Below are 72,089 nucleotides of genomic sequence, written 5' to 3'. Positions count from 1 at the left end.
TGATGTTTCTTTTTTTGTTGTTGTTGAGTTCTAGTTATATTATGTTGTAGTCATACAGTATGCAGGAGATTATTTCAATTATCTTATATTTGTTAAGACTTGCCACATGACCTAAAATATGGTCTGTTTTGGAGAAAGTTCAATGGGCTGCTGAGAAGCATGTGTATTGTGCTGTTGTAGGATGGAATACTCTGTAGACATATGTCTGGTCCATTTTGTCTATGGTGTCATTGAATTCTAGAGTTTCTTTGTTGACTTTCTGTCTGGATGACCTATCTTTTGGTGATAGAAGAGTATTGCAGTCCCCTACTACCACTTTGTTGATGTCTATCTGTGTTTTTTAATTCTAGTTGTATATGTTTAATGAAGTTGGGAACACTGAAATTGGGCACATATAAGTTAACAATTGTTATCTCTTCTTGACGTATTCTTCCTGTTATTTGTATGAAGTGTCCTTTATCTCTTCTGACTTACTGAGGTTTGAAGTCTACTTTATCTGTTATAAGTATAGCTACTCCTGCCTGTTTTCTGGTGTCATTAGCTTTGTAAATGTTCTTCCACCCTTTCACCTTAAGCCAGTGTTTGTTTCTGTCAATAAGGTGGGTATTTTGTAAACAATAGATTGTTGGGTCTTCCTTTTTAATTGTTTGCCAAACAGTGTCTTTTGACAGATGTGTTGAGGCCATTAACATTCAATGTTAATATTGAGAAGTATGTGGTAATTGCTGCTATTTAGTTGTTTTTATGTAAGGATTTATGTGTGTGCAATGAATCATGTGTTACTCTCTGTTTACTTTTTTCCCCCTTGAGGTTTAATAATTCCTTCCCTTCCATGGCTATGTTTATTTTCATCTTCTGTTTATAGGATCCCTTTCAGATTCTTCTGTGGGGGTGATTTAGTGGTTATGCATTGTTTAAGTTTCTTGTTTATCATGAAAGATTTTTATTCCTCCTTTAGTTGCAAATTGCTTTGCTGTGTATATTATCCTAAATCTGAAATTGTTTTCTTTCTGTGCCCAAAATACCATACTCCATGCCCTTCTTGCTGTTAAGGTTTCTGTTGAAAATCTGTTGTTGTTTTGATGTGTTTACCTTTATACACTATTTGATTTTCTTTCTTACAGCCTTTAATATTCTTTCCTTGCTCTTTGCACTAATTATTTTAGCTATAATATGCCATAGATAGGTTCTATTTTGGTCATGACTGTTTGGTCTTCTGGAAGCTTCCTGTACCTGGATGGGCATTATTTTTTCAAGATTGGGGAAGTTTTCTACTATTATTTTGTTGAATATACATGACTTATACCTTCGGCTTTCACCTCTTCTTCAATGGACACAATCTCAGATTTGGTCTTTTGATGGAGTTGCAGAATTCTTGCATATTCCTTGCACAGCTCTTGAGGCTTTTGTCTAGATATTTTTCTATTTTTTCTTTAATACCTATTTTGTCTTTGAGCCCTGAAATTCCTCCTTCCATTTGTGTCAGTCTGTGGGAGTGAATTTCAAGTGTATTTTTTATTTTATTGAAAGAACTTTTATTTTCCAGGATTTCTGTCTGATTATTTTTTCTGAGACTTTCTATATATTTCTTAAACTCATCTTTCATATCTTGTGGTGTCTTCTTTATTTCATTTATCTCTTTTGTATAATCTCCTTGCTTTCTTTTCAAAGTTTGTTGATGTCCTCTTTAATTGTTTTTATGTCTTCTTGAGTTTTTTGTCCATATTATCTTGGAATTCATTGAGCTGTTTTTTGTGTCCTTTTTAAGCTCCTCATTAAGCTCATCGAACATTCTTATCATTGTTATGATGTCAGCAACTGGAGATTCATTTGCTTCACTTTTTCTCAAATCTTCTAATATGTTATTATTAGTGTTTTTTTTTTTTTGTGTGTGTCTGGCTTATTTTTTTTTTTTTATTCATATGTGCATACAAGGCTTGGTTCATTTCTCCCCCCTGCCCCCACCCCCTCCCTTACCACCCACTCCACCCCCTCCCGCTCCCCCCCTCAATACCCAGCAGAAACTATTTTGCCCTTATCTCTAATTTTGTTGTAGAGAGAGTATAAGCAATAATAGGAAGGAACAAGGGGTTTTGCTGGTTGAGATAAGGATAGCTATACAGGGCATTGACTCACATTGATTTCCTGTGCGTGGCTGTTACCTTCTAGGTTAATTCTTTTTTATCTAACCTTTTCTCTAGTTCCTGGTCTCCTTTTCCTATTGGCCTCAGTTGCTTTAAGGTATCTGCTTTAGTTTCTCTGCATTAAGGGCAACAAATGCTAGCTAGTTTTTTAGGTGTCTTACCTATCCTCACCCCTCCCTTGTGTGCTCTCGCTTTTATCATGTGCTCATAGTCCAATCCCCTTGTTGTGTTTGCCCTTGATATAATGTCCACATATGAGGGAGAACATACGATTTTTGGTCTTTTGGGTCAGGCTAACCTCACTCAGAATGATGTTCTCCAATTCCATCCATTTACCAGCGAATGATAACATTTCGTTCTTCTTCATGGCTGCATAAAATTCCATTGTGTATAGATACCACATTTTCTTAATCCATTCGTCAGTGGTGGGGCATCTTGGCTGTTTCCATAACTTGGCTATTGTGAATAGTGCCGCAATAAACATGGATGTGCAGGTGCCTCTGGAGTAACAGTCTTTTGGGTATATCCCCAAGAGTGGTATTGCTGGATCAAATGGTAGATCGATGTCCAGCTTTTTAAGTAGCCTCCAAATTTTTTTCCAGAGTGGTTGTACTAGTCTACATTCCCACCAACAGTGTAAGAGGGTTCCTTTTTCCCCGCATCCTCGCCAACACCTGTTGTTGGTGGTGTTGCTGATGATGGCTATTCTAACAGGGGTGAGGTGGAATCTTAGTGTGGTTTTAATTTGCATTTCCTTTATTGCTAGAGATGGTGAGCATTTTTTCATGTGTTTTCTGGCCATTTGAATTTCTTCTTTTGAGAAAGTTCTGTTTAGTTCACCTGCCCATTTCTTTATTGGTTCATTAGTTTTGGGAGAATTTAGTTTTTTAAGTTCCCTGTATATTCTGGTTATCAGTCCTTTGTCTGATGTATAGTTGGCAAATATTTTCTCCCACTCTGTGGGTGTTCTCTTCAGTTTAGAGACCATTTCTTTTGATGAACAGAAGCTTTTTAGTTTTATGAGGTCCCATTTATCTATGCTATCTCTTAGTTGCTGTGCATTATTAGTGTTTTGAGGAGTCATATTCCCCTGCCTTTTTTCTCCCTATATTTCTATTTAGTGCTCTGCTCATGTGTTGTTGATTAGTTAGTTGGCACTTTTAATCACCTGCTATCTTTCCCTTGATTTACTTTCTGTTTTCTGACTAGGATAGTTCTTAGCTAGGTTGTTGTAATATATCTATTCCCTGACCTAGGTTATAGTTTAGCAATAACAAATTCACACATTCAATGCCAAACCAGTTTTTTACATCATATGTAAGAAAAAAAACCCTTGGCAATATTATCTGTAAACAGTGCATATTGGAGAGATAGCAATTGTTTGCATAGAGATAGATGCTTTGATAATTAATAAGATTGTTCTAAGAGAGGGACAAGCAGGGGATAGGGAGAAGGAGAGGAGAGTTATGAGATGCAGAAACTTCAGGAAAATAAGGCTGTAATTCTGTAAATGTGTAATTCAGTCACTGTTGGGGAGGATATTATTGTCAGGGACTGCAGAAGGACAGGAAGGATAGATGTAATGTGTAACATTAGTTTAATTGACTACTCAGTGAATGGTGAATGTGGAGGAGGTAGGGACAGTGAGGGGACAGGGAAGGTGAGGAGAAGAGGGTAAAGAGAAGAAAGGAAAAGACAAAAGGAGAATAACAAAAATCAGGGACAGAAAGGAAAGTGAAACAAGAGTGGGTTAAGAAAATTGGTAATTGGACAGAATGGAAGGGGAGATAAATGACAACTAATTAAAAAAATAAAAATAGTGAACTATACATATATATAATATTTCTTCCTTGTTATAGATGGAAAGGAATGGGTTTCTTCTTTGTTCAATGGGTGTTCTGGGCTCTTTCCTCTGATTTCTAATCCAGGTGCTGACACTTTGGCCAGGCCCTCTTTCTGTGTCTCTGCCCCTTCTTATGATTGGTATGCAAGGCTGTGTGGCCATGGATGTTGCCCCTCTCTATTGGACAGCTTTGGGGGTATTGTCTCAAGGTGTTTGAGCCCAGACTTTCTTTGGTGGGATGAACCATCTAGTACAGATGTGTTCTCTGAAGTAAAGTGGTCCATGAGGAGCTGGGTCTCATGAGGAGCTGGTATGTGAGCTGTCCTCAGCCCCTCCTGCCCACAGTGCAAGCTTGGGACCTAGAATTGAGCTTTTTCATGGACAGCTTTTCTCAGTTTCAGCTCACTACCAGTTTTTCCAAAGTTGTGGAATTTTTTTTCACTCCTGAGATTTCTCTTATTACAACCAGTAGCCCCTGCAGAAAGATGAGGTAAAATGTACAGGATATGTGTGCCTGGTGAACTATCCTAAAGGATATGGCTTATCACTAATCCATTAACTTTGAATGTAGGATTTGGTACCCTAACTACTTTGTTAGTTTTCTGACAAAAATCTTTTAGACAAATACAGAGGATCCATGACTGAAAGTATGTCATTTGGACTGGTAACTTTTTAAACAACTACCTTTGGAAAATGGGGGAGTTTCAGCATTGAAACTCAAAAATACAGAATAAGTATATATTTATTATGAAAGCATATTCTATCAGCATATTCAAGGAAATCTAAAATGCTAATAAACTTCTAGACTTTGTATTATGTGTCCAAGTTTTATTTTTCATGTTTTATACTGGTGCTTAAAGCCCAGATGTTTGCAAAAACCCAAGTAACTGAAAGTAGAATGTTTGGCAGCAGCTGTTTTTTCTTCTAGGAGGCAAGACATTCAAGAGATAGAATAGATGGAGATTCAGAAGGATTTGGAGCTTCTAATTCCACCTACCTCATATAATTGCTGTCAGTAGTCAAAGAGAATGAGAATTATTTATGGAGGGGGGAGTGAAGGGCCAGTACCAGGGATCTAACTTATGGGCCTCGTGAACACTAGGTAAGTGTTCTACCATTGAGCTACATCTAAAAGAGAGAATGAGAAAAGGCATTGTAAGAAGTAAAGTGGAGTAGATGCTAGCCATACTGTTTTGTTTTTGCTAAGAATGCTTACCATTGATTAAGGATCACTTGAGTTAACATTCTGAACTTGTTTTTTCTCATCCTCATTATAATAACACTAGATGTGGGGAATTGGGTACATGACAAAATATGTCTTCCATAGAAACATCACACTATGCTGGGAGCATGGCTCAGGAGCACAGTTCCTGCCTAAAAGTGCATAGCCCTGAGTTCAGTCACCAGTACCTCAAAAACAAACAAACAAACAAATAAATACAAAACTAAAAAAAATCACTCATGGAAACATTGTTCTGCAACTTAAGAAACAGAATGTTAGTGACATTGAGTTCAGTGCTTCAAAGACGTCTGTTAAGAAGAGCTCTGGCCCTTAGTGTTGTGAGCTTTGGAAAATCTCTTGTGAGCTTCAGTTTTCATATTTCTTGGATGTCATGAACATGAAGTGATTTGATGTAGAAAGACAGTGTCCCTCTTGTATAATAGATTATTAGTATTCTTCTTCAAGTAATAAATTTATGTAGGCTCAATTTTAATGGATAATTCATAAGTCAATTTCATTTTTATTTGATTTATGATATCAAATCTGATTTTAAAGTATGGTCTGTTAAAGGCTCACCTTTTTTCTTCTAAAAGTACTCCAGGAATTCCAATGTTGTTATTTATAAATATGTTGGAAATAAAATTGATTAAAAGTCCAAGAATGTATAAACCACTCAATAGTTAAAATTACTGCTTTTGTATTTTGTAGATTAGATTAAGGTGACTTGTTTTTGCCCATCTGTCTTACCAGTGGGTGTTTTTTTTTTTTTTTAACAGTGCTGAGCTATACACACAGCCTTTTCCAGGGTTTTCCATTAATCCTTGTTACTTTCTAAAACATTTTCAACCATTACAATGCTAGATCAAAGACAATTATGTAAATTTTTTTCTATATTTGTAATGCTTTAAAAGGCCTTTATTATAAATTTTCCATTTAAAAAACCTTTTGAAACTGGAAATGAATATAATTAGAGTGTCAATATTACTTCTTTGTAAAATGCACAAGACATTAAAAGACTTTAGTAGCAGTTCTACTATTTTTTCTGAAGCTCAAAGAGATCATCTGAGTTATAAAACAAAACATGAAAGCTGGCATTTTTGTTAGGACTTCTGTAATTCTTTAATGTATAAGCCTCCATAGTTCATCCACCCATAAGCCATCTTTATTCTTAAGTATCTTTTTCTTAAGTATACCTTAATATCTAGGGAAGCTAAATCATCAACACAGTAGCACAGAATACTGTTTGCTTAGGTGTTTTCAGGGGCTGACAGATGCCATTCACCTGCAAACTTTACCCGAGACATGACCTATTCATTTTGCTAAATAGGTAATGGTATCTTGGAAGTGTGTTTGGGTTCTGAGCTCGCTCAGCAGGCAGGGCTGTGCTAGAGTTACACAGTGTTAGGCAGGCCCCTTTGTACAGCCTGCACTACAATGTGAATCACTGTACTTACCATTCTGATATGGCTCATGCCCTGTAGGATATTGGAATTCTACTAGAAAGAGGTTGTCATGTCTACAGAAGAAGAGCAGGTTTTTTTCTGATATGGTTTTATTTGGATGGCCTGTAAGTTTAGGAAAGAAGTGTACCTCTGGGATGAACTTCAAGTTGACGAGGGTTAATGAAACTTGGCTAGCTGTCACAGACCCTGGTTACTTAGGTGTGGGCTAGAGACCAGCAGAATTGGCATCTGTTGGAAACTTGTTAGAAATGCAGGATCTCAGGGCCCATCCTGGACCTTCTGTGTCAGGATCTGTATTTTATCTAGATACCAAGGCTCAGTCTCTCAGAGTTCCAGAGACTCAGAATGAGGAAGTTGTCACCCTCTCAAGGCCTAGACCTGGAAGCCAGCACAGCATCTTTGTTCTTCTCTTACATTTACCAGATCCTCACTAGGCCTGGCTGGATGCAAGGGTCAAGGACATAGACTCTACTCCTCAATGGCAATGTATAAGAACTTGTGGCCCTCATTATTCTACAAAAAGTATATGTGTGCGTGTGTGTCTGTGTGTGTGTCTGTGTGTATGTGCAAGCATATAACATCAATCATTCTTTCCATTTTATGTGTAATGTTTTCACAATGACAGCATCTGGTCAGGGCAGTAAAACATACACATATCCTAAATTTTTGAAGATGATAATCCCAGAAGTAGTTTGTGCTCCTATTTCATAAGCCCAAAGATCTGACAACTTTCCCACGCAAAACTGCAGAAAAAGACAATGATAATAATGTACTAGGTTTATGTGGCATCTTCCTCCAAGAGGTTCAACATGGTTGAGCCACTCATCATCCATTATAGGAATGACCTGCGAGGTAAGCAAGCCATAGTACTCCCAATTCTTTTTTATTTTTTAGTAGTCTGAAACTCTGTGTTTATTTACATAGAAACATTTACTATCAGAAACCATTTTCTCATTCTATTTAATATTTATAGTTTTTCCACTGGAAACAAAAATATTACAAGCCTATTGACTCACACATCCCCATCTTCCCTGATGCCACTGTACTAACAGGGACTTTGTTGTCCTTTTAGCAGAAGAGCCAGAGTTACAGAAGCAAGAATCAAGCACAAAAAGTCAGAGTTCAAAGAATCAGATAGAAAAGAACAACAAAGAAAGAAAATCTAAAAGTCGAGTCTGCTTTGATTTTTTTCATCCATCAGGTCATAGCAGAAGCTGCCATTGAGCCTCAAAGAGATAGTATTAAAAAATGTGGAACGAATTAGTCTGAATGAGAATTAAATGATTAGTAACAAAGTAAACAAGAAAGACCTTTCATGGATGGGTAATATTGCTGCATTACTGAAGAAGAAACTAAAAATCAGCTGTTGAATCAAACTGGCCATGCCTAAGGATCCAACAGCAGCAAATATTATTTAAAAAGGAGAGATGAGCCAACTCCCAAGCATTAACAGAAAAAAATTACATCTTGAAAGAAGCAGATTTATCAAAACTTTCTGCAACCACTTATTTACATGCATCTTAAACACTATAAGATGTTGGAAAAAAATTTAATTAATGCAAAAGAAAGAAGCAAACAGTCAATGACTTAACTTCAATTGTTCATGACACAAAGTACCTTAAAAATCAAACCTGGAAATTATCTTCCTTTATAACTCTAGAGCTCTAGTTAAACCTTCTTTTTTATGTTGTTTTCAGTTTTATTGTTCAATATATTGTTTTATGAACCGAAAAGTGACTTTAGTAAGTCTATAATCATCAGAAGATTTTTTGAAACTGCTGTTGAGGCTGATGTTGGAGCAACCTGTCAGCTTTTCACAAGAAACTAGCTTCTACTCAGCTTCCCTCTCTCCTTGAGGTAGGCAAAAAGGTGGCTTTGCCTCCTCCATGTGACCTTTATCCTGTATTTACTTGTCTTTGAAGGTGTTTTTAACCAGAATAGGCCCAGGATCCCAGGATCTGGGAAATCAAGAGTTCTTGTGTGAAAGATGTGGCATGGAAGGCTGTTTTTGCTCTTATCTGAGGGAATGGCATTGTCTTTCTCAGATGACCCTTGGTCTGGGTATGAAGTGGCATGCACATATGATGTAAGCTTTGATGGTCGGGTGCTGAAGTTTCCCCACAGCATTGAGGACTGAGCATGGAAACTAAATGTCTCCTTTTGGAAATGTCCTTTTCTAATTGATTGGAACTAGAAGGCTGTGAACTTTCAAAGGTTAGATGTAGCAACTTGCAGGTAGATTTTTGATGTCAATGTTTTGGCCAGTCTAGGTGATGATGTTTCTGAAGGGCTGAGAGTCTGTTTTCTGTTGTGTCAAACTGAGGTGTTACCCAGAAAGTGATGGTGTTGTGGTCAGTTGCCTTGCTGGGCACCTGAAAAGTATGGATGATAAGCAGTAAGGCTTCATATTGGTGTTTTGTGCCATCTCGTGGTTGTTTGTGGAATTGCAGCTGGGCCTTCTGGGAAATTTGTTGGTGTCTTCTTTTGGGAGGCATCAATAGGTAAATGGAGAGCAGTTAGTAACCACATGATGGTGAATGCCTTCATGTTGAGGGAGAGGCTACAATTCCAACCTTTGCCCATTGGTGATCCAGGTGTCTGGACCATCACTCCTCTCCTTGTGCTAAGTGTTGGAGGCCAGAACACAGAGACAGGCAGGCACAGATTGGTTTCCCTCAGTTCTTACACAGATGGGGGAAATGCAGTGATCTCATCAATTTACACATGAACAGAGTTTAGAAAGCACTTCTTGCAAAATTCTATTTATGATTAGAACTTGAGCATTACTCTATAATTCTTAGATTTGATTCTGGAAAACAGTGGAAATTGACTTTTGTATATATATTTCATATATAAACCACTTACTAAAGTGGGCCAAGTTCCTCAGTTCCCCAGAGCTGGAATGCTCTTTCCCTAATTTCCCTTCTTATTTTGGTTCTTCCTTCCTTTCTTTCATCTGCACTGCTGCATGAACAATACTGTTTGCTCAGGTAGTTTCAGAGATTCCCTGTTGCCTCCAGGACAGGTTCTCCCACACTGCCCCTGCCACAACTGGATGCCAGGCTGCCTGTCATCACCCCAGGATTCTCTCACCAAGTGCCATTGCTGCAACCTGAGTTGGGTGGTTTCTGCTCCCACTTCAGGCCCAGCCCTGATAAAGACTTCCCTAACTCCCCAACCTCAACCCACAGTGTCAGAAAGATATGTTGTTGAGTTAGAGGGATATATAAGGAATCACAATGCAAACTCGTAATTTTTGAGAGGAAGTGTCCCTCATAGTTGTAACTGTGTTATTACATATTTTATTAGTTGTAAGTAATTAATAGTGTATTAACTTTAAGAGAATGAGCTGATACCATCAAGAAGGATTTCTTGGTGTGCCTCCTTTTGTGTCAGTACTCAGTCTAGCAGCCATCTTCATGAAACAAATGTGGAGTTCTGCCACTCATTTTGTTGATGACTGTGGCTTGACTTCTGGATTTATGCCAACTACATGCCACCATAAAGATTATAGATGGACATGCAACTTCCAGGTGGTAGATGACTTGTTCATAGAGAACTTAGGAGAGGATAAAATGCATCCTTTGTGGAAAAACAGGGTGCTGAAAACTGCAGGTCTTATAACTAATGCTGCCATTAATTAATTAAGAAATACCACTCTGAACTGGGCACCAGTGGCTCACGTCTGAAATCCTAGCTACTCAGAGGGCAGATATCAGGAGGATCATGGTTCAGAGTTACTGAAAAGTTCAAGAGACCCTATCGCAAAACTATCCAACACCAAAAAGAGCTGGTGAAGTGGCTCAAGTGGTTTAGTGCCTACCTAACAAAAATGAAGACTTGAGTTCAAAACCCAAGTACCACCAAAAAAGAAAGAAAGAAAGAAAAAAAGAAGAAAGAAAAGAAAAGAAAGAAAGAAGAAAGAAAGAAAGAAAGAAAGAAAGAAAGGAAGGAAGGAAGAAAGAAAGAAAGAAATATCACTCTGGCTTTGGGAGCTAAAAGGTTTTTTTCTACCTCTTGTAATGAAACCAAAAAGACTACTAATGCATGTGCTTTCATGGTAGCTGTACTGTGTGGAGTGGAGTCTGTGATATGTTTGCCATGGGAGGACAGATGCTGCTTTATTAATGGAAGGAATGTTTGAATCAAATTGGGTCTGTCTGTTTATCATTTATCTTGGAGTGCATGCCAGGGAAGCACTCAATAACTGAGCTAAAACATAAGCCCAATGAAATACTGGTCTTCACTTTACTTCCAAGAATTGATAAGACATTGTGGATTCCAGTCTATTGTCACAGGCTTCCTCATTGATAGTGTTGGGCAGAGAAGGTAAGCACACTTACACTTTATAACCCTGAGATACATCTGACAAAACGTTCAAGAAAAGTTGGAGTGAAATGGTAAAATCAGGAAGCACAGCACAAGGAGTCCTCTGTAGCCCAGAGGCATTAGTTTAAATTACAGCTTCCTGAGGAAGAGAGTCTGGCTCAGCACAGGCCTTGTGATAACATGCTGCCTGCATTGAGCTACTGAGGCTACTACCTTGGTGTTCCTTCTGAGGGCTTCACACTATGACCTGCAGTAGGTTTGGAGTCCTGGGAACTTTGTGAGCTGTGGTTTAGCAGTTTCTAGCAGTACAGTGGAGTACCCAGGGAACCCCGATTTTAGCAGTTTGTCTCAGCTGGCCTGTGGCTTCCCGTGTAGGTTCTCTGTGGTGGCAAGTACGACCAATTTCTGTACCTCTCATGCAGGGTGGCATAGAATGTTACATAGAGATAATGTCTGTCTGGCCTGAATTAGCAATAGGAAAAAATTGAATTTTACATTGCACTGGAATAAGCACTTTAGAAGCTGTGGCATGTGTCATTTTCTCTACTGGAACTATTGTGTATTTTGTGATGTTCTCAAATTATCAAAGTGTGTATGTCTGTGTGCATTTGAGTGTGTGCATACATCCACGTGTGCTTGTGTTTGTGCATGTGTATGGCTGTAAGGGCTGGCATGGAAGGGATTATTATTATTCACTGTTTATAGTTTCTAATGAAAGACTGGAATTTATTTTATAGTCACAAGCTATGGTGTCTTTCAAGGAATAAGTGATTTTTTTTATGACTCCATGGGTTAAAGAAATGCACTCAGTTTTTGTATGGCTCAATAAATATTAAAAATTCATATCAGAATATTTAGAATTTGCTGAGATATTCAGGATAGCTTTGCAATAAAACATCTCATCTTTTTCACCACATTGGCTGTAGCTTGAGTCTCCTGCATCATTTTGAAGAGGATATGCACTCTTTCCCTCTTTCCAGGTACTCCAGTTTCTCATTTGTTTGCAGCCACCACTGCCTTGCAAAAATGCAGGTTCTGCAGCAGGTCTGGCTGTGACAGAAGTGAGTGTTTGAAGCGTGAGTACTTAAATCATCCCAGGGCAGGACTTGTGGGGGAGGTTATAGCTTCTCTTTACCTTCTCTGTCACTTTCAGTTGGTGCTGTGTACCACTGCCAGTAAAGTGATTTCAGTTTCTTCCCCCTTGTGGTTGTATCAGCATCATTACTATGCAGGCCTCTTTGGGGATCTGATTGGTTGGTAAATTAGTGCTGGCAGAGAAATGAAAGACAATGTCTGAGCAAGTTTTATTTAAACAAATATCCTCAGTAATTTATTTTATTGGATTTTGCCCTTGAATTAGGATCTCACAAGTAATTCCATTACAGTCCAGAAACTGATTTTCTACACCAGACTGCAGGCTTCAGAGCCTGTTTTTGCTGCCTTTGAAAGCATGTAAGTAATAAATGAGGCAGTTTCCAGATTCATCAGTAATTAAGCAAGAATATGACAAAACACTGTGCAGCTTTATCTCAAAGTATTTCAGTCTCAGTATTTCAGAGAATGCTCCAGCAGATGAAATGCCCTTGTAGGTCCTGATTCAGCTCCCTGGTGTCCAAAGGTCTGCCACTGAGACACTGGTGGGAGTGACAAAATTGAAAGACTTGGGGAAAATGTAGATGATGCTAAAGAAGATAACGAATTGGTCATAATCTCATCACTCAAAGTAATCCAAAATTTAAGAGAACTGCTACTTTTCAGTATTTGTCTACATGTATGTTTATGTATGTGTAGGTACATATTGTAAGTGTGTGCCTGTGTGTATGCATGTGCACACATGCAGAGATTTGAAACAAGGCTCTTGTACATGTGAAGCACATACTTAACCACTGAGCTACTCCTGCTGCCCCACAAATTCTTTTTAAGTAGTTGAAATCATGGTGCATGTACAAATCTTCCTACTTATTTAAAACATTTTCATAATAATTTTTAAAGGCTCTTTAGCATTTAACTATATGGATATATAAATATTTACCTATTTGCCTATTATTTGAAATTTCTTTTTTCATTTTTCTCCATTTAAAAAGAAGTATGATAGTAATTTAAGTGCATGAAATGTGGTCCACAATCTGGATTATGTACTTTTCATTAGGTTTTCTGAAATCTAAGTATTGAGAGGGAAGGCACCCAGTTTTCACGTCTGTGTGGTTTGATGTCCACCTGGCCTGTACGTGTGTACCCCAGCTTTGCACAGTGCATTTTGCTGTGCCTCCACAGGGAACCCTCACTGGTCAACACATGACAGCACTGTCACTGCTTCCAAGCTGTGAGTCTCTGGGCTTTTGACTTGATGTCCCCATCCTTGTTGTGATCATCCTTTAGTTACTGGGACTGAGATTTCACTTTCTGCATTTTTAATATTGAATTAAGAAGCTTTCTAATAACTTATTTTTATTATTTTTATACATTGTAGCATTTACAAAACTTCTTACACTGTATCATAGTTGAATTTGCCACCCCCATCACCCAGACAATACCTATTTTGCCTTTCTATTCTCTGTTTTTGTAAAAAAAAAAAAAAGACATTTTTGTTTGTTTAAGGTGTAGGATCTTTCATTCTGATATTTCAATGTGTATATGTATTATAACCCAAACTGGTTCATCCCCTCTTTTTTCTCATTTCTATCTTAGTCCCCTCTTATGGTTATTTCAACAGGTACAAAAATTCTATATTCATACTTCTATAGGAATTACATCAACCATGTTTACCATCTTAACATTCTTCTTTTACCCTCTATCTCTGGTATGTGACTTCCCCTTAATGTAATTTGTTTTTCATAATACTGCTTGTTTGGTGTGACTATGAGCCTTTTGAGCAGTCACATTTCCCTGCCTTCTTTTTCTTCCCATGTTTCTGTTTTGAGTTTCTCACAGATGTTGTTACTTAGTTAGTTCAGGGTTTTAATCACCTGTTATCTTTTCTTTGACTTAATTTCTATGCTTGGGCTAACTTACGTTGTTATAGTGTTTTGTGTTCACTGACCTTGGTGTATAACTTAGCAGTAATAAATTCACAGATTCAATGCTGAACCAGCTATTTACATAGTATAGAAAACTCTGGGTAATATTATCTATGTACAGTGAGTAGTGGGGAGACAATAATAGATATTAATGTTTAGGTACTGAAAATGATGGTGACAGAAGAGGAGTCAGGGAAGAGGTGATGGGGAGAAGAGGTAAGAGGTGTGGAGGGCTGTGGAGTAATAGACACCTAATGTGTATAAAGATACAGTCAGTCATTGTGGGGTTTGGTGCTATTTTCAGGAATTGTGGGGGGAAAGGAAGGATGGGGGTAATGAATAAAGTTGGTGTGATAACTACTTGGTAAGCAGCTATTGTGGAGGAGGTAGCAACAGTGGGGGAACAAGAAAAGGAAGGAGAGGGAAGGAAGAAAGAGAAGAGAAAAACAAAAAATGTTTAAAATCAGGAGAAAAAAGGAGGGAAAAGCAAATTGAAATTACAACAAAGTGGAAAAGGAGATAGGCAACAATAACAAAGTAAACTAAAACATGAATATATATGTATATATAATATGAATACACATGAATTTAAATTTCTTCTTTTTGTGGAGAGGAGTAGTTTTCCTCTGAGTTCAGTGAGTGCTCTGGCACTTTCCTTCAATTTCTTATCCAATTCTCACTCAATTTCTTATTTTCTCCAGGCTGTGGCTGGGCTGCCCCACTCCAATATAGGCCAGATCAGCTCACCATTTTGCCCCACCCCCACCAGGGTACAGTTTTGTTCAGGAGGGTGCAACCTGCCCCCAAGCTGCGCTGGACTATGTGGTTTCCTCCAGAGTAAATGATACAACACGCTCACCTGGAATGGTTGTACTTCCTCTGGATGGTTACAAGAGTCAGCAGCACCGGTCAGACGCCAACAGGCACAGTCACTGTCAGAGGTTCCACACCGACGAATCTTGGTGGGTTCGGGACAGTTCAGGCACATTCAGAATTCATTCTGCAAATCTTTGAATTGAATTTTTGATCTTTGGAAAGAAGACAACAGGGAAAAAATAATGGGAGAGACTTCTTTCCGGAGGGTCATGAAAGCAGATGCCTGCAGTCCATACCACCAGGTCTTCCTGGGCTGTTATATGTATTATAAAGCCAATTTAGAGCATCAGTAATATCATAAAACATAACATCTGTGAAGGTAGAGGTTAAAAGGATGTGTATTTAAAGCCATTGAAAAATGGGGGGGTGAGAGGTAAAGGGGTAAGGGAGAGTAATGGAAGGGGTTGAATGGACCAAAGTAAAGTATATCCATAGCAGGGGTACATTGAGAAACCCCTTTGAATATCAACTCAATTATTAAAAATGAAAAATGGGACTGCAAATTAGATACAGTGTGTGTTGGGGGGACTAAAGACGGGAGGGGGAGGGAGAATGAAACAGACTAAGATGAGCGAATATGGTTGATGAACTTCATATATCTATATAAAATATAACAAAGAAACCTCTTATAATTGCTTTAAGTGGGGTAAGGATGGGGTTGAGTGGACAGATGATGGGGACAATGTAATTAATGTGCAATATCAGCTTAATCAGAATTGTCATTATGAATCCCTTCCTGTATAATGAATATATCATAATAAATTTTTTTAAAAAGAAGGGGGAATCGGGTAGGAGGGATAATAATGGAGAGGATGAACCAAATCAGAGTGTAATAATACGTGTATATATACATGTCACAACAAAATCCTCTGTATAACTATATATTAACAAAAATGTGAACCAAATCAGAGTGTAACACATGTCTATATGTAAATGTCACAATGAAATCCCCTGTATAACTATATATTAACAAAAGCATTTTGTTTTAAAATGAAGGACAGGAAGGTAAAGTAGGTCCTGTCCAAGGGAGGATTCCAGTTGGAGTAAGGTACAGTATAAGGAAAGGGTAAAGGAGGGTGAATATGGTGGATGTATTTTGTATTCATGTATGAAAACAGAACAATGAAACCTGTAGACATTGTTAAGAAGGGGGTTAAAGGGGATGAGGGAAAGAGATGGATGGGTTGAATCTAACTAAAATATATTGTAAGTACATCTATAAATGTCAGAACATAGTAACATGTACAATTATAATGTACTAACAAATACATAAAATGTAAAAAAAAAAGCTAACTTACAGAGCTTAGAGATCCAGAGTCTGTCATCTACCTGCCACCTTGGACCCTCCACTTTCTGCAATTAAAGCCAATTGTAGTCAGCCCTGATCCAAAAATATTAAATAAAAAATTATAGAAATACTCCATATGTTTTAAATTGTATTCTGTTCTGAGCCACATGAAGAAATCTCTTCTTGTCTTGTTGTACCCTAATTGAGGACACATATCACTCCTTTTTTCAACACATGCACAGTGTACATGCTAGGTGCCCATTGGTCACTTAGTAGCCATGTTGGTTATCAGATGACTGTCAAGGTATCACAATGCTTATTTTACCTAATAATGCTTATTTTGCTTATTAATGGCCCCAAAGTGCAAGAATAATGCATAAAATATGCAAGGGCAGCTTTACTCTGGTACTATTAGGCAGGACTGCAGGGCATGTGAGAACAAATAGTATGCGTTGAGATTAGCACTATTCTTGCTTTCAGAAAGTCATTGGGCATTTGGAAACATACCCCCTTAGATAAGGGAGTGCTGCTGTGTGTGCAAAGGACTTGGCAGTCAGTGCATGGTGGATATGGTGACTGTAGCTATGTCCTGTGTTTAGATTCTTCCACATTAATGGAAAAGAATAACTGGTGGGATATAACAGGTATTTTTATCAGCTTATTGTACATTTTAAGGGTAACACACCAAATGCTTCTCTTAACTGGGTTCTGTGTAAGAAAGTTTGAAGGCCAATATTTAATATTAAAGAAAAATTTGTAAACATGTGTTGGGTGCCTCTTTGTTTCTAGGCCTTGTGAAATGACATTTTTTCATGACTTTTTGCTAGTCTGATTGGTCAATGACTGTAAAGATTATCTTTTCTCCAGTTTAAGATAAATTTTTCATTTGACTCTTTGGTCTTCAAGACTTTCTACTATCTTTAATGAGATATGAAAATTCTAAGTACCTCTCTGCAACATTACTTATTCAGCTACTTAAAAGCTCTCAGCCCTCACTAAAACCAGTTATAAAAAACACTTCCTCTTGCAATGTCCTGACAAGCCTTATTTGGCAACCAATCTTGCTATACATAACTATATCTGGTAATCTGATCAATGCTTTGACTTTGTTTAAGAGTCTGCCATTTTAGAACCATTTTTTGTCTTCCTTTTGTTTTGGGCGAAGCATGCTGCCCAAGTTTTCTGTGAAGAGTGTGTTCTTGATAACCAGGGTGTTTTCATCAATCTATACTTGTTTGGTATGCTCATGCGAAGTGGGTTTTACCTTTGTATTCTTGAGGTGCATTATAGATTTATAGGAATTTTTGGTAAATCTCCAATTATTGACAAAGGATGAAAAAGATCTAGTAGTTTTTCACTTAGTTTACATTGAGCTAGAATAAGTGCGAATATTTAGACTAATTGTTTTAGAGAATTTTTTTAAAGCACTGCAGCCATGTATAATACTTTCTGATGTTTTGTCTATCTGCAATAAAGATGTGTATTTGATGCTTTTACTGTGCTTTTCCTGCATGCCAGTTTTGGAGTTGTAAAACAAAATCTGTATGTACATATTGGAAAAGTAATATAGATGTGAAATCCTAAAACTCATTTTGAAGTTTTTAAAAGGCCTATAATTAGCAGTGGCAGGACTACATAAATGTTAAATGGATCATTAAAACATGTTATTTCAATAGAATCATTGATTGGCCCACCATGAATCTCATGAAGATCTGCTCCTTGGAATAAGTTGGCAGACAGGATCCATTCCTTTCTTATCCCCAGATTTAATGAGATGCTTCTGACTTTTGTCACTTCCATCTGTCATTCATAAAATTGTTGATCAGTCCACCTGGGTGGCAGGGGTGTTTATAACACCATTCACAAGGTCAGAGGACTTCTACCATTCCCGAGTAGCCTACAAGCAATTTCCCTTACAGGGATGATACTGCACTTTAACATCCAATGAGGTACTTTTTGTGTTTATTTTGACTAGTTCAGCACCATCACTTGGTGGTGATGGCTCAGGACTTTGGCCAGAGCACAGCAAGAATGACAAAGTCATCCTCATAGTAAATAAATTTTGGAAACTCACCTTGAGATCTTCCATTAGCAGTGAGCTAATTGCAAATACAATATTTAACTTCTACAAAGTTATAGGAACAGATGGGAGAAATGAATTTTTTCCTTCACAGGGGGAAAAGGTGAATCATCAGAACTCTGTATTTGATATGTAATTTCATTTATCTACCTTTGTCTATTGAAATTATTTCATGGATTAGCAGTTTATCACAAATGCTGGTAAAGAGTGGGAAGATGTTTAGGGTGGAGAGAAATGCAGGAAATACGCTTTTTTTTTTCTCTTTAGAAATGTGAATAGCCAAGTTATGGAAACAAGCAAGATGCTCCACTACTGATGAATGGATCAAGAAAATGTGGTACTTGTACACAATGGAATTTTACTTAGCCATGAAGAAAAATGAAGTCTTATCATTTGCAGGTAAATGGATGAAACTGGAGAACATCATTCTGAGTGAAGTCAGCCAGGCTCAGAAGACCAAAAATTGTGTGTTCTCCCTCATACGCAGACTTCAGATCTATGGCAAATGCAGCAATGTGGTTGGTCTTGGATCACAAGATAAGGGAAGAGCACATATGGGAGATACAGGAATAGGTAGAAAACCCAAAACATGAAATCGTTTTATGTCCCTACTCCAGAGGAATTAATACAGAAACCTTAAAATGACAGGTTATCATGAGCAGGAGATCAGGAACCAATGTAAAGATCAGAGTTGAATCAACATGGGTTGTAACACATGGGTACATGAAAGCAATAGTAGGAATCTCTCTGTGTAACTATCCTTAACTCAACTAGAAAAAACGCTTTGTCTTCCCTATTATGCTTATGTTTTTTCTTCAACAAAATCAGTGATAAGGGCAGAACGGGACCTATCTGGAACTGAGGGGGGAAGTGGAGAAAAGGTGGGGGAGGGGGGCAGGGTGGAGAAATGACCCAAGCAATGTATGCACATGTGAATAAATGAACAATAAAAAAAAGAAATGTGTGATATGACTGGGCAGAGTGGCTCATGCCTGTAGTCCCTGTTTCTTGGGGAGCAGAGATCAAAAGATTGCAGGTTGAGGTCAGTCCAGGCAAAATGTTAGGGAGGCCCCATCTTAAGAAATAAGCTAGGCATGGTGGTGCACCTGTCATCACAGCTACTTGGCAGGCATAAATATAAGAATCAAGGTCCATTCTGACTCAGACAAAAATCTAAGATTCTATTAGAAAAATAACTAAGGCAAAAGGGGTGGGGTATTACTCAAGGGGTAGGTTCTCTGTCCGTTAAGCACAAGGACCTGAGTTCAAACCCTAGTGCTGCCAAAAAATTGAGGTACATAAAATGCCTTCACTTAAAGATAATCCTAAACTCCTATAAGAGTATGGATGTCAAAGTGCAAAATGAAGGACTTATGGAGAAAATTATGGACTTGTATTTTCAGGGTTGCAAAAGCGTAACTATGTGACTTGTGTACAGGTTTTTGGATATTGAAATCATTTGAGATTTGAAATCCATGCATTTTAAAAAGAATAAAATCAGTCATCTCTGTGTTTAGATAATGATATACCCTAACATTACAAATAGTTTTGCTATATGGACTTAAAGATTTAGGACATTCCTAAATGAAGCCCTTGCAGTTATTCTCCCCCAATGAATCCTTAGAACTCCATCTAGTATTGCATATACAGAATGGTTCTGCAGCACAGGAATTAGGTAATCAATTTTATATTTAATCACTTCCAGCAGGGAAAAGCTTAGTGGAGAATTACATTTCTGGCACTCACTTTTCAAAGAATATATTAAGAGGTAAAATAGGAATGAATGCCAGAAATACACTTTTTGTAAAGCATTAATACAGGTTTTATGTTCTCACTTGACGGTTGTGGGAAATTTAATTCCCTTTCTAAAGTGCCATGAGATTAGAAGAGGAAATGGTAAAAGAAAGGGAAGAAAATATTTTAAAAAGTGTCTTTGAAAATACCAGGATAAAGCTTACTCCATTTAATACAACTTTTTGTGTTAGTGTTCAATTTAATTAGGTAAAATGAAAGATCCTAAAACATTCAGTTCCTTTTTCTCCTATGATTTCACTGGTGGTTGCAGTTTTTTTTTTTCTTTACTTTTGAAACCTTGCTGTTTGTACTATATGACTTGGAGTGCTCTTAACTTCTTAGAGTACTTTAAATATATAATTATGGTTGTAAAAACTATAGCAGTTTCAAAAACCACTTATAAGAGGCATATGTTACATATAGTATGCTTGCAGATAATTGAAGAAATGCACTAAATGATTCAGAAGTATGCTAAACCAACAACAGTGTCTGTTTTACAGTTACCAGATTATGGGTAGCTCTCTTGTTATCATTCAGAAATTTTTATAATGTTACTCTAATATTTTTGTGATTAGTTCAAACCATATAATTGGTTCTTTGTATTTTTATTTATTTAGTTTTTTTGTAAGACTTGTCTTTTTTTAATTTAATTTTATTTTTTGTTGTTTATTCATATGTGCATGCAATGTTTGGGTCATTTCTTCCCCCTACCTCCAACCCCCTCTCTTCTAGGCAGAAACTGTTCTACCCATATCTCTAATTTTGTTGAAGAGAGAGTATAAGCAATAATAAGAAGGACAAAGCATTTTTGCTAGTTGAGATAAGGATAGCTACACAAGGAGATTCCTAGCATTGCTTCCATGTACATATGTGCTACATCTAAGTTGATTCTTTTCGAACTAACCTTTTCTCTAGTTCCTGATCCCCTTCTTCTATTGACCTCTGTCACTTTAAAGTTTCTGCATTAGTTCTTTTGCACTGAGGACATCAAATACTATCATGTTTTTTGGGTTTCGAACCTATCCTCATACCTCCCTTGTGTGCTCTTGCCTTAACATATGACCAAAGTCCAATCACCTTGCTGTATTTGCCCTTGATCTAAAGTCTGCATATGAGGGAAAACATGAGATTATTGGTCTTCTGAGCCTGCTAACCTAGCTCAGGATGATGTTCTCCAGTTCCGTCTATTTACTTGCAAATGATAAGATTTCATTCTTCTTCATGGCTGAGTAGTATTCCATTATGTATAAATACCACATTTTCTTAATCCATTTGGTAGTAGTGGGGCATCTTGGCTGTTTCCATAACTTGGCTATTGTGAAGAGTGCTGCAATAAACATGGGTGTGCAGGTGCCTCAGGAGTAACCTGTGTTCCATTCCTTTGCGTATATCCCCAGGAGTGGGATTGCTGGATCATATGGCAGACCTATGTTTAGATTTTTAAGAAGCCTCCAAATTATTTTCCAGAGTGGTTGTACTAGTTTGCATTCCCACCAACAGTGTATGAAGGTTCCTTTTTCCCCACATCCTCACGAACAACAGTTTGTGGTGGTGTTTTTGGTAATGGCTATTCTAACAGGGATGAGGTGGAATCTTAGTGTGGTTTTGATTTGCATTTTCTTTATGGCTAGAGATGGTGAGCATTTTATCATGTGTTTTTTGGCCATTTACATTTCTTCTTTTGAGAAAGTTTTGTTTAGCTCACTTGCCCATTTCTTTATTGGTTCATTAATTTTGGGAGAGTTTAGTTTTTGAGTTCCCTGTATATTCTGGTCATCAGTTCTTTGTCTGATGTGTGGCTGGCAAATATTTTCTCCCACTCTGTGGGTGGTCTCTTTAGTTTAAAGAGCATTTCTTTTGTTGAGCAAAAGCTTTTTAAGTTTTATGAAGTCCCATTTGTCTATACTTTCTCTTAGTTGCTAAGCTCCTGGGATCTATTGAGGAAGTCCTTGCCTATATCTATTACTTCCAAAGTGTTTCCTACTCTTTCCTGTACCAGCTTTAGATTTTGGGGTCTGATATTAAGGTCCTTGATCCATTTTGAGTTGATGCTAGTACAGGGTGATAAACATGGATCTAGTTTCATTTTTTTGCAGACTGCTAACCAGTTTTCTCAACAGCTTTGGTTGAAGAGGCTGTCTTTTTTCCATCACATATTTTTAGCACCTTTGTCAAAAATAAGTTGGGTGTAGTTTTGTGGATTCATATCTAGGTCCTCTATTCTGTTCCACTGGTCTTCATGTCTCTTTTTGTGTCAGTACCATGCTGTTTTTATTGCTTTTGCTTTGTAATATAATTTGAAGTTGGGTATTGTGATACCTTCAGCGTTGCTCTTTTTACTGAGTATTGCCTCAGCTATTTGCTGTCTCTTGTGTTTCCAAATGAATTTTATGGTAGATTTTTCAATCACTATGGTGAATGTCATTGGGATTTTGATGGGAATTGCATTAACCGTGTAGATTGCTTTTGGTAGTATAGCCATTTTTGCTATGTTGATTCTACCAATCCATGAGCATGGGATATTTCTCCACCTTCTATAGTCTTCCTCAATCTCTTTCTTCAGGGGTTTATAGTTATCCTTGTAGATGTCATTCACATCCTTTGTTAAGTTTACTCCTAGGTACTTTATTTTTTTTGAGGCTATTGTAAGTGGAATTTTTTTCATATATTCTTTCTCAGTTTGTTCATTATTAGTGTATAGAAAAGCTAATGATTTTCGTATGTTGATTTTATATCCTGCCACTTTGCTATAGCTGTTGATGGTGTCTAGGAGTTTTTGGGTAGAATTTTTTGGGTCTGTAAGGTATAGGATCATGTCTTCTGCAAACAGAGATATTTTGACAGTTTCTTTACCGATTTGTATTCCTTTTGTTCCTTCTTTGTGCCTAATTGCTCTGGCTAGGAATTCCAGGACTATGTTGAATAGGAGTGGGGATAGTGGGCATCCTTGTCTCATTCCTGATTTTAGAGATAATGGTTTCAGAGTTTCACCATTAAGTAATGTTGGCTGTAGGTTTGACATTTTATAATATTGAGGTACTTTCCTTCTATTCCTAGTTTTCTTAGATCTTTTATCATGAAATGGTGTTGGATATTGTCAAAGGCTTTCTCTGCATCTATTGAGATGATCAAGTAGTTTTTGTGTTTGCTTCTATTAATGGGCTGTATTACATTTATTGATTTGCATATGTTGAACCACCCCTGAATTCTTGGGATTAAGCTAACTTGGTCGTGATGAATGATTGTTCTGATATGTTATTACATTCAGTTTGCCATTATTTTATTGAGTATTTTTGCATTGATGTTCATTAAGGATATTGGCCTATAGTTCTCCTTTTTGGAGGTGTCTTTGCCTGGTTTTGGGATGAATGTGATACTGGCTTCATAAAATGAGTTAGGCAGTTTTCCTTCCCTTTCTATTTCATGGAAAAGTTTGAGGAGAGTTGGTATTATTTCTTTTTTAAATGTTTGATCAAATTCATCAGAGAATCCATCAGGTCCTGGACTTTTCTTTTTTGGGAGACTCTTCATTGCTGCTTCAATTTCATTTTATGTTATAGATCTATTCAGGTGATTAATGTCCTCTTGGTTCAGTTCTGGATGGTCATAAGTATCTAGAAATTTGTCCATTTCTTCAAGATTTTCAAGTTTATTAGAATATAGGTTCTGAAAGTAGTCTCTGATGACTTCCTGTATTTCCATGGTTTTTGTTGTTATCTTCCATTTTGTATTCCTGATTTTACTGATTTGGGCTTTTTTTCTCCTCATTTTAGTAAGGTTTTCCAGGGGTCTGTCAATCTTGTTTATTTTTTTTCAAAGAACCAACTTTTTTTGTTTCATTGATTCTTTGTAACTTTTTTTGTTTCTATTTCATTGATTTCAGCTCTTATTTTTATTATTTCTCTACTTCTGCTTGTTTTGGGCTTTGCTTGTTCTTATTTCCTAGGAGTTTGAGATGTAGCCTTAGGTCATTGATTTGAAATCTTTCTGTCTTTTTAATATATACACTCATGGCTATATGCTTTTCACTTAGGACTGCCTTTGCTGTGTCCCATAGGTTCCAATAGGTCATGTTTTCATTTTCATTAACTTCCAGGAACCTTTTAAATTCCTCTTTTATTTCATCAATGACCCATTGATCCTTGAGCAATGTGTTCAGTTTCTAACTGTTTGCATTTTCCTGCTATTATTTTTGTTGTTGAGTTCTAGTTTTAATGCATTGTGATCAGATAGAATGCATGGTGTTATTTTTATTTTCTTATATTTGCTGAAGCTTGCTTTGTTCCCTAGGATATGATCAAGTTTGGAGAAGGTTCCATGGGCTTCTGAGAAGAATGTATATTGTGTGGAAGTTGAATGAAATGTTCTGTATAGATTGGCTAGGTCCATTTTTTTCTATGGTATGATTTAGATCTAGGATTTCTTTGTTGATTTTTTGTTTGGATCACCTATTGGTGATGGGGGGTATTAAAGCCTCCCACTACCACTGTGTTGCAGTTTATATATGTTTTTAGGTCCTTCAGATTATGTTTGATGAGATTGGGTACATTGATGTTGGGTGCATATAGGTTGATAATAGTTATTTCCTTTTGGTGTATTTCCCCTTTTATTAGTATGGAATGTCTTTATCTCATTTGATCAATGTAGGTTTGAAGTCTACTTTGTAGGACTTGTCTTTGAACTCAGGGCTTTATGCATGCAAAGCAGAGACTCTAATGCTTAGGCTACACCTCCAGTCCCTTTTGTTCTGTTTATTTTTTGAGATGTGGGTCTCTCAATCTATTTGCCTGGACTGATGATACACCTTGATCCTCAGTCCCTCAAGAAGCTAGGATTACAGTCATGAGACACAGGTTCCTAGTACTTGCTTTTTTAAAAAATGTGTTTGAGGATTTACTATATTCTTAAATAATTATAATGTACTCTGAGGCAAAAATATCCCAAGTAAAAATGGAGATCAATCAGAAATATTTAAAAATTCAAATCAATGTGCTTTAGAAGAATAGTTAAAAATAGAATTTCTAGATTGGACTCCCATGATTTGATATACTACACTCCCATATTAATGCTTTTTAACTAATAACCCTTGGATTAAAATATACTCAACTTCACTCAAGATAATCTTGCATCTTGTCAAAGTGTCCTAGAATTTTTAAACTAAATGAGGCTTAAAACCTTTTCAGAGATTGAGGTTTGGCTCAAGTGGTAATGCATCTTCCTAGTAAGCACAAGGACCTGAATTCAAATGCCAGAATTGCTAAAAAAGCAACCCACAAACCTTCTCTGATGTTAAATACTTGGAATAAAGCTAATGTTTAGAGGGAAAAATTAATCTATGTAAATTTCTGGGTAAAGACAACAAGTTACATGGTGTACAAGTAATTCTTAACATATGGAGTCTTTTGGTCTGCCCACAGTGGAATGGTCAGCTCATAAAATGGTTTGATGTCATTGAGAGGACTGAAATTATTTTAGAAGCTTGAGTGTAGAGCTGATTATCCTATTTTGAGATTGCAAAAGGCACAGTGTTTCTTAAGAAAGATTTTTCTATGTGCCCTGAGGTTGGCTGAGTACATCCAGCACCTCCTGGGATGTTTTGGTTCTTCATTAGTTTCCACAGGTAACATTTCTAAAACTTTATTCCACATCCAATAGGGGAGGTTGAGTACCATGTCCCCTCCCTTAAGACATCTTAGAATTCTTAAGTACAAATACACCTCTTCTCATACTGCGTAATCAAAATGTGCTTAATTTTTCTGTTGTTAAATTTGTTTATAATTTGCAGGAAACTTTTCTTTTGTCATGATATCAGCATTGGGACCTAGAAGCTAGTTAGGATGATATCTGAAAAACGTAGGCTTGGTAATATTTGGGTCAAAGTGCATTCTTTCTTGAAGTTAAAAATACCTAAAAATTATAGCAACTAACCACATCATAATTTCTCATAACTGCCAGATTTAGGTACTACCTTTCAGAGTGCTCATGAACTATGAAGGAAAATCCCATCAATTACATATACAGTTCTGGTTGTCTAAAGAGTTTGAAAACATCTCCATGGCTGCCTGCACATTGTGACTGTGTGTACCATGCAGTTCAGGTCTGGATTACCTAATAGTGCACATTTTATCTCATTGGTTCAGCTTGTTTTGCTTTTTTCCCACAGAACTTAATTTTAAGTAGGTGGTAATATTTTAAATCTTTTACACTGGATGTACAGTATTGAAATTGTTATTTTATTTCTAGTCAACTCTTCCAGCCCCAGTTTTTCCTTCTAGAAACCTCACCTGTATTCAAGAAAAAAATTGAAATTAAATGTCTTAGGAAAAGGCTGGTATATTTAGAAAATCAACTCCCTTTTAACACTCTGCAATAAAGTCATGCCAAACATTTGCTGAACATGTGGTCATACTCTGGATTTTATGCTTTTTTCCTGTTAATTTTTCTTTTTAATCAAGTATTGGCTGTAAAAAAGATAAAGTCTGTGGAATCTCTTTATTCTAACCCATTGTTCGAAATGTGAATACCACAAGAAACCAATAAAAACCAGAATGGAATATAACTGAAGAGCAGGAAGGAAAAAAGGAAATGCTGTTTCCCCTGGAGGGTATCCACTCCCCCAGCTCATCCAAGGACCACATGAGTCCATGTTGGAAGGATATGTGAAATACCACAGCTGCTCTCCGCAAAGGGATATCTTCTATCTGGGAGCAATATCTACAGCTGTGGAGGCTCACAAATGCAGATGCCTTGATTTCTGCCTATGCCAGCCCTGCACATGTGGTGCATATGCAAGGAGAACTGCCTGAAGTCCTTAAAGGTGCTGAGCTTTACTTGGATACTGAGCTCAACCTTGAGGCAGATAGGAATTAGAGAAAGATTGGGACTGTTAAATCTATATAACTAACTTAAAGTGTCTCAGGTCAGACACCCTCTCTCACTTCCTCTCAACTTCTCATTCAATCATGAAGCCTCTTTTTCAATTGCAAATCCTTTGTTATCTGTAGAGCTAGAAAAAAGATCTGTGAAAATTTCCTCCAACATACACTCAGGGGCATCTGACAATTAGCATAGGTATATGCATGAGTCTACCCAGATCCTCCCTCACACAGAGGCCATTGGAGACCAGGAATGGCACAGGTCTTTCCCCACCTCCAAGTTCAGAATGGTATAAAAATGTCTTAAAACAAAACTCATTCCTTTTTCTTGCTGACGGCTTCTCCACTCCACCTGACTGAGACCATACCTGTGCTCCCTTCACCCATAATCTTCATTATTTCCCTGACTTTGTCCATGTGTTCTACTTGGATTAACTTATACCAGAGCACAAGAGCCAGGAATGTTCTGATCAGAATTCTCAGGGGTGACAGCGTATTTGGTGAGCTGGCCAGAAGAAAGTGAGCTCCCTATATTTCAAAATATCATTTCTACTATCTGTTTTCTTCCTTATCCTTTATCCTTGTTAAGTGCCAGCAATAAGCATCATTGGAGCCAGCTTGAAAATTTGAGACTCAGGCACTCTTTAATGACACTGATAGTGGTGTACTCTGTCTGAGGGAAAGGCAACTTATACTGTACTGGTGTTTGGGTTTGTCCCAAAGTATATGGGTTGTACTGTGGGGTTGCACCCCATAAAAGCTAGACCTGGGTCTGCATTAAGGAGCATTTTCTGCTGATGCTTCTTGCAGCAGAGCTGAAAGGATACTCAGCAGCCAAACAAAGATAAAGTTAAGGCTCTGGGCTCTCTCAGTCCCTCATTGCCTTGCTTTCCCCTCCTTCCCCTGACCATTTCCCTCTTATACATTCTAAACTTTGGGGGGAAAGTCAAATTTAATTTGGAATCACAAGGCAAGACTCTGAAAGTAATTTCTAAGCCTTCTTACTTGAGGGAAGTTGATAAGGGCTGCAGAGTGACTCAAGTGGTAGCGTGCCTGCCTAGGAAACATGAGGCCATGAGTTCAAATCCCACCTTAGATTGCTTTGCTCATTTGGCATATCACTTTGATCTTTATCTCCAGAATAATAATTGGTTTAGCACACAATACCAGTACTCCACCCAGGACCCCTCATGCAGGGTGTAGAAATGGTCCTTTGGAGAAAGCCTGATGAAAATAGGGCACCTTAACTGCATCATGAGCAGAGCTATCTACTGAATTTTTGGGACCAAACTAGAGGATTTCACCCAGGGTTTCATTGACCTAATGGGGACATTTCATAGGTCTTTGAAATTTCTATCCCTCTAAGGGAAATCCCCCTTTAACTGTCTCCCCTTCTCTCTTCACTGGCCAGCATGGGCAGAGCCAACTCCATCCCAATCGATTCTCCTCTCAGCTGTGTCTGTAAATATTGGGAATGTTTTGACCCTGATAACCTTAAGAAGGAATGCCTTATATATTACTGTGATGTACACTGGTCCCAGTATCAACTGGGGAATCAAGAGAAATGGTCACAGAGCAGAAATCTTAATTAAGACGCCATCTTACATTTAGCTCAGTTTTGTTAAAGATAAGAAAAATGGTCTGAGGTGCTATACATTTAAGCTTTTATGGCCTTATGGCAAGACACTTCCTTTTAAAGGTAACCCCTGAACCTCAACTAAAAAACCCTTAGGATGAGGATATAGATACACTTGATTTTCCTCAAGGAGCATTTTCAGAGGAACCACCCACTGCATCCTTACCATAGTACTATTTCTGGGTCCCACTGCCCATGAGCGTACCACACACTTGAAATGGGACACCTTACACAGAGACTTCTCAAATCTTATTACTACTGTGAGAGGTCATAGGACTATAGGGTCAATTTGTATTCAAGTGCCATTAAATGTAAATGATATACAACAATGTAGGGAAAAATTATGGAGATATACTAAAGACCCAGATAAATTTACAGCTGGGATTCAGACCCTGCCATTAGGGTTTGATCTGTCTTGCAAGGATGGTCAGTTACTTCTGGCCAACTGCTGCACCCCTGTGGAAAGTTCTCACTATCATCTGTAGGGAGGGAGAGGAGGCCTTGCTAGAGATCCTCTAGGCCATTACCCAGGGAATGTTACCATCCCTGGGACTATTGTTACTATTACTGGGACTATAACACCCCAGCAGGAATGTAAAAGAGAGCCAACATGACAGAGGCAATCCTTTAAGGAATGAAATCAGGAATTACTAAGTCTGTAAACTCTGATAGAATCAAGGGAATTATTCAGGAAGAAAAAAAAAACATAGTTTTTTTTTCATGATAGGCTAAAGGAAGCCTTTAGTAAATACATTACCCTTGATCTCAATTCTAAAGAAGGGGCTCTTCTCATAAGCCATCATTTTATTATTCAATCTGCCCCAGACATTAGGCAAAATCTTCAGAAATTGCATTTGGGACACTCACACTAATAAACCTGAGCTGCTAGATGCTGCTTTTCTGTTTTATACCAGTCACAATCTGGAAGTGGAAAGGAAGAAGTGGAGTAAGGAAAAGAGGCAAGGTAAAATTATGACTGTCATATTCTGGGTTTCCTCAAGACCCAAAAGACACCTTCATGTAAAAAGATGGCAAAAAGCTATCCTGTTACAAATACAGGAAGACAGGGCACTTTGAAAAAACTGCTTAAAGCAACTCTAGGACCTTGTCACATTGCTCCAGAGAAGGAGATAACCAATGACACTAAAGGATTGATTGTCTCCGTTCCCAGAGAGGGGCACAGACAATCAAACTGACTATCCACCAAAGCAGCACATCACTGAGGAGGCCCAAAGTGTTCACTGAAGACCCTGCCTAAGGTCATCATTGCTCACGAGGAGCCTTGGGTAGCCTTGGAAGTCTTGGGTAAATAAATTCAATTTCTTTTACATACAGAGCACATTACTCTGTTCTCCCTATCTACCCAGGAAAGCCTTTCTCTCAGACCAGGATTGTAATAGAGGTTAATAGGAAAACAGATTTAAAATGTCATGCCCCTCCTTGCTTGCCATATTGAAGCTCAGATTTTCATACATAAATTTCTCATAGCCCCTAGTTGCTCCTCCCTGCTCTTGGGCCAAGACATAATGAAAACAATGGGCATTGTACTGATAATGGACATTTTACCAGGGCTCCTAATACTTTAGGAAGTACCAAAAAATGTTCACCAAATTCCTTTAGGGAGACCAAAAAAGTAAGCCCCTCTGCTTGGTATGATGAGAAATCTAGGAGGACAAAGACAGTTATTCCTGTTAATATACAGCTCAAAGACTCCAACCAATATCCCCATTATAAACAATATCCTATAAACATGAGGCTAAGGAGGGACTGCAACCAATTGTTAAGACATTACTAAAACATGGGCTATGAAAGGTTTTGCCAATCTCCTGCAATTCCCCTATCTTACCTATGATAAAACTCCCAGAGAAAATAGAATAGTCCAAGATTTGTGATTGATGAACAAACTGTGATTCTTGTATGGCTGTGTCTGATTTATAAGCTATTCTATCTCAAATACCTGAAGATATTAAATTATCCACAGTTTTGGACTTAAAAGATGCTTTCTTTTTCCATTCTTCTGTATAGATGCTTTGCCTTTGAGTGGAAGGTTCCATTTACAAGGGAAACCAACAGTATATGTGGACTGTACTACCATAAATATTTCAAAAAAGCCTTTGTTTGCCAGGGCATCTGGTAAAGATTTGAGCGACCTTCAGATTGAGGAAGGAGCACTTTTCTAATATGTAGATTACCTCCTGATCTATATCCCAACCCAGGATATTTCATATGCCAACACTGTCTTGTTTCTTAATTTCTTAGCTGAAAGGTATATAAAGTCTCAAAGAAAAAGACCAAATTCTCTTTATACTATAGATATAGCCCACTGTCTAGGTTATGTCTTCACTCCCAGAGCCTGGAGACTGTCAGATGAAAAATAGAAGCCATCTGTACTTCAGGACTTCCAATGACTAAACATCAACTCTGTTCATTCTGGGGAGTGGTAGGGCTCTGCTGAATCTGGGTACTCAACTTTGGAGTTGCAGTGAAGTCTGTATGTGAGGCCACAAAAGGGCCAGATAACGGACCCTTAGAATGGACTGGAGAAACATACAATGCTTATAGGCCACTAAAAAAAGTCCCTCACTAAGGCCCAAGCCCTAGGGATTCCCAATTTAGCAAAACCTTGTATATGGTATGTGTCCCATAGAAAGGGAATTGCTGAGTGTCCTGACCCATAAATTAGGAATGGAACTTTGTCCATTGGCTTATCTTTCTAAGAAACTGGATGTGAAAGCCATAGGCTGGCCAGAATGATTGCTGCTACTGCCTTCCTAGTGGAGGAGGCCAGGAAGATATCCCTGGGCCAACAGCTAGAAGTTCTAATATCTCCTTCAGGTCACAGGCACCCTGGAATTAGAAAATTACTTATGTATGCCTAGGAAATGATTAACTAAATATCAAGTCATCCTCTTGGAATCCACAGAAGTGACAATAAAGACTTATAACAACTTGAATCTTGCATCTTTGCTGCCTTCTGAACTGATGAAAGAGCATACTTGTGACTTCAAGTACTAAGCACACAGGAGGACTACCACCTCCTCCCGTGTGTGGCTGCGAGGTTCTGAAGATTCTACAGCTGGAAAATGATATATGATTACTGATGACCTTGGAAATGTTCTCCTTAATATTTTGGTGGGGGGTAGGAGGCTTCTAATTTTCTTCTTACACAGTTGTTCCTTCTGTAACTTGCAGATTCTTCTGTTGTAGATTCAGTTAATAGTAGCAACATTTTCCACAGTGTGGAGTCTCTCATTCTTGTTCCAAATACAACTTAAAACCTTTTTCCCTGACCTACTTGCTAAAATAATACTGTTCAGTAACTCTGCAGTTCATTTCCTGACAAAATTCTTTGTGGATCCACTACATTTTTACCTGCTTCTTGGCCCTCTGCCTGCCCCTCGGGTTTCAGATCTATTGCTTTGAGTGATGCTGTCTTTTCTTTCTCTGACTGTTGTATTTTGGTGCTTCCTGTGCCACAACAGAAAAGAAGTCATCTCTTGTAGGTGTGTAATTTATTTGTTTCTTGGGCTTCTCAAAATTAGGTCTCTAGAACTTAGAGATGGTGTCATGCTGTGTTTATTATTCCTTTGTCATGTGATTAGCAGTTCTCAAATTCTATTCTCACTTTTTTCTAGGGTTCTTGGCTCTTATTTTGGCTAGAATTAAATGAACACTGTGATTGCAGCAGTATTAAATATGTTATAACTAAAGTAAATATCCAATTTTTTTCTTTTTTTAAATTTTATTTTATCATTTTTACATGTACTTACATGTGTATACATTATTCGGGCCACTTCCTCCTTCCCCAACCCCTCCACACCCACCTCCAGGCAGAACCTGTTGCACCCTCTTGTTCTCTGATTTTGTTGAAGAGAAAGGTCTCATTGTTTTCATTTTCATAAGTAAGGACATAATATTTCTACCTTATTTACCCTCCTTTACCCTTTCCTTATATCCTCCTCCTTCTCAGGACCTGTTTTACCTTCCTGCTGTGGATCTTTCCAGAGAAATTATTTATACCCCCAAATGTATCACAATTTATTGAATAATCTGGCCCAATTATTTGAAATATCACCTTTATAATATACTTAATTACTAAGTGCACTTGGATTGCTATTTTCAGAAAATTCCTGCTTTTTTGCATTTCATATTTGCTATTTCTTTTTTTTTAACTCTTGTTTTTTTGAGACAGGATCTTGCTATGTGGCTCATGCTGGCTTCAAAGTCTTGGTTCTCCTCTCTCACTCAGCCTCCCAAGTACTGGGATTACAAGTGTACACCAGCTTGAAGGTAACTCTTCTAAACTAACAAAACTTCTCTTTTTTTAATTTTACTATTCAAAATCAGAGTGGGCGTTCTTCTGAGATTTTCTGTCTTTTTCCCATCTGAAGATTTATCCCTTATGTCTCTTGTTATTCCCAGAAATCTCCCCTTTGTGCAGGGGAATATTTTGCAAAGGAGCACTGGCTACTCATTTTCAAAAGTGTAGAGGGACTGGACTGCCACAGCCTTCAAATTCTATCATGGGACCCTGTATGTACAATTAGTCTTGAGAATGCACAGGGGATTGGTTCTGGGAACTCTCACAGATACCAAATTCAAGGATGCTCAAGTCTGTAATATATAATGGAGTAGTGTTTGCCTAGAACTGGCACACATCTACTTATATGCTTTGATTCATCTCTACATTACTTATTGTACCAAATACAGTGCAAATGTTATGTACATGTGTTATCATATATTGATGAGGAATGAATGACCATAAATCTGTACATGTTCAGTTCAGACAAAATTTTTATTCAGAATATTTTTCATCTGAGCTTGATGGAATCCACAGATGTAGAACCTATGTATACAGGGGATCAACTGTACTCAGTTTGGGACTGGAAAAACCCCAGGAAGTTTGTTGTTTCTCGCAAATTGTCTTACAGTGCTTTCCAGGAGACACCTGCTGGCAGACTGAAGAGCTCTTGTTTAACACTCCCTCTGGTTCAAATGTTGATGCCAGGCAGGTCTGGTGCCTACTGTTGGTGCTTTGTCCATCCTCTAGTTCTATGGTCTACTTTGTTCTCTGTTTTTGTAGTAAATGCTCCTCATGGGTTTTGGTTTGATCTCTCCCATGAGAAGGACTGGGGAGATTGAAAACTGCACCTCTGACTCCATCTTCCTGGGTTTAAATTTAGTACTACACACTTGCTTGATAGGCAGTATACTGCTTGAGCTACACCTCCAGCCCTCAGTCACCATGTTTGTAGTGATTTGTTTGTGCAGCCACAGAAAATTAATATAATGCTGCTAAAAGTAAATGGCCTTTTGAAAAGTAACACATGTAAATTAAGAGAAAACAGTTTTACTTCACTTGCAAATAACCATTGTTACTTGCTAATGGGATATGGGTACCCACTGACACTGTAATATGTCTTACAACATGGAAACAACTTGGACACTGACAGATTTATTTCATGTTTCTCATTGATTTTCACAAAATTCTTACAATTTATTGCACAAACTGATGAAAACCAGCTTCACAAAGATAAGGCATCATTTAAAGGAATGTACCCTGACCTAATGTTGAAACTATGAACACCTTAGTAGAAAATGCTCACATAGTCTCTAACAGATGTCAAGCATTGCAATGAATCCTTCATGAATTTACAATAGACTGCTAAACCACACTGAACTTGCTGTGTTGTTCTGGGGTTGGCACCCCAGTGAACCTTTTGAACTATAGTCCCAATTGGTTTCCTCACTTCCAGCCTTCTCCCAGTCAACACAGCAGCCACAATGATCATTTCAAAGTGTAAGTCAGATCCTGTCACTCTTCTGCACACACTCTCCCATGGCTTCTCATTTCTTTAAGAACCAATATCTTTACAATGGTCTAACAGGCCCTCCCTTATATCAGGGGTCCACAAAGTTTTACTACAAAGAGCATGACAATAAATATGTCAGTTTTGTGGGTTAGGTTGTCTCTGTCTCAACTACTGCCCTCTGCTCTCTGGCAGTGATCATGGAAAATATGTAAACAAATTGTTATGGTGATGTTCTAATAGAACCTTATTTATAAAAACAGGCTGCACTGGTTCACTGACCATTGCCCTGGCTGATCTATTGTCAGGCTTGCTTTCACTCACTCCAATCCAGGCATACCAAGCCCTCTTGCTATTACCTTACTGGAATGTTTTTCTCTCCTCTTTCAAGTCTTTTCTCAAATCTTATTGTTTCAAAGAGAGTTTCTCTGGTCACACTATTTGAAATTACCATCACTTTTCTGTTCTTCTCCTTTCCCTTAGTGTGATTTCTTCCACCAAGGTTTATTTTATCTGTAGAACTTTGAACCATCTAATACACTAAGGCAACTGACTTATTTATCATGTCATTTGTTTATATTCTCTTCCTACCTTGACCATCATGAAAATGTAAGTTCTGTGAGAGTGGGCACCTTTCTTCCTTTCTTCCTTCATTCCTTTCTTTCTTCCTCCCTCCTTTCTTTTTCATCTCCTTCTCCTTCTCTTCTATTTTTTGATGCACCTGTAGAAAAGTGGGACATTTTTTTCTCTTCATTGTTTACTGGTATGTTTCTAGTGCTGCAAATAGTGTCTGGCAAATAATATGTAATTAATATGTATTTGCTCAATGACTTACTAGAACATTTTTCCAAGAGTAGTGCCATGCAATTTTCATTCCTTATTTATAGTTTCAATATCTGCTTATATGCCAGCATTTTTTTCAGATTTTTCAATGACATAAAACTGTGAAAGATATTTAATACGGTAAGGGGCCAATGTGAAATTCAAAATTTCCTCAACAGGCTGAGAGCTAGAACCAGGAAGATTCAATTGAAGAGGGATAAATGTAACATTCTTTTTTCCCCCTTTTTCTTTTAAGTTATTGTTGTAGTGGGGGTATACTGTGACATTTACAAAAGTTCTTACAATATATCATAATTCAATTCAACCCCTCCATCATTCTCCTTTATCCTCCTAATTGTAACATCTTGTATTAAGGGTACAAAAGAAATCTATTGTGCAAGTTGGAGATGGGTAAGATAGGCATAAAGAAGTAGCTGGGACTTCAGCTGAACACAGGAAGAGGTTCCATGGAAAAAGTACAACACTAAGGATCACATAGTAAGGGAACACACACATACAAGATGGTTTTATAAAATATCATCTTGTTTCCCTTACCATTTCAACCTGACCAGGTTGGTAATTGTCTTCACTTCAGAAATGAATAAATTGATGCTCAGGAATTAAAGGAACTTGCCAGAGTGATGACAAAGTCAGTGTATGAATCTGACTTTATAGTGTTCTTTTTACTCATCACATCATGCTAGCAATGTCTCCAGTGTTGCCATGAGGCTCAAAGGAGACAGTTTTAATGGACATAACTAGCACAGTGCTTGGCTCAACAGTTGTTGCTTTCCCCTTGGAGACTCATTAGGTGTAAACTGGGTGCTTACCTAAATTTTATGTATTACAATATGATCCCTGTTGTCTATTCTGAGTCTTTTCAAATTTACTCATGAAACAGAAGAAAAAGTCTGTTGAATTTTCTTCTACTCCTTACCACTTTCCAAAATCCTTACTGCCAGACTCCAGGAGTTACGATTGGGAAAATGCAGCAGAGATTTGAGGAAATCTCTGTCAGTCAGTAATGAGACACAGATAATTAAAACTTTTTAAAATTAAGGTAATTTTCAAGGCTGCATTAGTGATTCAGTGTTGCACATTTACATGATAAAACCTCTATTACCTTTAGATAATGAGGTAGTGTGTTAAGTAACCTGAGTATAATGATGTGCATATGAAATACATGAAGTTTTCACTTAATTGAATTAATTTAATTAGCTTGTTTTATGGTTAAAATGATACTTGTTGCTGGAGCCCTTCTTGGAATCCTTCCTGAAAATACATGAGTGTTTTTTCTTCTCCTGCCTAGGTTATGCCAGCAGTTTTAAAAAAATAAATGTGTAAAACCAATATAAAATGATAAAATCCATCTTCCAAAGAATACCATTCAAATAACCCTAAAGTTTCTTATGGCATTTAACTCTTTTTAAAATTTGCAAATTGAGAATGGCACTCATACCTAAAACAAAGACTTAATTGTTAGGCAATAAACTATGTAACTCACAGCTAACTAGCAAATAACAAATGAAGAAAATATTTTTAATGTAAAACTTAATCTTCATGTATACGTTTCAACATAATTTTTAAGTCTTTTAAAAAAAACTTTGAAATAAATTCTATGTAGCCTAGGGTGTCTGTGAACTCAAATTCCTCCTGCCTCAGCCATTCAATTGCTGGTTTACAGGCATATACCACCATGCCTGGCTGAATCATTAATTTTAACAATGCACATATGTTAAAGATATTTCCAGGAATGTATAAGAACTTATTTTCCTAACTACTCAATCTTTCCAGATGACAGGCAATACTAGCCTTTGAACAAATAATAAGTGGAGCTCCAAACCACAGATTCATGTCAATGTAACTGGTTTTGCTGTAGCCTTTTTCTCAAAGAACATCTTTGTCAGGTAATTCCAATTCTAATTGAGAAGGAACATAATTTTATGCACTAATAATGCATGAACTTAAAAGGCTCCAGTGCCTTTGCTACATTTTCCTATATTTGCACCAGTTCATCCCATATCTTTCCCAAGAATGTACTTTTCAAATTCTGTCACTTGAAATCCCCAGTAGGTTTTTAGCAAAAAATTTAATAATGTAAACTTTCCATTTCTGCTTTTAGAACATCTTGTTCCCTAGCAGTGTTCAACCTAGGTTCTTGTAATGTTACATTGTATGGAGCCTACCTGCATTCCCCTGGGAATCTTGCTCCTCTTTTAACCATGATTTTCCTTCTGATGTCTCTATGTCCTCATTTCTGAAAGCCTTAAAACAATAGAAACTGAGTTTTTCTCTTTCATAATTGCAGGCCCATTGGCTGACATAGAGTATAATAATGAGGCATTTGCATTGGCGTTTTCTGTTTCTTGCTTTAATTGCCTTGTAAAGAAGTTTGCTCCCAAGAATATAATGATGAGCTTTTCATTCTTCATCTCAGCTCTCACCATGATTGGTTAGTTCATTCTCATAATTCATTTGGGGATAGTGAGACATTTGCCTCAACAATACTTAAGTGGTGGTGCATGTCCACAATCCTAGCTTTTCAGGAGGTAGTGATTAGGAGGATATTGGTTCAAGTCTAGCACAGGCATGAAGTTCACAAGACACACCCCCCACCCAAACTGGAATTGTGACTCAAGTGATGGAGTGCCTGCTTGGCAAACATGAAGACCTGACTTCAAGCACTAGGTCAAAAACAGAAATTCCCTCTCAACCAATAAAAAGCTGAGTGTGGTGGCATATGGCTGTAATTCCAGTTATGTGGGAAGCCTAAATAGGAGGATCACAGTCCAGGCCAACCCAGGCATAAATGCAAGATGCTGTTGAAAAAAATAAAGCAAGGGAGACCAAGATAGAGTATGGGTGACAGACCCCAGAACTCTGAGGTCACAACTCTGAAAAAAAACTTCGTGTTCTTGGTAGGAAGGGCCAGGGAATCTGGCTTCTCCACCTAGTAAAATACTGTTGATACATAGGCAAATCAATGGACAACCAACCTTTAAACTAGGTTAAAATTTTAACCTAGTTAAAACAATTTTAAATGATTTTATTATCATATAATAGTTGTACAGGGGGATACAATGTGATATTTATATGTGTTTACAATATATCTTAGTTAGATTTAACCCCTCCATCATTCTCACTGGTCCCTAACTTCCACCCCTTTTCTTAGAACAATTTCAACAGGTTTCATTCTTTTATTTTCATGTATGGACACAAAGCACATCCACCATATTCACCCTGATACCCCTTTTTCTATGCCCGCTACACTCCCAAATGTACTCACTACTGGAAAAGAATTATTTTTGCCTCCCACCCTTCATTTTTTGAAATTAAGTATATATTCATAGTCCAAGGGGATTTTACCTTGGTACTTCCCATCTGTATATATTGTGCTTTATCAAGTTAATCACCTCCCCTCCATCACTTACTTATTCTCTATCACCATGCTCCCTTAATATTCAACAATTTGCAATGTAGTGAATTATATTATATTCATATATAGATGAGTTGTTTCAATATTTTTTATTCTCTAACATTTTTTCTCACCCACCTCCTCCTGTATCCCCCTCAAACAGACTCATGAATACAATTTTGTTCTCCATTTATCTATCTATACTCACACATATTTATGTATAATCTTATGTTTCTATATGTACATTTAAATTATAGGTCTAGCTTCCACATATTAGGGAAAGCATGCAACCTTTGCTTTTTGAGATTGGTAGATTTTACTTAACATAAAGTTCTCCATTTCCATCCATTTACCTGAAAATAGCATGATTTCATTTTTCCTATGCCTGAACAAAACTCCACTGTGTGTGTATTATATTTTCTTAATCCATTCACCAGTTGTGGGGCATCTGAGCTGCTCCCAAAGCTTGCCTATTACAAATAGTGCTGCAGTAAACATTGGTGTGCAAGTGGCTCTATCATAGCCTGGAGTATACTATTTCAGATATATACCCAGGTGTGGTATCACTGTATCATATGGTAGTTCTATTTTTAGTTTTTTGAAACTAAAAAAACCTGCTATTGTTTTCCATAGCAGTTGCATTAATTTGCATTAGCCACAACAGTGTTGAGGTATTCTTTTTCCCCCACATCTTTACCAGCATTTGTTGGTGTTTGAGTTATTAATAATAGCCATTCTCACTGGGATGAAGTGGAATCTCAATGTAGTATTTATTTACATTTCCTTTATGGCCAAGAATGTTGAGCATTTATTCTTATGTTTTTTGGCCATTCATTCTTCTTCTTTTGAAAACTGTCTGTTCATTTCATTTGCCCCCTCATTCAGTGAGTTTTTGATTCTTTGAGAGGTTAGTTTTTTGAGATCCCTGTATATTCTTGTTATTAATCCCTTGTCAGTTGTCTAACTGGCAAAGATTTTCTCTCATTCTGCAGACTGTCACTTCAGTCTGGTGTCTGTTTCCTTTTCTGTGTGAAGTGTTCTTAGTTTCAAGTAGTCCCATTTGTCAATATTTTCTCTTAATTGCTGAGCTATTGGAGTTTTATTATTATTACCTACACTAAGTGGCCCAATGTGTTCCTTATTTTTTCCTGGATTAATATCACTGTTTCAGATCTTACCTTAAGATATGTAATGCATTTTGAATTAATGCTTGTACAAGGTGAGAGACTGGGAACTGGGATTTAGTTTTATTCTTCTGTAGGTGGAAATCCAGTTTTCCCAGCACCATTAATTTAAAAGGCTGTCATTTGTCCAGTTCATATTTTGGGCAAATTTGTTGAAAATCAGATGGCTGATGTTGCATGGATTTGTGTCATGGTCTTCTATTGTATTCATGGTCTTTATGTCTGGTTTTGTGCCAGTACCATGCTGTTTTTTTTGCTATTGCTCTGTAATATAGTTTGAAGTCAGGTGTTGTCCTACCTCTAGTATTGCTCTTTTACCTCCAGATTGTTTTGGCTATTTGAGGTCTTTTGTGCTTCCATATGAACTTTAAGATTGACCTTTCTACCTCAGTGAAGAATGCCATTGGAAGTTTGATAGGGATTGCATTGAACATATGGATTGTTTTCAGTAGCATAGGCATTTTCACAATATTGATTCTGCTGATCCATGAGCATGGGATGTCCTTCAACCTTCTGATGTCTTCATTGATTTCATTCTTTAGTGTCTTGTAGTTTTTATTATATAGGTTGTGACCTCCTTCATTAAATTGGTTCTTAGATATTTTAATTTTTTGAACCTATTGTGAATGGTATTGCTTTGCTGATTTCTCTCACAGACTGTTCATTGTTTGTATATGGAAATGTTACTGATTTTTGTGCATTGATTATATCCTGCTACTTTGCTGAAAGTGTGTATGAGATCTAAGAGATTTTTGCTTGAGTTTGTACATTTTTCAGGTATAGGATCATAATATCTGCAAAATGGATATTATGATTTCTTCCTTCCTTATTTGAATCCCTCAGATTTCTTTCTCCTCTTTTATTGCTCTGGGTAGGAATTCCAGCACTATGTTGAACAAGAGTGGGGAGATTGGACACCCTTGCATCTTGCCTGATTTTAGAGGAAATGGTTTCAGTTTTTTCCCATCTGGTATCATTTTGGCTGTAGGTTTGTCATATATAGCCTTTATAATATTGAGAAATCAATAGCAAGGAAAACAACAAAAGTCATTCAAGCTCATAGAGATTGAACAACACACTTTTGAATGAGCAATGGGTCATTGAATGTGTTAGGAAAGCAATTAAGAAATTCCTAGAATCAAATGAAAATGCAACACAATTTACCAGAACCTGTGGGATGTAACAAAGGCAGTCTTAAGAAGGAAGTTTATAGCCATGAGTGCCCATATCAGAAAACTAGAGAGATCTCAGGTAAATAATTTGATGATATCTCTCAAATTCTTAGAAAAATGTGAAAAACAGCCCCAAAAGTAATGGAAAGAGATTATAAAATCAGGGCAGAAATCAATGAATTGGAGACCATATAATGAATAACAAAACAAAAACCTGGTTCTTTGAAAAAATAAACAAGATTGACAAACATCTAACCAAATTAACTAAAAGAAGAAAGGAGATGACCCAAATTAATAAACTCAGAGATGAAAAAGGGAATATTACAACAGACACCAATGAAATCCAGATGTTCATGTTGGAAAACTTTAAAAAACTATACACCTGGAAACCAAAAAATGAAAAATAAACAGATAAATTTGATTTGACAAAATTAACCAAGAAGTTACTAAAAACTTAAATAGATCTATAACAAGTAATAAAATTGAGACAGTTATAAAGAACCTTCCAACAAATAAAAATCAAAGACCCAGTGGATTCACTGCAGAACTAATGCCAATGCTCCTCAAATTATTCCATAAAATACAAAAAGGAGGAATACTACCAAACACATTCTATGAAGTCAGTAATATCCTAATATCAAAGCCAGGTAAAGACACATCAAAAAACCAGAAAGTTATAGGTCAATATCCTTGATGAACACAGACTCAAAAATACTCAAAAATACTTGTTAACAAAATCCAACAACACATTAAAAAGATTATACACCATGAGAAGTAGGTTTCATTCCAGCAATGCAAGGATGTTACAAAATTCATAGGTCAATAAACATAATACAACACATAAGCAGAATCAAGGTAAAAAGCCACAAAAATTCAACATCATTTCATGATAAAAGCTCTGAAGAAATTAAGGATAAAGTAGCTTTTTATTCTGGGGGGGCTGTTGCTGTCAGCTGCCATACTGGACTGCTAGAGACTGGTTTCTCCCTTTTTTGGTCAGTTTATTTTTTCTTCTTTCTTTTTCCTCTGATGGCCTAAAAAGCAAAACTCAATGCAGAGAACTAAAGAACCAATTCTGAAAGTGTCTTGGTTGTTCAGGGCCCTCCAAGATTTGTGGACACAGAATTCTGACTGCCATCTGCTGGCAAGCTGGGCAGCTGACCCCATACTACAACTCATTCTGGTGATGGCACCACATCATCTACTCTGGAGGAAACCACATATTGCAGCACAGGCTGAGGGCATGGATTGCATCCCTCCTGGACAAAGTCATTGCCTAATAAATCGAGGGGAGAGAAGAAGTGGCAGAGCCTGTGACCATCTTTATAAAGTGCTGGTATGATTTAGCTTGTGTGGGGGTAGGGCAACTCAGTCTGTGCGGCCTGGGGAAAAAAACCAATGCATTCAAGCACCCTGGAGAAACTAGTAACGAGATGAACTAACAGTCTTTCCAGAGAAAAGCATTTGACAAAACAGCTCAACTCCAGCTCCCAGGCTTGACTGGAGGGGTGGGAGGGGCTAACCTGTGCTGGCACATCAGGCCCTCTTGGGACCACTTTGAAGTTCCCACTTATTCAAACAAACTAACCCTGACTCTCCACTCCTTAATAGGCGCCTGGGCTTGAACACCCTGAATGGACCCCCTCAAAAATTTCTGGTATAGAGGGATGCCATCAATTGCCTCCCACCCCAACATATCAACCCTAAGTAGGGGCAGGGATCCAGAGACAGCTGGTGTCAGAAGCGACAACACCTATATTTGAAATCAGAAGAAAATACCTAGTGTACTTAATGAACTCAGAGGAAATGCACTCTATAACAAGAAAAGAATTTTAATAATAAATATATTTTCTTAAATTCTTTTTACTTAATTCTTTTTTCCACTCTGTTGAAATTTTAATTTTTCGGATCCCTCTTTTGTCCCACTTTCTACTCTCTTCCCCTATTTTTCTTTTCTGCATTTTTTCCTTCCCTCTCTTTATCTCCTATTTCTCCCATTCCTCCCTCACTGTCCCTATCCTCTCCACACTAACCACTCACCAAATAGTCTATTATGCCACTGTATAACCGCTATGCCCCACACCTCATATCTCTTCTTCCCCTCACTCCACCTTCATCTTCTCCTTTTCCATCCCCATTTTTTATTACCTAAGTATTAATTTCTATGTGAGCAAATGTTATTTCCCCAAGACCCAATGCTAATAGATAATACCACCAGGGTATTATGTATTATGTAAATTATTGTTTCAGCATTGAATTCATGAAGTTCTTATTGCTAAGTTATATCTCCAGGTTCATGAACAGAGATGTTTCAACAATGTAGCTAACAATTAAGCTAACCAGACCATAGAAATTAATCAAGGGCAAGATAACAAGTGATTAATACTCCCAAACAACAAATCAATTACACATGAGCACAACTCAAAATAGAAACATGAGGAATAAAAGGCTGGGGAATATGACTCCTTAAAAGGTGAATATTAAAGAAAATGAATCCTCTGTTGCTGAGGTCAGAAGAATGATGAGAATGTTTAATGAGCTCAAAGAGGACATAAAAAACAACTCAATGAATCCCACAAGAACATGAATTAAAAAACTCAAAAAGACACAGAAACATCTAAATGAGTTCACAGAAGATTTGAACAATAGCAAAATAAAAACCAAGGAAATTATTTAAAAAATAGATAAATGAAATAAAGAAGGCAGTACAAGATGTGAAAGAGGAACTTAACAAAAATATAGAAATTCTCAAAAAAAGAAAGAAACCAGAACCCTGGAAACAAAACACCTCTTAAGTCAAGTAAAGAATACAATTGAAAGCCACTCCAGCAGACTGGAGTAATTGGAAGAAAGAATTTCAGGCTCAAAGGCAAAATAGATGTTAAAGAAAAATCAGAACAATACTTAGAAAAATGACATCAGAGTTGTGAAAGAAATAATGAAGAACTCTGCAACTCAAAAGACCAAACCTGTGAATCATAGGCATCGAAGAAGAGGTGCAAACCAATGGAACAGGAAAAATATTAAGTAAAATAATAGCAATAAACTCCCCAAATCTTGAGAAAGAACTGCCCATCCAGGTACAGGAAGACTCCTGGACACCAAACAGAAATGACCAAATTAGAAACTTTCCATAGCGTATTGTAGTTCAAAGCATTAGCACAAAGAACAAGGAAAAAATATTGAAGACTGTAAAAGAGAAAATTTAAATAATACATAAAGGCAAACCATAAGAACAAAAGCAACCAAAACTTTAAAAGAAAAAAGGGAATGGAGTGAGGTATTTTGAGCACTGAAAGAAAATAATTTTAATTCTATGGTACTCTACCCAGAAAAGTTATCATTCAAAATTGAAAGAGTAACTCTGGACCTGGGCCTGGTCTCTGGGGAGACCACAAAGTTAGGACGTGGCTTTGGCCAGATGGCTCAAAGAAGATACCACTGAATCATTATTTTTTTGAAGTTTATGAATCAACCAATTCAACAAATTGCCTTTAATGTCCTGAAGATTTGGTCTGAGGTAGGGATACAGAAGTTGTCAGAGAGACACTGTCTGGGTGCACTCCAACACATACAGATATACACACAAACACACAGACACTTAGTCACATTTTCCCAAGCTTCCAACCTAGAACAAAGTAACAACTATTTCTTTTACACCTACTCAGTGCCCAAGAATAGTTAGGTTCATCAAATATTTAAGGAGTTCATAGTCTAATTGACGTGTCAGAGTAAGAGAAGGGAACTATAACTCACGGCCATCTATACTGAAAATCAAATGAACAGATGGTTGGAAATCGAGAGAATCAGTGTACGCTAGGCTAAACAGGAGTCTAGCTGGAGAAGTTGGACAGAGGAGGCCAGTGTCAAGCTTTTATGGCTATAATGGGATTTGAACTCAGGGTTTCCCATTTGTTAGGCAGATGCTCTACCACTTGATTCATGGCCCCGCAATGCCTACCTTGAGAGACAAGGGGAACTTCACTAGACACAAGTGAGGGAGGGTATTCCAGATAGAGGAGGGCAAATGGGATATTTGCTCATATTAAGACAGGTTCATCCATTTGGCTGAATTTTGCAGCTGTATGATTTGCAGTTGACAAACCTGGCTTGAGTGACAATCCCTCTGTGCCAGGAAAAGGCTACCCATTTCACAGAGACTGGCTCTGCCACTGTCTGCTGGGTGATCTTGTGCTAGTAGTTTAACCTTTCTGTAAACTGGAAATCGTAACAATACTTAGTTCTTAAGGTCACTGGAGGATTAACAGAGTTAACTTATATAAAATACCCAGCACATCCTCCTTTTTTAAAATTCAGGAAGTTCTGAATTGGCAGAAATCATCAGTCCTTCTGGGAAAGAGCAGAGAAAGAGCTCTTAACAAGAGGGTAAAGCATTGTTTAGCTGCTTCTTCAAGCTAATCCGGAAAGGTAATGAGGGGAGAAAGTGGCAGAGATCTGGGGATGGTGCTGTGGCAGAGCAGCAGGGGTACACCCCTTCTTAATTCTCTGGAAGGGCTTCTACCTGGATGCTGGTCTTGAGTTTCTCGATAGGAATCATTGGGTGGCACAGGATGCTGAGCAGAGAAAGGTCAAGTTCACTCAAAAGACAGGGCAGAAGAAGCTGAGCCACGCAGGACAGCCACACTGCCTCCTTGAATGCTAGGAGCTTGACAAAGGCAGATTGGGGACAAAGTACAAGAAGATTCCTGAAGAGATAAGAGGGAAAGACAAAGGAAGGGGGTGGAGAGCAAAAGCTTTGGAGTTCAAAGATCATGCTCCATGAGGGAGGCCTTGGCTGAGAGCTCAGCTTAGCTCACCAGGGGGGAGGCTCCCTAGAACCTCTTCAGCCTAGCAGCTGTGGGGATGCTGAGGACAGATGCAGCCTATGAAACACCAGCCTGCCCTCCTTGCCCTCTCCCTCCAGCTCTCAGTGTGCCAAGCAGGCAGGCTGCCCATCGCACCTGGCTGATTGTGGGGGAGGCTGCCCATCGCACCTGCCTGCCAGGGAGCTCCAGTGGCAGTGTTCTCTGAGGTACTGGATTGGGACTTGCAATGGAGACTCCTGGATCACTCACCCCTCCACAACTACCACCATCTGCTTGGAGGCCCTCCTCTAGCTTGTTCCCTCCATCCCTCCTTCTCCATTCTTTCGCTCCTTCCCTCCAAGCCCAATTTCTCAAGCCACTTCCTTCCCCACCAATAGTGCAAGTTCATCTCCTGATGGGGCCCTGAGAGACCAAGGTTCATGACTCTCGAACCACCCTGGCTGCAGCTGCAAAACTATGACCCATCAGTGAGAGACTATGAACTCAGCATGCAAGGTCTTGTTCAAGCTAACTGTAGTGCCCTGAAGCTCCACCCCTCAAAAAAGTACCCCAATAACCTGGACAGGTACTAGGGCCATGTTGCCACTATCTCCTGGATGCTATTTCTTAAGACAAGACGCTTAGAAGAAACCCCTTAGGTTTTCAGAAGCCTTATGCTAAAAGGATAAATTTGGTCACTTTGCAACATCTAGAATAATTTAATGAAGACAACAACAAAGCCACAAACATGGAAACCACACAAAGTAAACTTGGACATCAGGGGTGAATTGTGACATCCCTGGGCTCAATTCATGACACTACCCAACATGGAATCTTACTTTGCTTTAGACTTCATACTACCAGAATAGACCCACCAATTGCCAAATCCACCTCTTTCAAGTTTCCCTTACAGTGATGGGGAGAAATGTAATCCTCGGGAAACTGGTATTTATAGCCTGATGACTAAATGAGAATAAATGGACAGGTATACATAATTCCAAAGAGGAAAATTTAAGAAGAAATTTATCCTTTTTATAACCAAAAGAATGCATGTGGCATATAGTTAAAAATTAACAGACACTTCATGGCTGACTCCAAATATCCTGCACCTTTGCAAACCTTCATTGTCATATGACCTGTAGATCTTCTGAATAATCTGTGATTTCTTTTATTTTGAATTCATATTTGAGCACTTTAAAGTGTGTTTTTTATCACTTACAAAATGAAATCAGTTGCCCTTTCAACTGGCCTCTCTTTTGCTTTAAAGAAAACCCAGCTTGATTGAGGTGTAATTTATATCAAGAGTCACCCATTGAGAGAATATAATCTAGAACTTTTCAGTAAACTTTAAAACCATCACTTCAAACTGATTTGGAAACATTTCCCTCACCATTACTACTCTTACTCTTTCTTCAAGTAGATCCTTAGTAAATAATGACAAACTTGCTTCAAATGTGAGTGGATAAACAGCTTGCATAATCAGCTGCCTGATCCCCATCCCAATCCAGGCAACTATTGATCTAGTTTATGTTTCTATGTTTTCCTTGTGCTGGGAATAGAACATGGAGCCCCATGCTCGCTGGTCATGAGCTCTACCACTGAGCTGAATTCAAAGTCCCCATGCTTGCTCTCTTGAAATTTTATGTAAATAGAGTCATACAATATGTGAAATCATACAATATGGTGTATTTTGTGTCAAGTTTCTTTCATGTAGCATATTGTTTTTTGAAGGGCATCCATGCCATATCAGGGTTCTTTATTTCTTACTTTATGCATTCCTTTATGTGGTTATGCAGGCTTTTGTTTACCCACTCACACTTGAAGCACATTTAACTTATTTCCATTTTTTGCCCTTATAATCAGTTCTTCTAGAACATTCACATACAAGTGTTTCAAATACGTTCCCTTCGCGGGGATCACTAGTCATTCCTGGAAAAGGAAAATGTAGAATCATTAACTATATTCCTGTGTTAAAAATTTACATGTTAAGAACCTATAAAGGTCACATATTAAAAAATAAGGTGTTGTAGTTCTGACTTTCTGATTAGTTGTCCCAACTCTTACTCTTTTTTCAAGTAGATCTTCAGTAAATAATGACAAAATAATAATAACTATATGCAGTGTCTAAAAGAATAGAAAACTATAAACATTGTCTTAGCAGATATATAAAAGAACCAATAAAAACTTCTATAAATTAAAACCATAAATGAAAAGGTAGTTGGTCCACTTGGAAGCTCCAGTGACAGGTGCAAGGGTGGTAGACATAAGATGACAGTGGCAGTGGTGGGTGCCCCAGACTCCAGAGCTATGGTCTCTACTTTTGGGTGCCAGAAGCAGCCCAGAACACCAATTGCAGGACCTTCCTGGAGACCATGAGAATGGCATTTACCAATGGAAAGGACCTTAATGCAAGGGACCTGCTCTGCCAAGACAGTGCCTTCCCCACATGTGGGTTACAAACCCCTCACCAGGTAGATGGTTTTCCAGTGTGTGCTGGCAACTACCTGATAGATAGCTGTAGCAACCATGATAGCTGTTTGGACACTGGTGGCATAAGAATGATGGTGATGAGAAGTTCCAGCATTGTCTGGTAAAACCAGGGAAGTGGCAATGAAAACACTAAGACTAGCCTAGTCCATTCCTCCCTGTGAAACACAGTGGGGCTCAGGTTCCACAGGTCTAGACATGTAGACTACAAATCATATCAATAAGCCATTGAGTTGCATATAGGTGTCACTATTTTGGAAAAACTGGCAGCTAGCAACAGCAGAAAAGGATGAATGAAAACTTTTGATAAAGAACTACTGTTTTAATACCGTGAAGCTGTCTTATTTTGTAAAAGGATTATTTTTTAAAACTTTAAGTCTTTAAAAGTCTGTTTATTGTTAAATACTCACTGTCAACACAGCAAGGGGATTGGACCATGAGCACATAATAAAAGCGAGAGCACACAAGGGAGGGGTGAGGATAGGTAAGACACCTAAAAAACTAGCTAGCATTTGTTGCCCTTAATGCAGAGAAACTAAAGCAGATACCTTAAAGCAACTGAGGCCAATAGGAAAAGGGGACCAGGAACTAGAGAAAAGGTTAGATTAAAAAGAATTAACCTAGAAGGTAACACCCACGCACAGGAAATCAATGTGAGTCAATGCCCTGTATAGCTATCCTTATCTCAACCAGCAAAACCCCTTGTTCCTTCCTATTATTGCTTATACTCTCTCTACAACAAAATTAGAGATAAGGGCAAAATAGTTTCTGCTGGGTATTAAGGGGGGGAGCGGGAGGGGGTGGAGTGGGTGGTAAGGGAGGGGGTGGGGGCAGGGGGGAGAAATGAACCAAGCCTTGTATGCACATATGAATAATAAAAGAAAAATGAAAAAAAAAATACTCACTGTCTAAGTTACCTTTCCTTCACTGGTAAAAAATACCTGATAAGCAGCTTACAAAGAGTAAAGGTTTGCTTAGGTTTATGGTTTCAGCCATGGTCTGTTTGCTGCATTGGTTTTGAGCCTGCTTCCAAAACATCATGTGGGGGTACTTGTAAAAGAGCAAGGTTCTCACTTCACAGCAGCCAGGGAAGCAAAGAGAGAAAAGAGAAACCTCAGTTCCAATATTCTGTTCAAGGGCACATGCCCAGGGACTGTGTTGTGCTTGCCACCCTCTCCTAATGATTCTCCCACCTCCAAATAGTGCCACCAGCTGTAGACAAAGCCTTCACTACATTAGATTTTAGAGTATATTTAAGATTTAAAGCAGAACACTCAGTTTTGCCTGAAAGATCTAACTTAATTTTTTCTAATTTAATTACACATAATATGCTGCTTCTCTGTAGACTGCTTAGCATTTAAGTCATACATTTTGTAATGACCATAAAACAAGGCTTCTATCTCTGCTTCTCTTATAAAATTGGAACTATCCACTGCTAACTTCTTAGTTAACTTCTTAAACATGTATTACATAATGTGCATAGAGAGTTGCACGAACATTTTCATTCTCATTTTATCAAGCACTCATATTAGAAATGTCATATCTTGGTGTGACCTCTGCTTGGATTGGAGGAAAGATTGAATTAATGGGACAAGTGTAAAGCTTCACATGACACATATCAGGACACTATATGTTACTGTGCCCTGTTTTATCTTCTGTAGCACTTGTTTTTCAATGTAGATGCTTGAATATTTTTAAAAGATTAAAAAATAATCATCTTGATAAAAGTTGTTCTTAAAATGTATAACCAAAATTCACCAGGTGCTTATGGTTCACACTGGTAATCCTAGTTTCTCAGGAGGCAAACAACAGGAGGATCAGCAATTTGAAGTCAGCCTGGGCAAATAGTTTGCAAGACCCTATGTCAAAAATACCCTTCATGAACCAGGGCTAGTGGAGTGACTCAAGGTGCAGGCCCTAGGTTCAAACCTCAGTACCACAACAAAACAGTAAAGACACAATTAAAAATTCTATAACTAATCAGATCAGATAGATTAGGTTCAATAGAAGAAATAATTAATGAAATAAAAATATAAGAAGGAATTTAAATAATAGCAATAATGGAAAGCATGAAAGGTAAAGAAATATGGAGGCTAGGACTGGGGACATACTCAGTGGTAGAGCTGTTGCCTGACATAAACTGGAAAAGAAGAGAAAAATAGACAAGAAAGAAAGAAATATGGAACCTAGATAATCAATGTCTGAATATGTTTAACCAAAGATAACATGCTATAGATTAAAAACACCAATTGAACCCTCACCAAGAAAAGTGAAAACAGACATGGGAAGGGAAGGGAATAGATCACACATGAGGTGAAGAACATCTTTGCTGGTTTGATGAGGTAAGAAACCTTTGTGAGGAAGAACTATATTGAAAAGAACTTTGGACAGCCTCAGGACTGTTAGCACCCTCTAGGACCTGAAGGTTTCCACAGCCAAGAGTAGGCAAATAGCTTGGGAACTCAATCATACAGTAGCAAGGAAATAGTAATGCCAACAAACTGAATGGGCATGGAAGTACACTCTTTTCCACCAAGTTTCCAAATAAAATGCTGTAGAACTGATAAATTCATTGCAACCTGTGAGAACCAGAACAGAAGACCCAAAAGAGCCACATACAGACTCCTGCCTCACAGAAATGTTGGATAGTAAATGTGTGTTGCTTTAGGATGCTATGTTTGTCATGTCATGTGCAGAATAGAAAGTAATACAGTAACAAATGATGTGTGAGAAAACAAAAATAGACCTCTTACACACTTATTGATGAACAGTGTTTTCCTTTGCAATTTCAAAAAAAATGGCTACCTAGTCTCCACTTATTTATTCAACGTAATTCTTACAGTAGATAAAAAGCAAAACTCTAGGAAATTGTAAAGGAAATAAAACATACCGTAGAGGATATGTGTGTATTTAGAAACTCCAAAAGAATACCTGGATAAAATATTCATAGAACAAACATATGAAAAGTATTTAGCAAGATAATTAAATTCAAGTTTAATATGTTATTCAGCATTCTGCTACAGTAAAAACAAGTTGAGACAATAAACTTAAAATGGGAAAAGGCTTACTTTGACTCACATTTTTGGAGGTTTCAGTTCATTAGATTTGGGGTTTATTGTGAGGCAGTACTTCATGGCAGGGAGTGCATGGTGCAATAATATGATGAATTTATAGTGACGGGAAACCAAAGAGGGTGAGGGGAAGGAAACAGTTTAAAGATTTAAATGTCCCACCAGACCCCACCTCTTGAGGTACCCATCATCTTCCAATAGTATCAACCTGAGAAGCACACACTTAATACAAAGTCTTTCGTGTGTGGGGAAAATCTAGCACAAATTATAGCATCAATAAGTAATACTTTGATATTCTATAATCAATAGAGAGGAAATTCGATTTATAAAAACTATATGATTGGACAAAAATATAAAATAATATAAAAATTTAACATAATATGAAATATAAAATTATCTATGCAACCCTTCTAAGGGAAACTTGTAAATTTAATGATGGGGAGTGGATATATTAATTACTTTGATTTCATAGTTATGTACCATATACCTATGTTGAAATATCACACACTAGCCAATAAACACACGCAATGTATTAATGTTTTAAGGAGATAGATATGGTAAGTACTCTGATGTAAGTATTACATACTTTGTACATGTATTGTCTTATCACATGGTATCCCATAAATTTATAAAATTAAAATTCTAAATAATTAAAACAAAATCAACAAAACAGAAATACTTAAAGGGAAAAAAGCTACATCAAATCATATGCTACTGGATTGGAATTTTTAAGAATCAGGAAAAACTCATTGTTTTGATATAGAAATTCAAATTGATATATGAATGTGCATATATGTATTTATGTATAGAACACATACATTTCCTTGCTCTGTTCTATAAGGAAACCTGTGAGCAATGGTAACTCCTATAACAACATGCAAACCTATCACAAGTAGTACCCTAAATTTGATATTTTTTGGCAGTACTGGGATTTGAATCCAAAGCCTCATGCTTGCTAGGCAGGTACTCTACCACTTAAGGCATTCCACCTGTCCTTTGAACTTGATTTTTAATGATAAAAGGAATCAGGTCTTCTAGGAAAAATGTCTGATTTCAGGGTTTGGGCAAGAAAATACAAGTGGGAATATCTTGTGCTCAGAAGTAAGAAAGTTCCCAAAGAATAGTGGACACACATCACTTCTTGGCTTTTTACTAAGATCAAGTGTAGTATCTGTTCTTATTGGTTAAATATCTGATACATCTTCATCTGAGGACAATGTATTAAATGGCTTTTTAGAGCATGGAGATAGGCTTGGAGCTTTTTCCATCTATACCAAGTTTTGACCTGCTGTTGGTGTAATTCCAGGAATGGTGCACATCCACCTTGAAAAAAAACGAACAGGTTGACATTCCCATAGCCCAGAAGCAACCACCTGCCCTGTAAAATGAAGTTCAGAGGACCCCAAAAGCTGGAATCCAATTCTTCCAATGAGTGACAATCTGCTACTCTGATGATGCTAGGAGGCCTACTCCCCACAGTGCACAGAGAACCATTACTCTCCAGTGCAAATTCAGGAGAGCCCCTGCACACCCATCAGAGTGGGAACTCTAAACACCTCACTGAGGGGAGAAAAGAGAATAATGGCACAACAAGAACCTTTTTCTTATTGAACAACATATCCAGCATATCCCTTTCTGAGAACTAACATATCCAGCATACCCCTTTCTGAGTAGCACTGACAGAGTTCCAGAAAGAAAAAAATCTCAGAACATCAACTGCAGGGGCATAAGAGATTAACCAGAAGAAAAACAATTCCAGATGCATAAATCTTAACACAGAATGAAACAGCAAGACAACCACTTTCCACCAAAAGCCAATTCCACCACTAAGGTACAGATATCTGCATAGTGGAAGAGCTATCAACTAATGAATTCCAAAAAACAATAGAAAAATAATTAATGAACTCAAGGAAGAAACACAAAAGTTAATATTTGAAACACAAAAGTTAATAATAGTGAGTAAACAATTAAATAAGCTTAAAGAAAATACAAACAAATGAATGAAAGAAGAAGACTATCCAAGATATGAAAGAGGAAATCAATAAAGATAAGAAACTGTGAAAAATAATCTGAAATAAACAACTTAATAGCCCAAATAAGTATTCCAATCAAAAGCTTGGTGAACAGAGTGGAGCAAGTTAAAAACAGAGTATCAGGAACAGAAGACAAAGTAGAGGAATTAGACCAAATAGTAAAAGATCATGAAAAAATGCCAAGAAAATACTAATGAAACATGCAGGATATCTTGGACTCAATGAAAAGTCCTAATCTATGAATCATAGGCATAGAGAAGGAGAGGAAATACAAACTAAAGTCATTGACAATCTTCTCAATGGAATAATAACAGAGAACTTCCCTAATCTAGAGAAGGAGAGTCACACAGGTACAGTATGCTTACAGAACCCAAAGAAAAACACCAACAGACACATCATAATCAAAACACTCAGCATACAGAATAAAGAAAGAATTCTAAAAATTGCAAGAGAAAAGAGAAGTCACATATAAAGACAAACCCATTAGAGTAACAACAGATTTCTGAACTCAAACTCTAAAAGCAAGAAGGTCATAGAAAGACATAATTCAAGCCCTGAAAGAAAATAACTATCAATCTAGACTAGTCTACACAGCAAAACTATCCTAACTTAAGGAGAAACTAAAACTTTCCATGACAAGGAAAACTTAAAGGAATATGTGACCACGATGCCAGAAGATATTTAAAGGACTTTTATACATACATATATATGTATATATGTAAGAAACTAGAGTGAGACAGGAAGACTCAAGAAAGTATAAACCCTTTTGAGCAAGCAGACAAGTAAACAAGGAATAGTTAAAACTAAACAACAGAGAAACAAATGACTAGAAACAACAGATACCTCTCAATATTAACAATGAATGCAAATGGCCTCAATGCCCAAATCAAGAAACAAAGAATAGCATATTGGATTAAAAAACAAAACCCAACCATATGTGGCTTACAAGAAACTCATCTAACTTACAAGAAATACACACTGTCTTAGAGTCAAAGGGTGGAAAAAAAATTTCCAAGCAAATGGACTCCACATACAAGCAGGAGTAGCTATACTCATATCTGACAAAGTAGACTTCAGATTAAAGCCAATCATAAGAGACAATTAAGGTCACCTCATATTAATGAAGAGAACAATTCATCAAGAGAAAATATTGATCCTTAACATATATGTAGCAAACACAGGTGCAACTATCTACATTAAAAAAACCTTAATGACTCTAAGAGCACAGATAGACACTAACACAGTGAGACTGGGAGCCTGAATACCCCACTGTAACCAATAGATAGGTCATCCAGACAAAAGATCAACAAAGAAACTTCTGAGCTATTCCACACATTAGAACAAATAGACATGGTTGATATCTGCAGAGTATTTCACCTAACAACTAGGCAATATACATTCTTTTCTATGGCTCATGGAACTTTCTTCAAAATAGATCATATTTTAGGACACAAAGCAAGTCTCAAAAAATTCAAGAAAATCTAAATAACTGCATCATATCATATCACAATAGAATAAAACTAGATCTCAACTACAAAAGAAACCCCAGAAAATATTTAAACACATGGAGATATAGCAACACACTGTTGAAAAACCGAGGAATGACTGAAGTAATTAGGGAAGAAACTAAAAATTTCATAGAATCCAATGAAAATGAAAATATAACCTACCAGAATCTGTGGAACACAGCAAAGGCCGTGCTAAGAGGAAAGTTTATAGTTATAGCCATCTATAACCAACTGATCTTTGACAAAAGAGCACAAAACACACAATGGAGAAAAGACAGCCTCTTCAACAAATGCTGCTGGGAAAACTACATATCCCCATTCAGAAGACTGAAACTAGATCCCTGTCTTTCACTCTGTACCAAAATCACCTCAAAGTGGATCAAAGACCTTAATATAAGGCCAAAAACTTTGAAACAAGTCCAAGAAGCAGTAGGAAATACAATGGAACAGATATGTATGAGGAACAACTTCCTAAATAGAACTCAAAAGGCTCAGCATCTAAGAGAAACAATGAACAAATGGGACTGCATCAAACTAAAGAGCTTCTGCACAGCAATGGAAACTATCACCAGACTCAAGAGACAGCCCACAGAATGGAAGAAAAACTTTTTCACCTATTCATCTGGTAAGGGACTTATATTTAGAATTTACAGGGAACTCATAAAAACTCAGCCCTCAAAAAATCAATACCCCAATGAAGAAATGGGAACATGAATTAAACAGGACATTCTTAAAGGAAGAGGTACAAATGGCAGTAAATACATGAAGAAGTGTTCAATTTCTCTGGTTGTTATAAAAGAGTTGAAAATCAAAACAGTACTTAGGATTTCATTCCACCCCAGTTAGAATGGCCATAATCAAGGGTAATAACAACAAATTCTGGTGAGGATGTGGTGAAACAGGAACACTTATACATTGCTTGTGGGACTGCAAATTAGTAAACAGCTATAGAAAGCAGCATGGAGATTCCTCAGAAAACTAGAGATAGCAGTGCCATATGATCCAGTGATACTGCTCCTGGGTATCTACCTAAAAGAACTTAAAACATGATACAGTAGAGACACCTGAACACAGAAGTTCATGACTGTACTATTTACTATGTCCAAGTTCTGGAAACAACCCAGATGCCCTACAACTTATAGAAGGATCATGAAATTGTGGTATATATACAAAATGGAGTATTACTAAGCCACAAGGAATAATGACATGAGGTGTGATGGTAAATGGATACAATTGGAAGACATCATGTTATAAGTTAGCCAGGATCAGAAACATAAAAGACACATGTTTTCTCTCATAAATGGAAGATAGAGCCAAAGGTAAACAGATACACAAAAAGAAGCATGATCATATACAAAGTGAGTTGTATAACATGGTTTTAATAGTGGAACTTCTCTATGGAACTAGGGGAAAGAGAAAAAGGAAAAGAGAAAGATAGAGTAACAGAAATATCTCATACCATAATATATGAAGGTAGAGGATATAAGGATGTGTACAGAAAGCTATTGAAAGATGGGGAGTGTGAGGTAAAGGTGTAAGGGAGGTATTTGAAAGGAATTACTAGACCAAAGTAAAGCACACCCATTGTGGGCATACATTGAGATACACCTTTGAATGTCAATTCAAATATTAATAATGAAAATCAGGACTATACAATAGATACAGTATGTGCAGGAGGTTGGTACAAGTGGGAGGGGGAAGGTGAAGGAAGGAAATTAAGGTGATGGTATATGGTTGATGAATTTGACATACCTATATGAAATAGAACTAATAAACCTCTTTCAATTCCTTTAAATGTGGGGGGAGGAGTATGATGGGGATAGACAATAGGTGGAATGAAATTAATGTGCAATATAAGAGTGATCAGAATTGTCACTGCAAACCCACCCCACTATATAGTGAATATATCCTAATAAAAAAGTTTATAATAAAGAAAGAGAAAAAGTGGACACAAGTCAAAACATACAGAATCAGATTGAAGTGCTTAATACTGACTAAATATGTAGCATAGAAGTACCAAAATATTGAAATTTTCTTTCACTACCATTTGTTTGTTGGTTTTATTTTGTTTACCATGTAGAAGTAATAGAAGAATAAGAGAATTCATCATTTAGCAAGAATCATCAATGAGAATATACAGGGGTTCAAAAAAATTAAATTCCCTTAAAATCAATGACCCAATGAAGAAATGGGCAAATGAAATGAATTGAGCTTTTTCTAAGGAAGCAGTACAAATGGTGAAAAGGAAAAAATCATGAAGAAATGCTCAACATCTCTGGGCATAAGGAAATGCAAATCAAAACCATGCTAAGATTCTACCTTACTCTTTTTAGAATGGCTGATATCAAGAACACAAATAAAAAATGCTGGGGAAGGCATGAGAAAACTGAACCCTCTTACAATGTTAGTGGGAATGTAAATTAGTACAACCACTATGGAAAACTGTGTGGAGGCACCTCAAAAAATGAAACATTGAATGCCATATGATCCAACAATACCACTCTTTAAGGATATGCCCAAGGGAATGTAAATCAGGTTACAATAATGACAACTGCACACACATTTTTATTGCAGCATTATTCACAATAGCCAAGCTATGGAAACAGCTAAAATGTCACACAACAGATGAATTGATTAAGGAAATGTGGTATTTATATACAATGAAATTTTATTCAGCCATAAGGAAGAATGAAATTTTGTTGTTTGCAGGTAAATGTATGGAATTGAATTACATCATTTTATGTTATGAAAACAAAAGGCTATATGTTTCCTTGCATATGTAGAACATAGTCCCAAAAGAATTATAAGCATATATATATATGCTCTATTTACATAAGCATATATATATATATACACATATATATATATGTGTATATATATATATATATATATATACATATATATATATATAGAGAGAGAGAGAGAGAGAGAGAAAGAGAGAAAGAGAAATACAAAATCATGAATACAAAAGTTGGAATGGTAGAGGAGATCAAGGGAGGAGACAAAGAAGGAAAGAAAACTAGCAAACAATAAAGAAATAGGTCACACTTGTATAAGAACAAGACACAGGAAACATGCTGAAAACTGTTAAAGAATGGCTAGGTGGAAAACAGCACAGAATTACACTGGAGGGTATTTACATTGATGAACAATGTATGTACAGGCAAAAATGCCACTGACCAATGAGCAGACATCGGAACAATGAAGGACAAGAATGAAAACAGGTCACACTAAGGGGAGTACACTAACAGATAGGGGAGATTTAAACGAAGGATGTAAAGAAGGTGGATATGGCTGTAAGCTTGGCTCAAGCAGTAGAGTGCTTGCCTTGCAATCAAGAGGCCTGAGTCCAAACCTCAGTATCCCCAAAATAAAATAAAAACAGCTCATTGAAGAAAGGGAACATGGGTAATGTAGTTTCTGTGGAATCTTTAATATAGAATTTTTAAACCTGTTGAACTCACCATAAGAAGAAGACTAAGATAGAAAGAAGAAAAATGGAGATGATAAACAAATTTGGGATGCAATACATATATTCTTGGAAATGCTACATATTCTCTGTACTCTATACTATGCTCTTTATACTATAGCTATACTCTGTATAGATATCTTAAGCAAACAAAAATATCTTTTTTTTTCCCTCAAAAGTCAAGGTCCAGTCTGGGAGTTGGTATCATAGGGAGTTGGAAGGAACAGGACAGGATGTAGGAGGTGAATATGGTGGAAATACTATGTACTCATGTATGAAAATGGAAAAATGAGAACTTTTTAATCCAGTTTGCCAAACAGTGTCTTTTGATGGGGAAGTTGAGTCTGTTGACATTCAGTGTTAATATTGATAGGTAGGTGGTGGTTCCTGTCATTTAGTTGTTTTTGTTGTTTAAGGGTTAGATTGTGTTCAACTGAATCAATGTTATTCTCTGATTCTTTGTCTTTTCTTCTCCTGTGTTTTGATACTGCCTGTCCTCTCATGGTTTTATTTGCTTTCATTTTCTGTGTGCAGAAGTCCTTAGAGAATCTTTAAGGTCTCCTGATGCATGTAGCTTCCATTTTCCAGTAAATAAGACTTCACTTACTTGCTGCATAATTTCTGCCATAAGGAAAGTCTGTTGTCACTCTGAATTGAAGATGGGAGTCCATATCTTGGAATGATCACTTTTAGCAGAACCATTGTTCTTGATAAACTACCCCCAAAATCTATAGGAGCATATCTACTAAGAAAATCTGAGTAAATCCTATGAAATATTCTATTTTTATATCTATCACATTCAGGTGATGATATTGTATTTAATATGTACCTTCCATGTTTATGCATTTCTATAAATTGGGCTTTGTTGATGCTATATATATAATATATGCAATATCTTACTGAAGAAATGCCATATTGCTCTCCTATATGAAGAGAGATTTCTTATCCTTTCATCCTTATAAGTGTTTAATACTGTAAATATCTCTAATTTTGCTAATATGATAGGCAGTAAGTGATATTTTTATTCAATGTTCATTTCTCTGATTACTAATGAATTGGGCCATCCCTTAGCATACTTGTTAGCTTTGTGTATTTATCAGTTAAAATTGATGTCTGAGTAATTCTAGATATTAGTCATTTATTGGCTTCAAACATTGAAAATATCTTTCTCATTCTATTATCTCTTGCCTTTATCATTGATGTCTTTCATTTAAAAAAAAGCTTAATCATATCAGAAAAAAATTTCTGTACACATGTATGTAAATGGGCAACTGAGATCTGTTGAAACTATTGAGGAATGAGGGGAGGGGAGATAAAGGAGACTAATGTAGGGGGTGAATTCAACTATGATAAAATGTAAGAAATTTTGTAAATGTCACAATGAATCACCAGTACAACAATAATAAAAATAAAGTATCAAAAAACAAGAAGAAATATTAACCCCTACACCCCTAGTCCTACTGGAGGTGGAAGGGCTTTTAAAGGAAAGCCCTGGAGCATGGGCTTCAGGATGTATATGCTGTAGTATAACTTTTGGCCAGATTTAGACTAGGGTTTACTTAGTTCCAGATGTGCTACTTTGAATCTCTAGAGTTACATGCTTTTTTGTCCTAGACGTTCCTTCATTTGCTGATGTGGTGGATGTTCTTTCATTCACATGGCCAGTGAGATACTGAGAGGAGCATGATAACTTTGCCTGGAGATGTAAAGACATTCTTAATTTCTCTCACATAGTGAAATGGTGGGGAGGCAAATAGGCCAATGAGAAAGAAGAGAAAACTGGTTTTTTTAAACTTAGGTACCTGAAAATAGACTGATCGAAAAAGTGAGTTATTTATCTAAAACTACAATTGTCAGCATAATTAGGTATCTATTATTAACAAAAGAATTACTAAGCAGGGTATAAAAAGCAAGGCCAAATCAGATCAAGTTGAGCTAACTGCAAACTCTGCTCCTTAAGCTTGAAAGCATGTTTAACTCCTCACAAATGTTTTTCATATGCCTTTCTTTACTAATTTTTTCTACAAAATCTATAAGGTAAAGTTAATGATGCCTCAGAATAAACAATCATCATGAGATAAACATGCATTATGTTTTAACAGTGTTAGATTCCTAAAAAATATGAAAAGGATAAAGGAATAGAAAAAAATACCTTTAAAAGCAATCTATAGTATACAGACATATTAATGAATGATGCAAATGAACAATATAACATAAAACAAAATCTAAAATGTTTATTTGGAAAGATTTTTCTCTTCAGTGTGAAGGATTCATATTAATTTCTAGACTATCTAGTTACATTAAAATATTGAACCATCTGTTCTTTTTATACAAAATGAGGCCAAGTTGTGCTGAACTATTTCTCACCAAAACCAAAAGATTTACCTGAATCTCTTTTTCTCCTTGTGTTGACTTTCACTATGCTCCACTAATGCTTCCTTTTTTTCTCTAACTATTCATCTCTCCATTTTGCCTGACCATGCACCCAAGCATGGCAGACAGAAAATGCAAGAGACCCAAGATTCTATAATGACTGTTTCAAGGAGGAAGAAACTACCATAATTGCTACAATGATTTTATTTGTTAAAGAAGAGAGAAAGTAACTTAATGCTTCTCAAAGATGAAGGAGCCAGATGGTGGGATTTCTACATGGCCCAAGTAGCCAGGGGCTCAAATGGTAGGCAAAAGAATTGGGACCAATGTCTAGATGAGGTAAAGTTTGCCATCAGCTGGATCTTGAATCTCTTTGATGTTTGCTTCTAATGTGCAGAGTCCATTTCTCTAAGTGTTGTAGTTCTGAAAAGAGCATCCCTGCTTCTGAAACTTCACAGGGAGTATCATCCACACTAGTAAGACTGCAAAATTCGGGCTTGCCCAAGAAACAATTCTATAATAAAGTGGGAGAAAAGGAGAGAAGAAGTGCGAGTCCAACCTAGCCCAGGTCCAGTCCAGGCCAAGACAGGAGAAACTAAAAGAGAATAACCTTGTAACATATCATTCCTACAGGGAGCACTCAATGAACTTCACTTACTCTTCAACCAAGTTACAAAAAGAACTCTTTAATATTTTCCATCTCTAATTTCACTAGTCAGAGAAATTGAAATAGTCTCAGAAATGTTATAACTCCTAAACCTTCCTCTCCAAGGATTTCCTTCCTCTCCAAGGATATTAACTGTATATGTAGTATATAGTTATGTTATAATACCTATTGGAATGTGAAATATACAAATTATGGATATCTTTATTAATTAACATGTATAAAAAACATTGAAATGATGTCTCTAACAGGGGAAAGAGGGTCTATCATGTCTCTTTCAGGATTTTACCTCCTATGTGTCAGCCATTTAGATGCTGCTATAGCTCTCCTGTTAATCTCTCAAACCAATCCCATTTTACAGTTGGAAATCTGATCTTGCTATTGGCTACTTCATAAACTGCCTATTTTACGACATCATTCTCCCACTAGACCTACTGCTACCTGGTAGATTCTTGGGGTTTCCATGGACTTGTCTGTAAACAGATTTGGATCAGTGACCAATGTCCTTCATACTAGACACATGAGCTGTTTGTCTTAAGCTACCCAGATATCTTCCAGTATCATCTCCTAATCTCTTATAACTGCACTTGATGTTAACTCTTCTCTGACAATGTCAGGTAAGGAAAGAAACTTAAAAAGAAACTTTTTTATATTTAATAAAAAATTAGATTTTCTCCACAACCCTAAAGTTAGTAGTAGAATGAAAACATCTTAAAATAATGGGGGAATGTATCAAACTAGAAATATGGAGACATAACTTCAGTTTTGGCTTTGACATTTACTAGGTATATGACTTTGGACAGACTGTTTACTCTATCACAAAAATGACTCATCATCTGCTTCAGAGGATAAAGGACTGCCAATGTTCTGTTCCTTGTCTCTTGTAATGTCAAATCTTAAAGGACATGCAAATGGTGAAATCAGAGTCTTCTTGAGAGTGTTAGTTTCTACAGAAGCAGAGAAGAACCTAGTCGGTATAAAAAATAGCACTGTATTCTGAGATGTTTCATTGAAAACAGTCTTCCCTAAACTAATGTTTTCATAGTAGTATTTGAAATTTAATGCTGATCAGAAAGTAACATTCATGTCTTGGAGTTTTCTGTTTAAACTAGGCAAAAATGGAAAGAGGGAGACAAGAGGGAGAAGACTGGATTGTTAGAAGGGAAGATTTTCTAGAGAAAGAAAGTTTGGGATTGTTCACATTAAGCATAGATTGACAGGAACTGGAGACAGTGAAGAAAATATAAAAATGAGAGAAGAGAAAACATAAGAATGAAGAAATGGGGAGCAGGGAGGTATCATCAAGAAAGAAGACATGGTTAGATCAAAAAGAATTAACCTAGAAGGTAACACACACACACAGGAAATCAATGTGAGTCAATGTCCTGTATAGCTATCCTTATCTCAACCAGCAAAAACCCTTGTTCCTTCCTATTATTGCTTATACTCTCTCTACAACAAAATTAGAAATAAGGGCAAAATAGTTTCTGCTGGGTATTGAGGTGGTGGGGGGGAGAGGGAGGGGGCGGAGTGGGTGGTAAGGGAGGGGGTGGGGGCAGGGGGGAGAAATGACCCAAGCCTTGTATGCACATATGAATAATAAAAGAAAAAAAAAAGAAAGAAGACATGGTTTGGGAAAGAATGTTAAGGAGAAACTATGATTTTTAAATTAACACACAAAAAGCAATTAGTGAAATCCATTCAGAGCAAAGCAAATGAAATCGATTTCAGCCAATACTTGTATTAATGGACTGGGAAGGTAATTAAGTGAAGAATAGGGTAACACTAATAACAGCAGTTTATCAGAGAAGTCACCTTTGTATTTTTTCTATTGACTCTGGACCCAGATGACTTGACAACTTTGAGTATGAACATTTTTAGAAATATATCTTAGAAATGGTTCTTCCTATAAATGTGCTAAGAAAAAGGATTATAGAGAAGGGTGATATAATAGAATTTTCAAATTAAAAATCAAAAAATCTCTCTGATTTTTAAAATACATGGATTTTAAAAAATCATGTATTGTTTATCTTGAGGGTAGACAATAACCCTTTAAATTTGCTACCTGGTCTGTGTTGTAAGGGAACTCTATGAAATGGCATATGACCTTCACAAACAAGGTGAGACATGAAATTAAAATTGGTAATAACATACTTCTACTTTCCTCCCTCCCTTCTTGACTCCCTCCTTCCCACCCTCCCTCCATACCTCCCTCCCTCCCTTCCTTCTTTTCTTCCTTTGTCTCTTTCTTTCTAGGCAGGGCTAGGGATTGAATTTAGGACTTCATGCTTGCTAACCAGGCAATATATTTGCTTCAGCCACATCACCAGCCTTTTAGCTATTTATTTATTTGTTATTTATTTATTTATTTATTTATTTATTTATTTATTGTTGTACTGGAGTTTGAACTCAGGGCCTACACCTTGAGCCACTCCACTAGCCCTTTTTTGTCATGGGTTTTTTCAAGAAAGGGTCTCTTGAACTATTTGCCCATGCTGGCTTCTAATCACAATCCTCTTGATCTCTACTTCCTGAGTAGCTAGGATTACAGGTGTAATCTTTTGCAGCACTACTTATTTTTGAGACAGGGTCTTACTTTTTGCCTATTCTGGCCTGGGCTGTGATCCTCCTATTTTATGCTTCCCACCACAGCTGGGATGATAAGCATATGCAACCACACCCAGCAATTGGTTGAGATGGGGTCTAGTTAACTTTTATAGCCTTGGCTGGCCTTGAATCACAATTTTTCCAATGTCACCCTCCCAAGTAAATAGGATTACATTCTCAGGTCACTGCCCAGCTAGTGATGCTAGAAGAAGAACAAAAAGCATATAAATTCTATTTCTCCCAGTTTCTGGTACTGACACCAGGGAGATTTTTTTTGGCAGTACTGGAATTTGAACTCAGCACCTCACACTTGCTAGGCAGGTGCTCTACCACGTGGGCCACTCCACCAGCCATTTTTTGTGTTAGATATTTTGGAGATAGGGTCTTATGAACTATTTTATGAGAAGCTGGCTTTGAACTGCCATCCTCCTGATTTCTGTTTTTGGAGTAGCTAAGATTACAAGTGTGAGCCACCGGTGTCCAGTACCAAGGAGATCGTGATGGCCGAACTTGAACAAGCCAATCTTACCTCTCTGACCCTCAACTTCTTCACTAGTAAAATGATAACGTTAGAAGTTCTCTAAGGATATCCTAGGTCTAACATGCTTCCATTCTAGGACAAAGCTATGAGTTTATACTAGTTCAGATTCAAGGGAAAGAGAGTATAAAGAAGGCTGCTTCTATCCCAGGGAACAATATAGGAACCAGACCATTTTGGTGTTCTGTGTCCAAGTTGAGAGAAAAGGCTGTGCATCAGATGAGTTCCAAACAGCTTCATCAGTTGCAGCTATCCTAAAAGGTTTGAAACTTGGTACCTCAGTGAGCATTGGTATTAGAGGATTCCTGATTACAACAACCTTGAGATAATACTGTTCCCCAAATAAAGTGAAGGTATGTTAATATCACCAATTTTCATCACCTTCTTTCATCCTAGAGAATTTCCAAAACCCATCTATACTTGGAACTACAAATTCTCTCCAGCTTTCACTTCCTGTGGTGAGCAATGACACTTCCCTAACAGGAAGCAACTGCAACTTCTCCAGTCTCTGGTCCACCTGTCACATCAGCATGGCTACTGCCATCAGCCTCTGACACCTCTTTCCAGCCACTCATGAATAACGCCTACCTATACCAAGATTCTAGCACAACCATGTTGTCTGAAGTTACTGACCAGAGCCAGACCTCTAGTTCAGCTGCCCCCTATCCAGGTATTTTTGAGTGGGATGTCACAGGAAGCACTAAAAAGAAGTTACCTTCAGTTGAGGACTTTACTGTGACACTCATTGACCAGGACACAGAAATTTCTTCTATGACTGTGACAACTCATTATGACAAAACTCTAGATGCAAATACGGTGGTCCCCCTGAATCCATCATTGTCTGTCAACTTTGTTCAAGGGACACCATCTCAGACTCCAAATCAAGGACATAGCCTGTCACTTCCCTACCAGGAAGGAAGCCAGGTCTTTTACTATAATCAAAACACATTGGAACCTGTGTTATCTGGAGAACTTGGCCCCTGCTTGCAATCCTATGACTCTGTTTCATACACAGGGAGTAGGGCCTCTGCCCCACAACCAGAAATAGTGATGGTGTTAAAGGAGGTTCAGCCTACAAACATCCTGACACCAATTTCCACCTCTGGAATCTACTACTCTGTGGCTTGTCATCCCAACACAGAAATGAGTTTTCAAGGTGAGTAAAAACATCAAAAATGGGAAAGGAATAAAATTAGCATTCAAAAGTACAGTCAAATCTGTAGCTGAGTAGTGTTTAGTCCACACATAAGTAGAGTTTAAGTTCTCAGATTTCAACCACTGTTCTCACTCAGCACTCTTCATTTTAATATTTCATATAAGGTAGAGGGCTGGGGTCGTGGCTCAAGTGATAAGGTGCCTGTCTAGAAAGTGTGGGGCTCTGAGTTCAAATCTCAGTATTGCCAAAACCAAACAAACAAATAAAAGTTGAGTTGCAGAACACTGTACTGACCATCCATGCTACATTTAAGAGTTCCCCAGAAACACCATGAGGCCTCACCTTTCACTGCCCTGGCCAAACCCTCACATAGTAATTAATTCCCTTCCCTGATCTATTGCTTTAGTGTATTTGGAAAACAATTCAAAATATTACATCGTAGTAAGTTTAATTTTATTTAATTTCCGTATGTTCAGAGATTCTGTCCAAAGTGCTTGGACACAAAATATGTCCTTTTTAAGGTATTTCATGAGAAAGAACTCTACTTTCTCTATAGCTTATGCTTTAACATATCCTTATACTCACAAAGAAGGCAGAAAATTGAGAGTATTCTCTATGAGAATGCTAGTCTTTATAAAACTTTTAAAAAAAATTTTATGGTGCTTGCGATTGAAGCCAAGGTCAAGAGCAGAGTGGACAAGAATTCTACTACCAAGCTACAGTCCAAGCAAAAACATTTCACATTTTAAAAATCACTTTCACTTTTATTTGACTTACAACTTTCCTATGAAATACAAAAAAAATTTCATCAAAGGACCAGCAGTAGCAACTGTAGCAGTCACTACCTACCTCCTAACACAGGGTACTTTCCATGTTCCTTAAAAATAACCAATAAAAATGCCTTGCCAACTGTTGGCAGGGGCTTGGTTTCTGTGTTAGTGTGCAGACAGGAACATCTCACTTACCAGGAACTGACTACTTCCTTGATTTCTTTTTAGTGATGGAAACTTCCATGGAGATGGAGACTTCCCAAGGTTTGCAACCTCCAAGCAAGACATTTTGTCTTTCACAAACTCCAGAATTCCTCACATCCTGCAGCAGCATAAATGCTCAGATACTTGAGAATGACCCACCTCTTGATCCTGGAAACACTACAATAGCTCCAGTCTGAAGTTCTACCAATATCTTGGCTTTGCCACCAGCTCCAAATCAGGGACAAACAGAAAATGGGAATTTGTGTGAAATTAAAACCAATCTTTCAAAGCCTCTGGATGCCTACCAGATCCCAGTAGAAAGTCAAGATCCTCTGTTATTCCCTTTAGAAATCCCTGACACTCACCAGCTTCTGACCTGCATCAATCCTTTGGGGCAAGAGGGAAGCCTGATTCTGAAAATGTTAATTTAGTAAAGAATACCCTAAGTCTTGACGGCCAAGGGACACTTGAAAATGGGATCATGTTTAGCAATGGTTTTGCAGATATTGCTGCACTGGTGGAAGATAATCACCTTCCATCCATTTTCCACTCTTTAACAGATCTTGACCAATCCAAAGTTCCCACAGCCATCAAAGCCAAAGACATGAGAGTTATTGAGGTGAATCAGGTGCAGAAAAAGTCATGTGTCAGAAAGGGTCCCACTGACCAAATCAGAAAGAAGAAAGATAAAGCCTCTGAGCCTATTGATGGAGCTCCTAAGGCCAAACTTCAGCTCCAGAACCCACAGTGCCTGCTGGAGGGAGAAGTGGTTGTGTGCAGTGCTGCATCCAGTGACAGGCCTCTTGTGAACACAACCAAGCATTCTACTAGCAAACCTCTGAAAGCTGCATCCAGCAGGACCAGCAAAGCTAAAGGCTACAGGCAGGAAAAGATCGAAATGTCCAGAGAAAACAACAAGATTGCTGAAGAAAATAAGCAGACAGGGAACAAGGTGAAGTCAGAGGAGAAAACAATTCCCAAGATGAAGTGGAAGAGAAATCAACCTGAGCTTAGCCAGGAGACCTTTAAAAAGCCTCGAACCTACCTAGGCATGCACATGTTGCAGTCAGTGCAGGTTTTTCATGCACTGGGGAAGAAGAATGATAAGAAAATTGGATCATCTTCCTGTCAGCCCCTGGGAAATTCAAGCACCAGCAAAGGCTCCCAGTTTTCTCCAGTTATTAAATCACAGCTGGATACTCCACATGAGGGGAAATGTCCTAAGAAAACTCAAGCCAAAGCCCAGAAACAAGATAACAGTGCTGCCAATGAATATCCATCTCCATCCCAGTATGAGCTGCCCCTACCTGGGAAGGTCAAGTTGGTACCTTTACCATTTCCAACTCTGGACAAGCCTCAACCTTGACCTGTTCCTCAGAGGCCACAGTCTCTTAGCTCACATAAGTCCACTGCATCTTATCCTGTTAGGCCTCATGCTAACTCAGCTCAATCTATGGCAGTCAATGCATCTCAACCAGCTAGTGCCAATACATCTTTGATGGGGCCTGCCAAACCAGCTTGGCCAATTTCAATCAATGCAACCTTACCGGCTTTGACCAAGCGTCCCAGACCTTGTGTATCTCAGTCTGGTGCTGCTGGTCCTGCACTCTACAAAACATCATCTTGCACTTCTTTCCTGCGGGACCCTGTTTCCACTACTATGACCAAGTTCCAGCTACCACCTAAGCTTCAAACCCAATTTCTACTCCAAGATTTCAGCTTTCAACCAATACCATGGAGGAAGCCCAATGTTCCTGAGCCAGTAATGTCAAGCCCCATCACAAAAGAGCAGCAGCCAGAACGTGAGGCCATGAAAAGGAAGGCTCAGCAAGAGCATGAGCATGCAGCCAAATACACTTCTTTGGGAAAAGTGCAGTTTTTCATTGAGAGGGAAAAAGAAATGGAAATTTCTCAATACTATGGCTATGTGATGTAAGAGTTGCTAAGATTGTTGGTATCACTTCAGGTATCAAATGGTTTTCACATCTATTTCTAGACATAGATGTGAAAACATACAGTTAAGTGTATAAAATTATATAAATAAAATATAAAGATTTCTCTATTCTTATGTGTTTTAAAAACTTAAAAATATGAAATACAATTAATAGAAGAGCAATAAAGAGGTCTTTGGAGTTTTGAGATGTTGTTACCTGTGGTTTTCTTTGGTAGAGCTGGGGACTAAAGTCTACCTTAGAAAGAGGAACTGAAATTTGGGAAGGAACAGGGGGAGAAAAGGATAAGAAGTGAGGAAAGAGAAGGAATATGGTCCAGGACTAGAAGCGTCTGAAGAGGAGAGATTATATGGGCTTATAAGAAGAACCAGGAATTGGGTAAAATGACAAATTTGAGGCTAGAGTTAAAAGAATAAAATTTCTAAAAAGTTGAAAATGACAGAAGATGAGTCTAAGTTGTCCAGAAGAAATGGCAAAAAAAATAAATCTCTCATGGAGAATGGCCTAATGCCTCATGACACACCAGGTAATCATTTTAGAAAGTAAGATTCAGGACACAATTACAACAGGTTTAGGTTATCTGAGATTAAAGATGAGATCTGTAAATATAAAATATGGGAGAATCCAGCACAGGTGTGGCAAGGGCTCAGTCATTTTGTTGGCAGCTGATAACTTGGGGCCTAGCAAAGTGAGTTGCAGCAACTTGAGGCCCATCCTGAGGATGGCCTGCAAGATAAATCACCATTTTCTCTACACTCATGAACAGGGTTAGCAAAATTCACTACTTAGATTAATTTCCAAACACCCAAGGCCAGTATCACTGTTCCACTTTACCAGTGAGGTTCAACAATGGGCTGGGATCACCTTGACTTGAGGCCTGAATTTCTAAAGACCTCAGTGTTTGCAAGTGCCCATTAGGGATCCAACCTGGATTTCAGAACACGGCATCTGGAGGTCATGGTTAGATGAGGTAAAACCTCTGAAGGGAACTAAATCCTGAATGCAAGGGCCAGATCATCTTTGCCTGCCCCTGGCAAATGCTGCCTTCTCCAACCATTGTCATCAACTGAAGAGCATGACAAAAATGGGCATTTGAACTCCATACCACCCTGGGAGACAACCAGTCATATATGCACATTGAGTCACTTCCCAAGGAGAGGGAGCTGGAGCCCAACTGTAAGAAGTACCTTGAGGCACAGCGGAAGTGAGAGCAGGTGGTGGACACTTCAGGAGTATGGAAAGGGAAGGCAGTAGGGAAGAGACATGGAGCAGCATGTCTCAGCATGGGAAAACAAGTAATTTGCATTGTAAAAATTTTTTGTTGAGACATAATTCACCTAACATTAAATTCATCATTTTAAAGGGTACAATTCAGTGGCATTTCCTAAGACTTCCTAAGATTGTGCAACCATCACCACTATGTAATCCATAATATTTTCATTATCCCCAAAAGAAACACTTCTGATCTTTCAAAATTATGCCCTTTCTCTCCTTTCTCTTACCCCAGACAACTCCTAATCTCTGTAGCTTTTGACCATTTCATATAAATAAAATATGACATATGATCTTTTTAAAAAAATTTTCAAATTATTCATATGTACATAAAATGCTTGGGTCATTTCTCCCCCCTACCCCCACTCCCTCCCTTATCACCCACTCCACCCCCTCCCCCTTCCCACCACCCCCTCGATACCTGGCAGAAACTATTTTGCCCTTATTTCTAATTTTGTTGAAGAGAGAGTATAAACAATAATAGGAAGGAACAAGGGTTTTTGCTAGTTGAGATAAGGATAGCTATACAGGGAGTTGACTCACATTGATTTCCTATGTTACCTTCTAGGTAAATTCTTCTTGATCTAACCTTTTCTCTAGTTCCTGGTCCCCTTCTCCTATTGGCCTCAGTTGCTTTTAAGGTATATGCTTTAATTTCTCTGGGTTGAAGGCAACAAATGCTAGCTAATATTTTAGATGTCTTACCTATCCTCACCCCTCCCTTGTGTGCTCTCGCTTTATCATGTGATCAAAGTCCAATCGCCTTGTTGTGTTTGCCCTTGATCCAATGTCTGCATATGAGGGAGAATATACGATTTTTGGTCGTTTGGGCCAGGCTAACCTCACTCAGAATGATGTTCTCCAATTCTATCCATTTACCAGAGAATGATAACATTTCGTACTTCTTCATGGCTGCATAAAATTCCATTGTGTATAGATATCACATTTTCTTAATCCATTCGTCAGTGGTGGGGCATCTTGGCTGTTTCCATAACTTGGCTATTGTGAATAGTGCTGCAATAAACAAGGGTGTGCAGGTGCCTCTGGAGTAACCTGTGTCTTTTTTTTATATCTGTCTTCTTTCACAAAGACAGTTTTCAAGGTTCCTCCATTCCTTCTTATGACTGCTTATTGCACATTTGTAATAAAAACCTATCAGTTTTTGGAGATTAGTTTTATTTCCCCTAGTAATTTACATATGAGGGTTTATTCTGTGCCAAGTGGCACTTGGCTACATTATGTACCCCATTAATTGTAGAAGAGCTGTACTGCCTAAACCATTCAGATCCCATGAAGGAACCCTATACTTATAGTCACCCTACAGTATGCACAGGGGATTGTTTCTGGGAACTCTCATAGATATCAAAATCTGAGGATGCTCAAGTCATTAATATAAAATGACTTGAAGTGGAATACATATTCTTGTTCACTTTGAATCATCTCTGGATTACTTATTGTAGCAAATATACTACAAATGCTATGTAAATAGTTTTATCATATATTGATGAGGAGCAAATGATAAAAAAATCTGTACATGTTTAGTTCAGACAAAATTTTTACTCAGAATATTTTTGATCCAGTTCAGTGGAATCCACAGATGCAGAACCCATGAATGCAGAACCCATGAATGCAGAGATTTAACTGTACTCACTTTGGGACTGGGCACAACTTCTGTCAATTTCAGCTGATCCTCTCAAACTGGTCCAAATTGTTTCTAAGATACACCTTCTGGTATGATGTAGGACTCTTGTTTCTCAGTCCTTTTGATTCAAATGTTGATGCCAGGAAGGTCTTGTGGTTACTGTTGATGGTTAGCCCATCCTCTTGCTCTAGGGTTGCTTTTTTTCTGGATTTTTGTAGTAAATGCTCCTCATGTGTTTTGGTCTGATCTTTTCCCAGGAGAGAGACTGGGGGGATTCAAAATTGTACTGCTGCCTCCCTCTGAAGTCCTGTCTTTTGACAAGATTATTTTAAACTTGTACTCTAAATTTTCCAGTTCCCTGAAGAAGAGCTGCATTTTCCCTAAAACAGTTAAGATATATACAGTGACAAAGAAAACAAAATCATATCAGTGAGTCTGAGCAGGCTTTGGGGAGTTGGAAGAAAAAAGAAAATGTTGGAGAATGAAAAAGATTGAAACAACCTATGTGTATATGAATATAGCATAATGCACTGTACAATAAGATGTTGAACATTAGGAGAGTATGGAG

The 72,089-nt window shown here is 37.6% G+C and overlaps 1 long non-coding RNA gene, 1 other non-coding gene and 1 pseudogene across 2 annotated transcripts; 2 read left to right on the top strand and 1 right to left on the bottom strand.

Moving 5' to 3' along the window:
* Nucleotides 1–11,032: 11,032 nt before the first annotated feature.
* On the bottom strand, nt 11,033–16,249 carry LOC141417294 (uncharacterized). The gene is made up of 3 exons (XR_012441816.1): nt 16,193–16,249; nt 14,878–15,046; nt 11,033–12,269 (listed from the first exon to the last, which is right to left on the bottom strand). It is a non-coding gene; the product is annotated as an uncharacterized lncRNA (long non-coding RNA).
* A 36,217-nt stretch (nt 16,250–52,466) lies between these two features.
* LOC141417607 (U2 spliceosomal RNA) lies at nt 52,467–52,655 on the top strand. The gene has a single exon (XR_012442264.1). It is a non-coding gene; the product is annotated as a U2 spliceosomal RNA (small nuclear RNA).
* Nucleotides 52,656–61,900: 9,245 nt separating this feature from the next.
* On the top strand, nt 61,901–68,591 carry LOC141417293 (uncharacterized protein C2orf78-like; annotated as a pseudogene).
* Nucleotides 68,592–72,089: the final 3,498 nt, after the last annotated feature.

This window comes from Castor canadensis, chromosome 15, assembly GCF_047511655.1.
Source record: "Castor canadensis chromosome 15, mCasCan1.hap1v2, whole genome shotgun sequence".
Taxonomy (NCBI): Eukaryota; Metazoa; Chordata; class Mammalia; order Rodentia; family Castoridae; genus Castor; species Castor canadensis.
The sequence above is the reverse complement of the archived record's forward strand: the minus strand, read 5'-3'. Positions and strand labels throughout refer to the sequence as shown.